Genomic DNA, 72,089 nt, shown 5'->3' with positions numbered 1-72,089 from the left:
CGTTGAAATGTTGGCCTTGCCTGGCATTCTAGGGTGGGCTTCTATTATATGATGGATTAGGGTGATGCAACTTGCGTTGGCCCAAATTAGCATTTTACATTGTTTCGGCCTCAGACTTTGTGTGTATTCGTTTTTGGTTAAGTGAATAAGGAGAAAAGTTGGTCAATGGAAATTTTATATACCTTCAAATTTCAAAAACAAGTGGGACCCATTGACCAATTTACCTATATTCAAATTTCAAGAACAAGTGGGATTCATGGTAAATTTCATTTTCCCAGTATCACTTAACTGAGAAAATGATACCCTTCTCATAATCGGATAAGTTTGGTTTTCCGAATGAAAGGTAAATGAAAAAGGTTAAAACGTCAAAATTGCCCCCACAACATATAAGCGTTCGAATTTAAACAGCAGATTCTTTGAAAACACATTTACCTATGTAAATGCACTTACATGGGTCAAATAAGTCAAGTTCATTCAAATTTTTATTAAAACCCAATCGAGTCCTCTCAAATTACACTCCTATATGTTTTTTTTAATAGATAAAATAACATTATACCGGGCAAAAGGAATTTACAAACTAAAGCGCTCCCTACCAATTACAATCTCTATCAAAAACACTTATTTGAAGCAATTTTGAGCAGCCATATTACAGTTCCTAACACAACCGAATTAAAGTAATTTTGGGCACATAAAATTTGATCTATCGAGAAATTGTGCTTCCGGGCCAACTGGTTGTACCTGATTTGGTCGAACTTAATTGTATCCTGTAGAGCATGAATTAGTAGGTGTTTATTAATGGAAGAGATGGAATTAAGACAAAAATAAGTATTTCATCAAAATACCCTTAATTAATGATAAAATACCAGTTTTGTCTTTTAATATAATTTTGAAATTAATAAGTTAACCTAGCTACGAACACAAAATACAGTTTTACGGCCTCAAAGTGTATGTTTAATGCCCGAAAATTCTGTCTTCCATCAGCAGGAAGAAGATGCATCTCCGCTAATGGTATAGATATCAATCCCTGAGAAATAAACCAAGGAAATCTGGATATGCTACCAACAAAGCTCCAAACATGATCTATAACCACACATCTCCATCATGTTTCATACTTAGTGTCATCGGTCACACTTTTAAGACAGTAATCATGTTTGAGAAAAGCATACGCATCATGGTGCCAAGCTATTCAAGCTGGGTTTACTAAATACTTGAACTCAACTCAAAGATAATCAGGTACAAGATTTGTAATATTTGGCTTGAGCAGCTCATGAGCCTAGTCGAACTTATATTAAATTATTATTTTTTTTAATATATTTTATTTATAAAATAAATAAATATATAATCAGGTTTCACAATATATTTTTATTTATAATATTTTTTATATTACGTTATTTATAATCTAATCAAGTTGAGTCAAGCTCAAATAGCTTGTGAGTATCGATTTGAGTCAAGTTCGAACAGGAAACATAAAACTCAACCAAGGTCCAAGTTTTAGTTGAGGGCAAGTAGCCCAATTCGCAACTTGATTCAACTCATGCTAGTTTAAATTAATGTGCTTTAAAATGGGGACAAAGTTCCCTAGCTATCAGAAGGGTAACATATTAAGTTTGTTATTTCAAGAAAAAATACATAATATAGGAAGCATCAAGCATGCTAATTTATATAGGAAACATAAGAAGAAAAGAAGTAAACATGCCAGTCCATGCTTGATAGTTTTTAACTAAAATTGAAACTTAGAAGAAGATAAGAAATAAACAAAAAAAAAAAAATCTATACAAACATGTATGTGAGAAATAGGATTAAATGAAGTTTAAAAAAACAATGACTTAGATATATAATGGATTTGCTTTTCCTAAAAAAACACTAGATACAATTTTACCACATTGAGTGTGGTAAAAAAAGTTTGTCCCTTCAAAAAATATAAAGGGGTATGATGAAGCGCGATCCGGCCGGTCTTAGCTGTCAATGACCTTGCTTCTGAACTGATAGCAAGGAACCTGAAACGGAGGAGATGAGGAAGCTCCGGGGGGAACCCGGTGTAACGGCTCCGAAGCTTAAGTTAAAATCCTTCAAAAGAAGATACAACCAGATAGCGCAAAGTTTGCATACCTTGTTTGTTGAGGGCAGGGGGCTCTTATAATCACTTCGCTTACTCGCTCCGAAGCCCTTGTCAGGTCGGGTATGATTACGCTTGCGTTTGTCAATTTGGCCATCATCCTTTCTGCTGGGACAGAACCGTCACTGCCTAACCGTCTCTCTAACTGGAAATGGCGGTGGCAGGTGGCCGTTTAGAGTGCGGCTGCCAAGCGTCAGATCCCAAGTCAGTCAGGTGCGGCGCCCTCGAGCACGAACTTCCTCAGTGTCAGGCATGGTACGACTTGTTTGGATTTGGCGCCCAGAAGGTGATGCGAAGTGGTGAGCGAAGCGAAGTCTTGAGTTCGGAGGTATCTATAGGGTAGGTCAGTTCGGCAATGTGTATCCCGAACTGTTACGAGGCAGGCTAGTTCGGCGAGGTAGATCCCGAGCTGTTACAAGGTTGGCCAGTTCGGCGAGGTATATCCCGAACTGTTACAAGGCTGGCCAGTTCGGCGAGGTATATCCCGAACTGAAGGTAGGCCAGTTCGGATTACTTTCTGGTTTTGGGCCAAGGGTGAGTTCGGGCCCCCAGTAGGGAGTTCGGTCCGCTAGTGTCTCCCCTTGGTGTTCACGCCTTAGGTTGGCCTTTTTGTCGATATGTTGTTTCTGCCACGTGTCGCATAACTGTGAGGTCGGGCCAAATCTTCCTTCATCAATTGCCCCCCACTCCTCGCACCAAGGGTCTTGCCCTGGTGCGAGGAGTTTCGCGAGGTGGTAGGTGGATTTGTCCCGTCCTTCGAATCTTGACTGCGCGAGTTGCTTTTGCCAGGGTTCTTCGGTTTCTGAGAAGGCGGGAAACGTGCCTACTAATAAATGTTGATGGTTGTGATAGCGTGCGTTTTAAATTTCAAAAATTTGCGCCGCTGGGACGTGACAGCGGGTCATTCAAACTTGAAAAAAGCGTGCCACTACTGTACGTGCGCGGGCGGCTGTCAGGGAGACGTGTCGGCGCGACGTCGGTTTCAAGAAGGCATGCACTGACATTTCGCTCTTTTCGGAAGGACGTGCGCCAATCACGTCTCGACCTCATGGGACGTGCGGTCAGCGCAAATGTGGGCCGTCGGATCGTCTTTGATCTGCACGGTTGGTTCTTGGTTACTGTAGCTATAAATTGTGGGGGACCCCAGTCGATTTGCCACTTTTGCGGTTTGCCTACTGAGCTCGCGTCCAACTTTTCAGCTCACATCCAAGTTTTTTCAGCTCACGTCTAGGCTGGTTACATAGCCTCCAAGGTATTTTGGCTTGTTCCCGTCTCCGGAGACTTCAAAACTTTCTTCCGGTGAGTACCTTCCAGAACCCACCTCTTTTCCTCAATGTCTAGCTTTGATAGCTCAAACGACTCTTCAAGTAGGACTGAAGTAGGTTCTACAAACCAAGCCGTATCCCCCGACTGCCTTAGTGATCCTGAGGTGGAACTCGAGGACTATGAACCAGTAGGCCGAGCCGCTTCGGGCAGTTTGGCGTCTACCTCTCGCCGAGGTCGGGTGCTAGACAGGTTTGGTCCCTCGACCATGATGCCTGAGGGGCTTCAATCTATACTTATGTCTTACAATCTTCCTTGGGAACACGGTCCTGATGAGATCGTGATTTTTTGAGAGTAGCTCGCTGCGGGGTTGCAACTTCCTTTCCACCCCCTTCTCGTCGAAGTCATAAACTACTTCGGTGTCACCATTGGCCAACTTCATCCGAACTCTATTCGGAACCTGGTGGGGACAGTTTCCCTTTTTTGCGAGCAGAATTTCCCCTTAGACTTAGAGATATTCTCCTCCATCTTGATGCTCAAGAGACAGGCGGGTTCTCTTCCTGGGGGAAGACGGGCGTATTACCTTTCTCCTGGCCCGAGCTTTAAGCTTCTGCACGATCTTCCTAATAAGGTCCCTGCGTGGAAGCGGGACTACTTCGGTGTGCGAAGTGCACAAGGATGGCCCTTTCAGACTGGGTCGGGTGAGGCCGCTCCTGATTCAGGTGTTACTCTCGATAAAGAGACGGTGAAGGGCCTCCGGCAATGGGCAAGGCAAGGTTTAAAGTGCCATCACTACTTAACGGAGGCCAAGCTTATTGTGGCCGGCCTGAGTTCAGGCAGGTTTCTAATGCGGTTTCTTGCTTGCTTTGTTCCTTCATTTTTTCTGATGTCGAACTCATTTCTACAGGTGTGATGGATGCGGAGAGAACTCGTGGGGGGCGTCTGTTCCAAGGTATGAAGAGGAGGAAGCGGGTCACCAAGCGAACTCGTACCGAGCTACCCCTAGATGAGGAGCCTCAAGTTCTAGACCACACGCTGGAGGATCTGTCCAGGGAGCCCGAGGTGACTCCACCGATGCATGAGGCTGTCGGGGCGCCTTATGCTGAGACCACTCATACGGGCGCTCCTGCATACTCAAGTGCTCCTGCTCACTCTAGGTCCGCTCATACGCGGGCTGGGCCCTCGGGTTCGGGAGCTCAAGGGGAGTTCAGGAGCGTGTTGACGCCGAACTACGCTCTTCAGAAGAGTAGGGAGGCTACTTTCCCTGAGGAGATCGCGGCGCCGTAACACATGCTATGGTGGTAAGTCAGATTTCGTCTGCCTTTTTCATTTTCTGTCGCTTTTGCTGTTATTGCTCACTTGTTTCTTTTGGTAGGTGAATTCTTCGATTCATGCCTTAGCAGCCCAAGTGGAGAGGAGCTCGCGACAGGCGCGAGCTGTTGAGGCTGCCGCCCATGCTGCTGAAGAGACTTTCCGTGCTGCAGAGGCGAATACCCGAGCTACTGAGGCGGCCGCTTATGCTGCCGAAGAGGCTGCTCACGTCGCAATGGCCAGGCAGGCAAGGTCTCAGCGTGATGCCGAGGCTATGGGGGTAGTTGTCAAGCACATGGAAGACTTGAAGTTGGATTTGTAGCATCAAGTCGAATGTCTTCAAGAGGACATTAGGGAGAAAACACAGATTTTTCCCAAGGCATTGAAGACACCAAGAAGAAGGCCGTTGAAGACTACATTGCCTCTCTGTGTTTTGACGATCTTATGGTGGATTCTTATAGAAGGGGGTTCAAACTGAGCAGGCGGATGATCCGGAACACGTACCCCGACCTCGATGTTAGTGCCATATCCACTTCGCGTATAACTCAGGAGATGGCCAATGCTGCTGATGGCGAGCCGGACTCTAAAGGAGAGGCAGGGCCTTCGGGTGTTGTTGAAGTGCCTTCTGATGGCGAAGAAGTAGCTCCGAGCATTTAAAGATATTCTCTCTTTTTTTTTTTTTTGTAAGTCCCTTCTGATGGCCAATGTACTCCTGTTTCTTGCAATGGAATAGATAATCTTTTTGCCCAAGTGTTTCTTTTCCCCGAACTGATTCTTTGTCGAACTGAATATGCCACTTTCTTTTCTGGGTTATTATACTTCCGCGACCTATTTTGCCGCGAAGGCTTTTTGCAGCAAACTGATTTTTTGTCGAGCTGATAATATGCCCGACTTCTTTGCTTGTTTACGCCGAGGTTCCTCTTGGCTCTGCACCGTGGCCCATAGGACTTGATTTCGTCCACTTCGCTTGGCGGTTTATAGGTAGTATCACCTTAAGTTCACAATGTTCCACGCTCGAGGTACTTGTTTGCCTTCCAAGGTTTCGAGTTCTTATGCCCCTCCGAGCGCTTTCTTTACTTTATAGGGCCCTTCTCAGTTTGGTCCAAGTTTGCCCATGCTGGGTTCGGGCACCATAATCTTACGACTCGGAAGTTTCGTTGCTTTACTCTAGCATTATAGTAGTGAGCTACCTGCTGCTAGTATGCCGCTGTCCGGATGTGCACGAGGTCCCTTACCTCGTCCAATAGGTCAAGGTTGGTACGTAACTCATCTCCATTTTTCCGATCATCGTATGTTTCTAGTCGCAATGTTGGTACTTCGATTTCCGCTGGGATCACTGCTTCAGTGCCGTAGGTGAGGTTGAAGGGGTTTTCTCCCGTGGCGGTTTTTTCTGTAGTTCGGTGGGCCCACAAGACACTTGGTAGCTCTTCGGCCCACAATCCCTTAGCTCGATCCAAACGTGCTTTCAGTCCGCGTAGGATGGCTCTGTTCATTACTTCCGTCTGACCATTTGCTTGCGGGTGCGCAACTGATGTGAAGTTTTGTCGAATCCCCATGTTCTGGCACCACTCTTGGAACTTGATATCCTCGAACTGCTTGCGATTGTCGGAAATTAGTACCCGAGGTGACCCGAAGCGACATACTATGTTCTTCCAAAAGAAGTTCTGTATGTTTTGGGCTGTAATAGTTGCCAGAGGTTCGGCTTCTATCCACTTCGTAAAGTAATCTACTGCAATGATTAGGAATTTTCTTCCACCTGTTGCTGGTGGGAATGGCCCCAGGAGGTCGATGCCCCATTGTGCAAAGGACCACGGGCTGACAAGGTATTTGAGGTCGGAGGCAAGTTAATGGTGGATATTGGCGTGCTTCTGACACTTGTCGCATTTTCTGACGAGCTCGACAACTTCTGCCTTCATCATTGGCCAGTAGTATCCTTGTCGAAGTGCTTTTTGGGCAAGTGCTCTGCCCCCCAAGTGTCCGCTGCACAGGCCTTCATGAGTGTCGCGGAGTACGAACTCGGCTTCGGCAGGTCACAGGCAACGCAAGTAGGGGAGCGTGTAGGACCGTCGGTATAACCGTTCGTCTATTGTGACGTATTTGGCTGCCTGGCGCTGCACCCTCTTGGCCGCATTGCGTTCTGCAGGGAGGGTTCCGTCTATCAAGAAGCTCGCGAGCGGGTCGATCCATCTCGGCTCTGCTTCCAGGACGGGAGCGACCTCCTCTGTCCCCCCGAGAATACTAGGCCGAGGTAAGTCCTCTATGTACACGGTTCTCATGTTGTTGTGACTTGTGCTGGCTAACCGGGACAGAGCGTCGGCCTCAGTGTTCTCTGACCTCGGGATTTGCCTGATGAAGTGTGACTGGAAGTTGAGCAGGGCCTCTTTTACTTTTGCCAAATATGCGATCATGGAGAGCTCGCATGCTTCATACTCGCTCGTAACTTGGTTGACCACGAGTTGGGAATCGCCGCAGATGACCAATTGCTTTGCCTTTACCTTTCGCGCTAGGTCCAGCCCAGCTATCAGTGCTTCGTACTCTGCCTCGTTGTTGGATGCCGCGAACTGAAAGCGTAGTGCGTATTCTAATTTTGTGCCGCCCGGGCCGCATAAGACTATTCCAGCCCCGCTGCCTTGCTGGTTCGAGGAACCATCCACGTGAAGGATCCAGGGCTCCTCATCCCAGTTCGCGTTTTGCCTGACCAGGAGAGATGCCACACTGGCTGCTACTTCACGGGGTTCAGACTCTATTGGCTCGGGAGCTCCGGGTTCGCCCGAACTTGGGACCTCGGGCTCGACCTGTAGGGCTTCGTGGCTGAAAGTGCACTCGGCGATAAAATCTGCCAAAGCTTGGGCCTTAATAGCAGTTCTTGGCTTGTACTGGAGGTCATACTCGCTGAGTTCGATGGCCCATTTCGTCAGTCGACCGGAAATCTCGGGTTTGAGTAAAACTTGTCTCAGAGGTGTCAGTCAGGACGATGACGGAGTGAGCCTAGAAGTATGGGCGGAGTTTCTGAGCTGCTGTCACCAGTGCGTATGCTACCTTTTCTATCTGCGAGTACTTTGTCTCTGCTCCCTACAAAATTTTACTAACATAATAGATGGGTCGCTGGACCCGGTCTGTTTCTTTTATTAGTACCAAACTGACCACCTCGTCGCTTGCCGAGAGGTACAGTTCTAAGACCTCGCCCACCTCGGGCCGAGCTAAGGTCGGCACACTAGCGAGGTAACCTTTTAGCTCGTCAAACACGAGCTGGCAGTCTTGGGTCCACTCGAACCCTTTGCCTTTGATTGCTTTGAAGAAAGGTAGGCAGCGTCCTGCTGATTTGGACATGAAGCGGCTTAGAGCGGCTATGCGGCTGTTTAGCCTCTAAACTTCTTTTACTTTCCGATGTGGTCTCATATCTAGAATGGCTTTTATCTTGTCCGGGTTGGCCTCAATACCGCGCCGATTGACAATGTAGCCTAGGAATTTGCCCGAGGTGACGCCGAAGACACATTTGTTGGGGTTCAATTTCATGCTAAACTGACGCAAGATTTGGAAGACAGAATCTAAGTCTTGTATTAATTCTTGTGAAAACTGTGTCTTGACGACCATGTCATCTACATAGCACTCTATCTTCGTGCCAATCAGGGGCCAAAACAGCCTATTTACAAGTCTTTGGAAGGTCGCCCCGGCATTTTTTAATTCGAAGGGCATGACCTTGTAGCAATATAGGCCGAACTCGGTTACGAAGCTGGTTTTTTCCTCATCGGATGGGTCCATCCGATTTGGTTGTAGCCCGAGTAGGCGTCCAGGAAACTTAGCAACTCATGTCCCGAGGTCGCGTCCACTAGGCGGTCAATTCTGGGGAGGGGGAAGCAATCTTTCGGGCAATCTCGATTCAGGTCGGTGTAGTCGACGCACATGCGCCACTTGCCGTTCGCCTTTTTTACCAGCACCGGGTTGGCCACCCAGCTCAGGTAATGGACTTCCCTTATGAAGTTTGCTGCGAGGAGCTTCTCGACCTCCTCATCGACCACCCTCCAACGTTCTGGGGCTAAGTTGCGTTTCTTCTGTCTAACGGGTCTGACTACAGGGTCAATACTACGTTTGTGAGTTATCAGGCCGGGGCTAATGTCGGGCATGTCAGCCGTTGACCAGGCGAAAATATCTAAATTTTGAAGTAAAAAACTCACCAGATCGGTTCGTAGGGGTTCCTCGACGGAAGCTCCGATCTGAAGTGTGCGAGCTGGGTCCGTAGCCGAAGTCAGGATTGCGACCGTTTCCTCTGTGGCCGAAGCTCGTTCCTCACCTTGCTCCGCAGGCCGCTCTAGTTCGAGGTCATCGGCCGCCTTGGTTTTTCCCTTCAGGGCGGCAACATAACACTTGTGGGACTCGAGCTGGTCGTCCCGCGCTACCCCCACACCGAAGTTCGTAGGGAGCTTCATGGCCAAATAGTAGGTGGAGACCACCGCCCGTAGGATATGCGTGATCGGCCGCCCTATTATGGCATTGTATGGGGAGGGGGTCGCGACCACCAGGAAATCATGGTTGAGTCTGACCGCACAAGGCCATGTGCCGACTTCCACAGGTATTGTTATTTTTCTGAGGGGCCTGACTTCCTCTTCGCTGAAACCCACCAGGGGAGTGTTTACGGGCGCCACTGCTTGTGGCGCATTCAAGCTGGGGATCCCATCCACCGAAAGGGGGATGGTGAACTGTCCAACACACACCACGGGGACTTGAAGTTATTCCCCGGTGGTGTTTGTCTCTGTGCCACGTCCGGCATTGCTGGAGGAGGCGATGAGTGTTGGATTTTTTGAAGAAAAGGGGGTATGGAAGTTTGGAGGGAGGCTTTTTGAAGCTTTCCCACAGACGGCGCCAATTGATGAAGCGTGATCCGGCCGGTCTTAGCTGTCAACGACCTTGCTTCTAAACTGAATAGCAGGGAACCTAAAACGGAGGAGATGAGGAAGCTCCGGGGGGAACCCGGTGTAACGGCTCCGAAGCTTAAGTTAGAATCCTTCAAAAGCAAGATAAAACCAGATAGCGCAAAGTTTGCATACCTTGTTTGTTGGGGGCAGGGGGCTCTTATAATCACTTCGCGCACTCGCTCCGAGGCCCTTGTCAGGTCGGGTATGATTACCCTTGCGTTTGTCAATTCGGTCGTCGTCCTTTCTGCTGGGACAGAACCGTCACTGCCTAACCGTCTCCCTAACTGGAGATGGCGGTGTCAGTGGCGGTGGTAGGTGGCCGTTTAGAGTGCGGCCGCCAAGGGTCAAATCCCAAGTCAGTCAGGTGCGGTGCCCTCGGGCACGGACTTCCTCAGTGTCAGGCATGGTACGACTTGTTTGGATTTGGCACCCAGAAGGTGATGCAGAGTGGTGAGCGAGGCAAAGTCTTGAGTTCAGAGGTATCTATAGGGCAGGTCAGTTCGGCGAGGTGTATCCCGAACTGTTACAAGGCGGGCCAGTTCGGCGAGGTATATCCCGAACTGTTACAAGGCTGGCCAGTTCGGCGAGGTATATCCCGAATTGAAGGTAGGCCAGTTCGGGTTACTTTCTAGTTTTGGGCCAAGGGTGAGTTCGGGCCCCCAGTAGGGAGTTTGGTCCGCTGGTATCTCCCCTTGGTGTTCACGCCTTAGGCTGGCCTTTTTGCCGAGCTGTTGTTTCTGCCACGTGTCGCATAACTGTGAGGTCGGGCCAAATCTTCTTTCATCAGGGTATATTCTTGTCCACATAATATGTAGGATGTCATAGAAGGGCAAAATGGACTTTTAAAGAATTTTTCCAATGTCATATGAACACTTTGACTCAGTTTGGGAAGAGTGCACATACAAATATGTATAGTGAAAATATAAGGTTCAGAAGATGTTGCAAAGTAGGCCCCAAATGGAAGGCTAATAAGTTGTGTTTGATGAAAACCCTGGAAAGCCAAAATGTGCTATTATTGAGCTAAGAATTCAACTTTCTAGTGAAGCTAGTTTTGATAGCTTCTCCAAAACCACTCAATCAATGCAGAAGCCCTCCCAAATGGGCTCAAAATGTTAAGACTGCTCTCTAACTCCCTAACACCCCCCTCCACTTAACTCTCAAAATTAAAAAAATGTTTACTTTTTTTTTTTTTCTCTAGAAGAAGTCATAAAATAGACCCAAACGCTGCCACCCTATTTCTCTTCAAACCCTACCTCGCCAACTCCCTTTTCCATTTTCTTGGTTTTTCCAATAAGTTGTACCAGGGGAAAGCAATCAAGCAAGCTCTTTCACAAAACCTATAACTCAAAGATGTTGCAATTCTCTCACCCTTCATATCATTTATGCATTTTTAACTTTCTGCAACAATATTCTATTAAGTAATCAACTTAATATAACCTTATTCATTACCATAAACCAAAAAAAAATGCTATATAACTTAGGTCCCTCAAAAGAAAAGTCCTTGGCCCTACCATTGTATACAAGTTTTGCACTATACATTTTGGTATTTGTACTCTTAGCACATGTTAATAAAATTAATGGCAAGTTAATGAGAGAATGGATTGGCTGACTTGATAACTGTTTTATTAGGCTGTTGGAACAATCATTTTGCTCCATACCAGCCATAAAGTGCATATGGCTAAATCGAATCAAATCAGACTATATTCGAATTAGAAACTGATTATGCATACTAATATTCAAATTCAATTTGATATCCGATGGATATTAAAAATCCCTGTTCGAATTCGATTTCGATTATCAAATCGAATATTCTATTCAATTCGAATCCGACGGTGGGCCAAGTATGAAATCTCTCACTTGCATTTATAGCTAGTGTTTGAAGCAAAATGATTAGTCCCGTAGCCCGTAAAACAGCTATTCAACTAATCTTACCTCAGTAATAGAAGTGTGGAGTAAGCAACTCAACTCCAAACTATAAGGAGTGTAATTTGATAGCTCAAGGGGTGGGGGTCTTAGTTTCTTGGTTTATTTAACATATTATATGCTTCTACAAAGATTTAAGATATGCATTTACCTACCAAACAAGAAGAAAAAATATATATATGCATGTCTCTTAACTGAATATGAATTTGTCCATGAAAATAGTTAAGGTTCAGTAAGCCATATTAATTGTCAAGACTAGTATATACTTTTTAAATCCGAGACAGAATTGATGACCAAAAATTTTAGTTTTTTACTCTTTGAATATCAACATAATTGAGAAGTGAAGACACAATTGTCAAGGTTTAATTAGTCTACAATGCATAATAAAATTTTTATTTTTAAGATATATAAGCACATAGTCAAGACTGTATATGTTGTTTATCAATTAAAAAAAGGAAGAAGTCAGACTATATATTTGTTTAATTTGAAAAAAGAGAAAACATGAGTTTTTTCTTTATTTTATTTGGTTTGAAATAGAAGGGAATACTCTAGCAGAAGTGTGGTAGAAAGGCACATCAATCTGAGGCTCAAAGACAATCTTTTTCAACCCAAACAAGGGATATCTGTTTTGGCAATTTCGACAAGTGTATTCATCATTTATCCACATGAAAAAACCTTGTCAAGGAACCCATATTGACTGTCCAACCTTGGTTTTGAAATTTGAATGTCATTCAATTTCGTTTTCAGATAACACATGAATGACAATGAAAATTAACACAAGGTTAGGCCGTTTATTTTGTGCACATCATTTTAATATCTTTAAGATGATATGATAACATATAAAATACAACTGATTACTAACAAAATTCAATGAAATATTTTGTCTAAATTTTTGCAAAGTTCCATCACAGGGATGGTTCAAAACCATAAAATTTTCCAAAATTTAAACCTTTTAATTAATGTAAATTAAAAAAAAAAAAAGCTTGGGGGAGGGGGTTCATCAATATGAGTGGTTTTGGTTTTCAAAATAAAAACAACTGCTATGCTAGAAAAACAACTTTTTATTTCTGTCTCTGGTAGATGTAGGGGTGCAAATTGGGCAGGTTGGGTCGAGTTTATGGTCAATCTGGGCCTGACCTTAAAATTTAAGCTTAAGGCCCGAACCCAGGCCAAACTTGATGTTAAACCCGATATTCCTAACCCAAACCCAGCCCGTACTGTAATTTGATGCACTTGGATTTGACGTAGGTCCAGGCCAGGCTTGGGTTGATCAATAAACCCACTCTAAAATCATACATACTTATATATATATATTTGAACAATTAGCCATATTAATTACTTCAACTATATATATAGCCCACAGTTGAAGTAAGTCATGTCTAATTATATCATCTACTTAAAAAGTTAAAGTAAAAATCATGTAAAGGCATGCTACCAAACTGGTAATCAAACCAATCAATGGAATCGAAAGGTTATGTAACTGAAGTCAATCATTTCATTTGAATTCACATAATTGTTAAAGTGTTTTAGGTACGGTGTTCTATCATAGAAATTAATCAAAGATAACAAAACAGACAAATCCAAAACCGTCTAGTTTTTGAGATATTCTTCTGAGGGAGGTTTGACCTATTTTTTTAACCTTTTTATTGGGGAAAAATGGGAAGATCTCTCTAGAAGACCAGAATACAAATTAAAAACAAACGTGTTTGTCTAAAAGCTTCAAGGATGGGCCGGGCCCACCAAACTGAAAAAACAGCCAAGCATTGACAACAGATTCACAGTCATTGTTTTTGAAAAAAGATAAGCGGTTTCAGGGTCTAAGGTGTTAATAGCCATTTTTTAATCACTCATCAAAGAATGCATTAATCACAGAGTGTGCGATCTCTATAATAGTCTCCAGTCCCCAGTACAAACCCAAGAGTTTTATCATACTTTATTTGAACAACTTGGCAATAAGTTATTTCTGTTTTGAGATGAAACTGATGATTATGTTAATCCATTGAGAATCAATTAAGGCCCCGTTTGGTTCATGGGAATAGGGGTCTGGAATTATAATTGGAATGGGCTATTCCGATTTTAACTGTTTGGTTGAGCGGAATTAGAATCCCATTCTAATTCCTGCTGGAATGGTAATGGCATTCCTCCATTGGATGGAATGGTCATTCCCTGCTCTTCTCTTGGGAATGAAATCAAATTCCTGCTGATTCTAATTCCCATTCCTATTCTTGTCTGAACCAAACAGACTATGGGAATAGACCATTCCAATTCTGATTCCAAAGGATTTCGATTCCGATTCCGACTGAGAAGCTAATGGACCCTAAATATAGTACCACAGAAATGCTGTTCGGTTTAGGCTTTGTGATCATAATCTCCATACCAAACCCATCAGATCAATAATCAACTGTAGACCCTAAAGGAAACCAATTCAATGAATGCAAGATGAGATGGCCATAAACATCCAGTCACTTAAGTCTGGTTCCATCAAATGGACTGTAGTCGTTGGTTCCTCCTGTTAGCCAAAGACAAACAGTCAAAACATGTCTTGGCCAAGATGAAGGTTAAGACTTAAGAGGATAAAATTTGTTCTATACTATCTTCATTATGAGATTGCTTCCACAAAAGCCATTCAAGAATCAAGATATATTGTAATAAAAGATACAAATAACTCAGTCAAATTTATTTCAGCAAATGAGTACAATTAAGAGGCACAATATTACATGGCCAAATATGGACAAGAAGAAATGAAAGGCTGTACAAGAGCAAATGGTGACCTACACAAGACAATTACAGTTGAGATTATTAAAATTTTGATGACTAAATAAGGAAAGAGAACAGAAAAATGAAACATAACAAGAAGATAACTTATGAGAACATTTCATGTACAAAACTAGCATATGAGAGAAAACAGTAAGACTCAAGCTTTGCTTGCTTTTCCACTTTTGGTCAGATTCTTTTGGTAAGGTCGAGATAAGAAGCAAAATGAAAACCAGGTCCCTTTCTTCTTCTTCAGTGGTTGAGGTTTCACATCTTTTTCTGTAACAAGATCAACCATATACTGAACCACCGCCTGAGGAATGGAGATGAAAATGTTAGTAACTTCCACATTAACAACTAATTTTACTTTCTTTAGTTCTTTCTTGTAAGTTCAGATTGAGCTAATGCCCTCAACAATGGAAAACAAAGTACTCTCCAACTAAGCTATTAACTCAATCCAGAAAGCTAAATGTTTTTAATAAACATTACCTGAGCACCCAGTTTAGTTACTTTTCTTGGTGGCACTTCTAATGGAGTCTCATCAGCATAGAAAACTCTCAACTTCGACAGGAACCTGAAAGATTCTGGTAAAATCCGTATTTGGTTGTTACTTATGTCCAACTCCTCAAGCATCTCAAGATTGCCAATTGACCTTGGCAGGGCTGTCAAGTCTGCAAAATTCCTTCCAACATTCAATTTCACAAGATTGGTTGCAAAGCACAAGTTCTCTGGTATTGACTCAAGTTCATTGAAGCTGACATCAAGTTCCTTCAGCTCAGAAAGATTGCCCATTGTTGTAGGCAACCCTTTGATTCTATTATAGTGCAATGTAAGTATCTCTAAATTCTCAAGCTTTCCAATTGCCTCAGGAAGTGCTTTTAGCCGATTGAAGTCTAATCTCAGCTCCACAAGCGAAGAACATGACCCAATCGTATAAGGAAGTTCCTCGAGCTCATTTGTTTCCACATTCAATCTTTTTAAGCCGGTTAGATTTCCAACTGCATCTGGTAGTATGGTAAACTGGTTTGAACTCAAATCAAGATTGATCAAATTCGTCAGGTTCCCAAAAGAAGCAGGCAGAGATTTTAACCTGTTTCCATGCAAGTCCAGATCAGTCAGATTGATTAGATCTCCAAATGAATCAGGAAGACTTATCAGTTGGTTTGCATGGACATCAAGCTTCATCAAGGCTTTGAGGCTGCCAATGGTGGATGGAAGAGCCATGATTCGATTCTCAGATAAATTTAACTCAGTCACATCATTTAATTTCCCAATTGATGCTGGAAGCCACTCAATCTGATCCATCAACTTCCCTTGTAGGTCAAGAACACCAGTTCCACTTTTAGAGGAGGTCTCGATTAGGCCAGCAACCTTCATTAAGCTTAATTTCTCTGTACCTCCTTCACCTGCAGATGTATCCAAAACGTTTAGATCATAGAAGGAATTTGAACAATCCAAAACCACATGGGAATTAGCTAATTCAATCAGTCAGAACTAATTCATCAAGGAGATATTGAGCAGCATATATATTATATAGATTAACAGTGAAAATATCTGCAAATTTAACTAACTTCTCCACACATTGAAGTAAAAAAAAGGAGAAAAAATGGATTTGATGTTTAATAGAGACTAAACAGGTATGCAGCTAAAATTGGGATTTTTTTCCTCTTGGATTTATTTAACAGACTAAACAGCGAGATGTAAATCAATCCCCATATGAGAAGAAAAGGAAAAGGGTTTTCTTCTTTGGTAGAATCAAATGTATTTTTCTTTCGGTTTCTTAAAGATCATATGTATCAATTAAATAACATAGCTTTCAATGCATAAGTGGGGTGAAAAAAGGAAGAAGATAAACCAGAGTCTTTAAGAATGGAAAAGAGAACATGATATAACAAGGAGAAAAATCCTATCTGACCTGAAGAGAGCCCGGCCTTTGAGGAATAGCTACGGAATAAACCCTTTGCGACATCTGATTTTGTTTTTGACTCTGCCCCTTCATCCTTCTTTATCTTGATGACACTCTCATCACTAATGGCAACAACATTTTTTCCTTCAATTTTCGAAACTAAGAAAGTCAAATCAGCCTTCTTTTGGTTCTGGGTATCTCCAGAAACCAACTCAGAAGCTCTCTGGATAAGCTGATCAAAGGTTTGAAACTTCTTCTCAAGATCAGTAAGGTAAATAGCTTCTCTCTTTTGTTCATGGCTCTGCAACAAGACCATGGTCTTCTTTGATTCCTGCAACACAGCGAACAGCTCCTCTGGGGCATCTGGGGGCTTATCCTCTTCAGATATTTCATCAAGCCTCATCTGCTCTTCACTATTTACAGTTCTGAGAACAGACATCGCTGCTTCAACCTCATCCAATGTGGGTCTGGGTGGTAGTGACTGGAAGATTCTCATAATCTCATCGACGGTCTCTACGACGGCAGGCGATGGATTCTGTTTGGGTATCACAGCCATGTTTTTTATTCTGTCCAGAGAAAACAGACGTGAACGAGAAGAATTGGGCTTTGAGGTGATGCCGGTGCCAATGAAGGTGGCGGAGGCCAGGATAGAGGATTAGAGGTGGTGGTGGGTGGTAGAGCTGCGAAGGTTGCGTTTAATTTATGAAGAGTTGAAGATACAGAGACAGAGAGAATGTTGTTTTTATTGACAAAACCCGAACCACTTCTCCAAGAAAAAGGAATTATAAAGAAATCATGGACATCAGGACATGGAAGCTTCTTCGCTGTAGAAATATCAAATATCTTTAAATATCTGTCTGCAGACCTCAATGATGCTCGCCCCTGCCGGCCTGGGCCGACCTGATCGGACAGAATGTCTTCAGTTCGGAAGTTCAAAAAAAAAAACAACAAAAATGGAACGAGGATTGGTCAGTGTGATTTTTACTTTCCACGTGTCAATGTTAATATTCGATGATTCCACTAGGTACTTGGGATCTGTAAGGTAGAAAGATCAGGCCCCCACCCCAAATATCCTTATCCTACACTCCCCATTTTCGGCAGAATTCCCCATTGCTGTTAGTTCTTGCCACGTGTTGCGTAAGGTGGTGATGGGTTCAAATTTTTTTAAACAAAAAAAAAAGAAAATTATTTTCGCTTACCATCACATACATAGAACATAGAGATACTATGAGTTATATTTGAGACGCATCATATAACTGTCATGTCATGCTTATCAAAGTCTTTGGGAGAGTTAAAAGCGACAGAGATAGAGTTATTAAGAGCTAAAGGGGGTGTATCTTTTCAAAGGAACGGGGCACCTTATTATGAGCTCTACAAAACGCGTCTTACATCTTTGGCCCATCTGAATCGGAGGTGGTTTTACATCCATATGGACTTTATGTAAGTGAATAGTGTTTATCTAGTTGTGCCCGAAATGTATGGGGTAGTAATTAGTTCTATTGATGTAGTGCCGTGATCCCAAGGAAATTGGAGGTCACAACTTGCTCACGGAGGAGATTGCCTTCCACGTCGCATTGGTCGTCGACCAGACCTTTGCTAGGTCAATGGAGGCAGGTCGCCTCTTACGCCGAGTTGACACATTCCAAGGTGTCCACAGGGTGTCCTACCAAGGTGAGGTCGAGAAAGCCGAGATGGGTGTGAGGTGTCCGAATTGAAGTGCTCTTGAAGTTGATGTCCATCTGGTGCCATGTGTCGTGATATTCACATAGGGCCAAATCACCCCTCATCAATTGCCCCCCACTCCTAAGTTATGTCGATTCAGTGAAAGGAGCAGCTCATTGTCAATCATTGGCCCGAGATGACTCCTCTAATGGGTGTGGAGGCGAAAGGTGTAACTACTAATAAGGGGATTTCTATTCTTGTCTTTTGAGAGTTTTTGTATTTCAAGCCTATGTGCTCTAAATGTTTCCTCTTTATTTACTTTTCTCCAATAGCGATGTACTTTTTTCAATCAATGAAGTCTCCTTTTTTGCATACATTGTGCCCCCCTTGCACCTTTTATTTTCTGTTTTAGAAAATAGGCTAAGGTGTTGTTTGATAAATCAGAAATCTAAAAGTTAAAAAGATATTATTTGGGTTTGAAATATGAAAAGAAACATAGGTGCTTTTCTACTTTTTAGAGGCTTTGAATTAATAAGTTTGTTTGTATTGGATCAACCCTTTAGCATTTGAAATTCATTGATTTTACTATTTTACCCCTAGAACGTATAATTTAGAAATTTTGAGTTCAATTCGCATTATATCATAAATAATAATTTTCAACTTCAAAATAATATTGAAACAATAAAAATTAAAAAGTACTAATTAATAAATAACATGATTAAAATTAAAAAATATTAAAATAATTAATAACTTATAGTTAATAATTTACATAAATTAAAATTAAAATAATTTTTATAAATTAAAGAAATAATTAAAAGATACTAATTTATTAAACTAATTATCCAACTAGAGTTTCTTTTCTTTATTTTTATCCTTAAAAACTTTGATACTAATTCCTTACTGAACTATTTACTGAAAAATGTTTTGCTTTTGTTATAAAACAAAAGTACATTTTAATCACCAGCCTAGTTATCCAATACGAATGAGATTTGCTATAACAATCCCAACTATTCCTTGTAGTAGAGTATGATAAAGAGAAACGACAATGGTGAATCCTAAGTATTCCAATACGGTAGTGGAGATTTGCTAGAACAGTCCCAACTATTCCAATACATATTTGGGTTTGCTATAACAGTTCCAAGTGTAATTCTAAACCCTAACCAGAACAGAGTTCCACGGAGAAGATAAAATACAAGGAAACACGACACACTACAAGCAATAAACAACGGCAATGGAGAAGAAAAACAAGAATGCTGAATGAAACAAAGCAAGAAACAATGATAATAAAGGATGAAGTAGACATACCTACGAGATATTGGATAAAATCGAAGAAGCTATCAATAGCAAATGGAAATTGCAAGAGATTGGATACTAAGAAACTGGAGAAAAAAAAATCAGTAGAAAATGGAAACCCTACGCTTGTGGAAGAAAACATGAAGAAATCAAATCCATATGCAAATTGAAACCAAACCTGTAAGAGAATTTGACGGTGGTGGAGCTTCATTCTCATCCCACTGAAGATGTCGAATGACCTATATTTTCCATTTTATATGAAGGACAAAACAAATCATTCTAAAAATTTTGTGAGGACATTTATGTCTTTCACACAGGTCTGAAAATGTGTTTGATCGCGTTAAGGACCTGGTCTACCTCTTATCAATTAAGATCTAAATTTGGGTTACAAATCTATTAATTAGAGGGCAACCCAAACAAAGGTGGCATTTAAAAAGCAACATGTTTAGACTTTAGAGGTGCCTTAGAGCTGAAGGCGGTTTGGCATCCCTGATGATGCACAATCTAGACGCTCCCTCATGTGTTGTGACTCAGACTTCAATTGGCAACAATCTGGCTGGGTTGAGCTGTGTGGACGAGCTGCGAGCTGGGTATCTGAGTTGAAGTGAGTTGTAAAAAGAGAAGAAGGTGAGAGTGCCCGGGTAGCTTTTACTTAGGAAGGGCACTCTGATGCTTAAGTCAGTGAGTGTGTAGGAGTAATCTCTGAGAATGGTAGGGAGCTTGAGAGTATAGTGTGCATACCTTTCAGAGTGATTCTGGGGTCTTTTTATAGCTATATGAGGTTCAGGTGCCATCAGGCGACATCTCTGAGTTTTCTGCAGAGTTGTTTCTATAGTTTGGGGCATGCTGGACTATTAGTTGCTAGATTTGTGCGATGGTTACAGGTCGCCTACGGGTCTTGTGGCGGTCAACTCGGTGAGCTAGTTTCACGGTTATAGTTACGGCGCTTACGCGAGTGTTGTTCGTAGGACTGTTTCGGGAGAGCTGGTGGGCCGAGCTCGCTCAAGCTTAGTCGCATACCTAATGCTGACTGCCACGTGTCACTTTGGCGAGCTGCTCTACTATGTTGGATGCTGTGGGCCAAGCTTGCTCTAGCTCGTTCGCGTACTTGATGCTGACTGCCACGTGTCACTTTGGTGAGCTACTTTGCTATGTTGGACGTTGTGGGCCGAGCTCGCTCTAGCTTGGCCATGTACCTGATGCTGACTGCCACATGTCACTTTGGCAAGCTGCTTCGCTATGCTGGATGCTGCGTTATCACCAACGTCCATGTGTCGATAATTGTGTGGGGTGATCAAAATTTCCCTCATCAATTGCTCCCACTCTCGAGTCACTGCTTAGTAGACGAAGAGAGTAGAAGCTCTTTAGGGCACTTTGGGTCAGCTTTCTTCGACCGTTGATTCATCTTAATCTTCTCTCGTAGCCGGTTCGGCTTGTTCGGTTTGGCCTGGTTGAGATGCTCCGAACTAATTTTACTGAGCTAGTTCATTGAATTGGTGTTGAGGTGTCATCCGGAAGCTACATGTCGTTGTACGATTCAGAGGACTAAATTACCCCTCATCAATTGCCCCCCACTCTCGAGCCAGCATTAGCTCGGCGAAGAGAGTAACTCTCAGAAAGTGTAATTGGTATAGCTGCTTCATAGGTCGCTTGCATTATTAGTTCGGCGTAGGCATTGTAGATATGGTAGTGTATGATCTTCTATGAGCTACTCACCTACTATCACGTAGCAAGCTGCTTGCCGTTCTATGAGCTTAGCTGCATTTCCAACTTGACTCTATGAAATATCTTCTGCAAAGCTGTTCACCTACTATCACATAGCAAGTTGTTTGTCGTGATATCTTCTATAAAGCTTCTCACCTATAGTATCTTCTGTACAGTTGCTCGCCTACTATCATGTAGCGACATGTTTGTCATTCTATGAGCTGAGCTACGTTCCGTTCTTTTTGTCGAGTCAATCGTGCTCGTAAGTCTAGAAAGGGCATCAACCTCTGTGTTTTATCTCAGAATTTGCTGGAGGTACCAGGAGTCGAAACTGGGGAGGAGTTCTCTAACTTTGGCGAGGTATATTGCCATGGAGGGTTCCCGGGCCTCGTAATCCCCGTTTACCTAATTTGCGATGAGTTGCGTATTACTGCATATGACTATGTGTCTAGCTCCCACTTCTTTTGCTAATGCCAATTCTGCTAGTAGGGCCTTGTATTTAGCCTTATTATTTGATGCTCGGAACTGAAACCGGAGCACATACTCCAGCTTTGTCTCGCAAGGTCTGTATAGCATTAACCCAGCTTCGCTTCCGCCCTGGTTGGATGAGCTGTCTATGTGTAGTATCCAGGGCTCCTTGTCCTAGCTCGCTATCTCGTGAGAAGAAGGTGCCGCGTTGGATGAGGCTTCTGGTTCCAGCTCCATCTGTTTGGGCGATGACGAGCTGAAGGTACACTCGGGAAGGAAATCTGCCAGGACTTACACTTTTATAGCTACATGCAGTTTGAACCGAATATCATATTCACTGAGCTCGATTTCCCATTTGGTGAGTCTTCTCGAGACCTTGGGCTTTAGGAGGACTTGTTTCAGAGGTCGATTGGTTAATACCACAATGGCGTGGGCTTGGAAATAGGGTCTTAGTATCCGGGTGGCTAGCACCAATGCGAAGGTGAGCTTCTCTATGTTGGGGTATTTTTCCACTGTGTCCAGGACCTTGCTAATGTAGTAGACAGGTTACTGTGTCTTATCTACTTCTCTTACTAGGACTGAGCTAACCACCTCGTCACTTGTGAAGATGTGGAGTTTAAGCTCGTCCTCAGTCTCAAGTTTGGTTAACAGTGGAGGCGAACTAAGTTCTCTCTACAACTCGCCAAAGGCGACCTATTGTACAAATGTGTAGTGGCTTGTCATTGAGTCGAGCCCAAAGGTGGCGAGCTGTTGCGCTTACTTCGAGGTGACCTGCTTTTTCTTCGTGGTGAGTTGTTGCACTTGCTCTGAGGTGACCTACTTTTTCATCGTGGAAAGTTGTTGCGCCTACTCTGAGGTGACCTACTTCATTTTGTGATGAGCTATTGCATCTGCTCCAAGGTGACCTGCTTCTTCTTTGTGACGAGCTATTGTGCCTACTCCAAGGTGACCTGCTTTTTCTTTGTGACAAGCTGTTGTGCCTGCTCCAAGGCGACTTGCTTCTTCTTCGTGGTGAGTTGTTGTGCCTACTCTAAGTCTAAGGTGACCTACTTCTCTTTGGCGACTTACTCCTTTGCTTGGTTCTACTTGTACTCACTTCTTCTTCAAGTTGCTTTCTTTTTCTTGTTGTATCAGACTCTATCCCCGCTGCTTCCTTTGCCTTGATGAAGTGGTGTGCTAGGCCAAGGAATTTTTCCATGGTGGCTGGAGGGTGTAGCTCGAGTTCCCATTTCAGTTTGCGATGTTTCACACCCTTCTTTGTGGCTATGAGATGTACAGCGGGATCCATGTCCAAAATCTGTACTCTCCATGTTGAACCTCCTAATATATTCTTTGAGTGTCTCATTCGACTTCTGGACAATGTTGAACAAGTAGGTTGCTGATTTGGAGTCTCTTACTAGTAGCGAATTAATTGACGAAAAGTTTGGCGAACTGGTCCCAGTTCTTGATGTATCCTGGTGTTAGTCTGGAATACCAAAGCCAAGCCTCCTCCTTCAACGTGGTGGAGAATGCAATGCACATGTTGGCGTTGTTAGCTCCATGGAGGAGCATGAGATCTTGGAAGTTGTTTGCATGCTCCATTGAGTTTGTCTTTCCCTTGTAGGACTCCAAAGTTGGAGCTCGGAAGTTCTTTGGACGTGGTGCTTTAAGAATTTCAAGTGCTAGTGGGGCTTCATGTGTCAGGCTAGGCTGTTCTGAGAGGGAGACTGTCCTACTGGTTACTGCACTATTTTCCTCGTGTTGGGCTCTGCTGCTCACGCAGGCAAGCCGTATCTTTCTTCCTGTACGGTGTGTGCACTTCTTGCTCTTCCTCCTAGTGCATTCAATGGAACTGGTAACATTGGTCTCAGTAGGAACCTCAGCTTGGCTCTCTGCTGGGCCTGTTCATTTCAGACGACTAGGTCTGAGACTTGAATCTGACTATGTATCCATGGGCGAGGTGGGTTTTCACTGTTCATGACATTGTTCTAAGGCAGCAACCATCGATTGCTCCTCGGGACCTCCTGGTTGTTGGCTAGCACTTGCTGGCTATTTAAACGATTGTTGTTGGCTATTATGTGGTACCTGCTAGCCATCTCGAGACACAAGGTGATCGGGCACTATAGGATTCCGCTACTGTTGATATTGTTGCCGTTGCTACCACTATTGGAATTGCTACTACTGCCACTATTGGAATTGCTGTTGTTGTTGCTATTGTTGGTGTTGTTGATATTGTTATTGCTATTGATGTTGTTGTTGATGTTGATGTTGCCGTTGATACTACTATTGCTAAGATGAATCTTTTTTTCCATGACTGCATCCGTTCGGACATGTTGTGCACACATGCACCAAGTTGTTGAACTACTGCACATCCACTACTGCGGGAGGTGTCATGGAATCTACAGTTGGAGGCGGGGGTGGGATGTTCACATTTTCTTGCGCATCTGTTGGTGGTAGAGGAACATCAATTTGACCTATTGTGATTGTTGGCACCTGGTCGTTGGCATTATTGATAGAGGGGATCACCATTGAAAGGCTTCTTTGAATGAAATGAGAGAAAAAGATGAATAAAAAGAAACACAAGCTTTTTGCTGCGTTTCCCGTAGTCGGTGCCACTTGATGATGCACAATCTGGATGCTCCCTCGTGTGTTGTGACTCAGACTCCGACTGACAGCAATCTAGTTGGGCTGAGTCGTATGGATGAGCTGCGTGGATGAACTGTGAGCTTGGTATCTGAGTTGAAGCGAGCTGTAAAATGAGAAGAAGGTGAGAGTGCCCAGGTAGCTTTTACCTGGGGAGGGCACTCCGATGCTTAAGTCAGTGAGTGTGTAGGAGTAATCTCTGAGAATGTTAGGGAACTTGAGAGTATCAATGTGCATACCATTCAGAGTGATTCTGGGGTCTTTTTTATAACTATCTGAGGTTCAAGAGCCATCAGGTGACGTCTCTGAGTTTTCTTCGGAGCTGTTTTCGTAGTTTGGGGCGTACTGTTCAAGGTTACGATTACGGCACTTACGCGGGTGTCGTTCATGGGACTGTTTTGGGCGAGTTGGTGGACTGAGCTCGCTCTAACTTGGCTGCATACTTGATGCTGACTGCCACGTATCATTTTGAAGAGCTGCTCTGCTATGCTAGATGTTGTGGGCCGAGCTCGCACTAGCTTGGTTGTGTACCTGATGCGGACTACCACATGTCACTTTGGCGAGCTACTCTTCTATGCTAGACATTGTAGGCCGAGCTCGCTCTAGATCAGCCGTGTACCTGATGCTAACTGCCACATGTCACTTTGGTGAGCTGCTTCGCTATGCTGGACGCTACGTTATCACCAGCATCCACGTGTCAATAATTGTGTGGGGCAACCAAAATGCCCCTCATAAATCCCCATTTTAATTTCTTAGCCAAAGTGCTTATAATGTAAATAGGCTTGACCAGGTCGCCATAGTGGGTGGTCTATGTTTTCTGTACTTAGTGTAATTCTAAACTTTAACAGACGTAGGTTGAAACTTTGGAGTCTTCATAGATAGTACTTATTCAAATTGTCAATGTTCCACACACAGAGTACCTGCCTCCCTCCAAATTCTCGAGCTTGTATGTTCCTTCACTGATCACCCTTAGCACTATATAGGAGCCTTCCCAGCTCAAACCTAGTTTTCCCAAGCTGGGCTTAGATGCCATAACCTTCCGTGGTACTAGGTCATCAACTTGGAATTGATGTCTCTTAATTCAGGCGTTATAGTACCAGGCTACCTGCTATTGGTACGTTACGGTCTGTATATAGGCCAAGTCACAAACCTCCTATACCAGGTCTAGGTTAGTCTGCATCCCATCCTCGTTTGTCCCCTCTTCGTATGCCTTGAATCGCAAGGTCGGTACTTCGATCTCCGTTAGGATGATGACCTTGGTCCCGTACGTTAGGTTGAAGGGGGTCTCGCCTATTGCCGTCTTGATCGTCATCTGATAGGCCCACAGAACACTAGGCAAGTCATGTACCCATAAACCTTTAGCTTGAGAGAGCCGAGCTTTAAGTCCACACAGTATCGCTTTGTTTGTCACTTTGGCCTAATTGTTCGCTTGAGGGTGAGCCATCGAGGTGAAGTTCTATTGGCTTCTCATTTTGGCACACCAGTTTTGTAACTTGATGACTTCGAATTGCTTCTCATTGTCTGAAATCAACAGCCTAGGGAGTCCGAATTGACACGCGATGTTCCTCTAGGAGAAATTTTGGATGTTGCAAGTAGGCTTGTCAACGATACCCAAAAACCTGCAACCCGATCCAATAATCTTGGATTTAGATGAGGTAAATGTCATATCGGATTGGAATCGGATGGCTGAAGTAGAATCTGATTAAAAATCGGGTTGAACTCGGATTCACCCCATCCGATTTGATGAAAATCTGAGTATGATATATTTATAATATAAATATATTTTATATATTTTATATTATACTTTTATACATTAATGGAATAAATAAAATTTCTTAGGGGTAAATGAGGAAATATGTTACTCAAACACCTAGTCGGCCAACCCTAAAATCCTAAACCCTCACTTGATACTTCAATAGTCGACATTTTCTTCTCACTTCTCCTCTCTTGTCGTTGCCTAACTCCCTTGTCATTTGCCAAGTTGTTGCCATTCTCTCCTCTCTCAATTCTCACTCTTTGCAACAACCAAGTTGTCATCGCCGTTCTTTTCTTGCCGTCATCTTCTTTTCTCGCCTAGGTTTTCTTTTTGACCATAGAGCTCTCATGTACCATTTTCTTCTTGACCATAGGTTTTCATTGTTCTGAATAAATTATAGATTAATTCAAAAATTTTGAAATAAAAATTTAAATTTTACATATTACAGAATTGTTTCAAAACTTTTGAGTAAAAATTACTAATTATAGATTTTGTTTTAATGATATTACATTCAGAAATTGTGACCATTCAATTGCTGAAATAGGTAGCTTTAGTTGGAGTCGAATTAAAATCCAAAATCGAAAAATCCAATCAGATTCAAACTAGGATTCCCTACACATAATTTGATCGGATTTTGGATCAGAGTCGGATGCAGCCAACAACATGTCGAATTGAACTCGGATTTAGATGAACCCAATTCGATGACAGGCCTAGTTGCAAGCTGTGATGGATACCAGTGGCTCGACTTTTACCCATTTAGTAAAATAATCCACCGCAACCACTAAGAACCTTCTTTGCCCGGTCACAGGTGGGAAGGGACCGAGTATATCTATCCCCCATTGTGTGAATGGCCACTAGCTAGTTAGGTACCTTAGGTTGGCGGAGGGCTGATGTGGTATGTTAGCGTGTCGCTGACACCTATCACACTTCTGAACTAACTCCACTGTGTTTGCCTTCATTATGGGCCAGTAGTACCCTTATCACAGGGCCTTTTGAGCTAGCGCTCTGCCCCCTAAGCATTCTCCACAAAGACCTTTGTGGGTCTCGCATGTCACTTGGTCATCCTTTGTTAAACGTAAGCAACACAAGTAGGGGAGCATAAACGACCTGTGGTACAACTGTTTGATAACCTTGCATTTTGATGCCTTAAGGGCATCAATTTAGGGGTATTTTCGGCCTTAGAGTAGTTGAAGGGCACCATTTTCCTAGTTAAAATCAATTATGTGACCTCTGAGGGTCTCTATGCAAATTATATAGAAAACTGTAAAGTTTTCATGGCTGAAATGCAGTTTTTGAGAAGCTGGTGTGAACTCCAACTGAGAGAGGGGATGTTTTTGTAAAGAATTGAGAACATGAGGGCGCCTCCTATCTGCTAAACCCAGTTGGCGCCTATCCTACTATATTACCATGCTTCCCTCTCATTAGCAAACACTAGGGAGCCTTTTTAACCTAATCTTTTCCTCCTTAGCTAACCCTAGCCACCCTAGATGTGAAATCTCCATCATCTACTCCTAATCTCCACCATCCATTTTACGGCTCTCCTTTGTAGCTTCTAAACCCTAGGCTGCCACCTATTCTGTTAATCATCACCATTCAGCTCCTCACCATTAAATCTCAGTCACTCCATCCTATATCCCAACCATTCAATCTAGGGAACTACATATTCTTTTGATCTTAACCCTTCAACCCTAGATGTTCTAATCTACAACCTCTATTTCTAGGCACCCAAATCTTAGCCCTACATAATATTAGGTGCCATCTCCTTCCATTTTCAGCCATAGGATCACCCCAAATCATCTTAGTCATCCATTAGAAACCCAAGGGCATCCCAAACTTTGCTAAATCCCAGCTGCAACCCCCCATCTTTTTCCCAATTTCCAGTTGTGTCCACCCTTCTCTATAAAAAGGGTCTTAGGGGCCCTATAGAAGGGGTTGGTCAATTCACCCAAGTAAGAAGGAAGGCTGATCTTGAGAAGTTCAAGGGTAGAGGAAAAGGAGGATGCCCAGGCGAGAGGAGGGGTTCCTGCTTGTAGTTCGCCTAAGCCACTACTGCCACCTCTAGACTTGAATCCCAACCATTTTTTCTTCAGTTTTAGAATTACTTTTTGTTCTTTAATTTCTAGTTCATTTTTCATTCCTGCAAATTTTACTTCTTTTAGATTTAATTTGTACTTTATTTCTTTTCTGCAAATCTGAAATTCAGCCAGGTAAGACGGAAGGCCTAGCTCAAGAAGTTCGAGTGTCGAAGGAGAGATCCAGAGACTACTACATCTGATCGGATTCTTAGACATTTTTATTTCGTTCTTTTTATTTATTTGTTTCTGTTATTTATTTATTTTTATGCACTTGTTATTCTCAGTATTGTTCGAATTTGGTTTTAATGAATTCCATTTTTTTAATTGATTAGTTTTATATTTCTTCAACTCCCCTTGTGTTCTCTCTCTCGGATCTGAGTATGTAATTATTTTTCCCTTGCTTCCCTGTGGATACGACCTGTTTTCATCACTTTACTACGTTAGTAGTTGTTTGAGAATCAGAATAAAATTATAAATGTTTAAACTGGTGTTCCAAAGTGGTTAACGACATGCTTCTGGACACACCACTGCTCGTCGATGATTACATAGCGAGTGGACAATTGCTCTATCCTCCATGCTGCATTGCGATCTACTGGTAGGGTCTTATGGTGCTGATAGTCAATGAGTGGATCTATACAGTTCGGTTTTGCGATCATGATGGGAGTGACATCTTCTACCACTCTTTCTATAATTGGTCGTGGTAGGTCTTCAATGTATACTGTTCTCCTCATGATGCCTATTGCAACATCCAACTCTGAAAGCGCATCGACATTAGTGTTTTCAGACCCTGGAATTTGTTGTATGTACCAAGAGCAGAAGTTAGGCAAGATCTCTTTAACCTTGGCCAAGTAGGCCAACATGGCGGGCTCCTGGGCCTCATACTATTCATTCACCTGGTTCATCACTAGTTCTGAATTGCTGCAAATAATGTGATGCTTCATGTCAGCCTCCTTTGCTAGTGACAGCTCGGCGATAAGCGCCTCATACTTGGTTATGTTGTTCGGTGCTCGGAATGCAACTTGGAGGGCGTACTCCATTTGACCTCACTTGGTTTGTAGAGGATTAGTCTAGCCCCACTTCCTCTTTGATTGGACGTGCCATTCACGTGGAGGATCTAGGGCTCTTCATCCTAGGTCAGGATGAGTGCCACATTGGTCGAACCATCCGAAGTGTAGATAGGCTCATCCTCAGGGGTTGATGTGCTAAATGTACACTCAACGATGAAGTCGGCTAGGACCTGGGCCTTCATCGTTGTGCTCACTGATTGTCCATTTCGTTAGTCTCCTTGACACCTCGGTATTTTGTAGGACTTGCCTTAGAGGTCTATTGGTGAACACGACGATAGTTTGGGCCTAAAAGTAAGGGCACTGTTTGCGAGCTGTTGACATTAGTGAGAAGGCCAATTTCTTATGTTAGGGTATCTAGTCTCAGCAGCGTGCAAGACCTGCTCACATAATAGACAAGTTGCTGCACTTTGTCCACCTCTCAAATTAAGACTGAGCTCACTACCTCGTTAATCGCAGAGAGGTAGAGTGTTAGCTCATTTTCGGGTTTCACCTAATTAGTAGTGGCAAGGAACTTAAGTACCTCTTGATCTCATTTGAAGAAAGAAAGGCACCACCCAACTGACTTAGACATAAACCGATTCAGGGTGGCTATCCGACTTGTTAGCCTCTATACTTTTTTTGTCAAAGTAGGAGGTCGCATATCTAGGATAGCCTATATTTTGTCTGGGTTGGCTTCGATGCCTCGTTGGTTCACTATGTAACCAAGGAACTTGCCCAATGTGACACCGAAGATGCACTTGTTCAGGTTGAGCTTCATGTTATATTTCCTTAGGATGTTAAAAATGCTATTCAGGTTGGCAACTAAAGAGTTTGATAATTGGGTTTTTACTACCATATCATCAATATAAACTTTAATTTTATTACCAATAAGATAAAAATTATTTTATTTACAAGCCATGGGTAGGTCGCCCAGCATTTTTCAAAGCAAAGGGCATAACTTTATAACAGTACAAGCCCATTTTAATTACAAAATCCATCTTCTCCTAGTTGGCTGGATCCATTTGAATCTAGTTGTAGTTGGAATAGGTGTCTATGAAACTTAACAACTTGAAACCTGAGGTCGTGTCTACTAAGTGATCTATCCTAGGGAGCGAGAAGTTATCATTTGGGTAGGATCTATTAAGTCTATGTAGTCGAAACACATGCACCACTCGATGTTGGCATTCTTTACGAGAATTAGGTTTGTGATCTAACTCGGATATTGGACCTTTCCCATGAAGTCTGCTGTGAGGAGCTTTCCAACATCCTCATCTGCCAACCTCCACCACTCGTGGGCGAGATTCATTTTCTTCTATCGGACTAATCTAACTAAAGGGCCAATATTCAACCTATGAGTTATGACAAAGGGGTTTATGCTAGGCATATCTGCAGCCGACCAAGCAAAAATATGTAAATTTTTAATTAAAAATCTTACTAGTTCAGAGTGTAGAGGTTCCTTGAGGTGTATGTCAATTTGCATTGTCTTAGAAGGGTCAGTATCTGAGACTGGCACCATGACAGTGTCTTCCATTGGGCAAGCTCTTTCCTCACTATTCTCTGGGGGTGGCTCTAGGTCGATGTTGACATCTTGCTTTTCTTTGACCTTAGTGCTGCCACATAGCACTTCCGCAATTCCATCTGGTCACCATGCACTATGCCTACGTCATGGTCTGTCGGGAACTTCATTGTCAAGTGGTAGGTCGACACTACGACTTTGAGGGCATGTAGAATAGGTTGGCCTAGAATGGCATTGTATGGCGAGACAATTGCTACCACTAAGAAATCGTGGCTAAAGCAGACTTTGTTGGGTGTCGAGCCCACTATTACCCGCATATTAATACGGCCTAGAGGTCACACAACTTCTCCACTAAATCTGACCAGGGGAATGTCGGTCGGAAGTAGGTCCTTCCTCTCTAGTTCCATATGCTTGAACACATCCAAGAATATAATGTACACCGAGCTATTGGAGTCGACTAGAATATGCTTAACCTCAAAATCGTTTATTACTAATTTGACTATGAGGTGTCATCGTGCAGATGTTGGATCCCACGAGCATCATCCTTGGTGAAATAGATGACTTCTTCAACACAAGGGCACTTTGGTGGGTTCTCTTTTTTGTGCACAAGTTCCTGAATTGAATTCTTGACTATTGAAGTGGTATAGCCTGCAACTATGGACCCGCTCGTGATCATGTTGATGATGCCACGAAGGGGCCGCTCTGTAGGTGGTGGGTCACACATAGGCTCATCTCTCCTTGATAATGGCTCGTCTCTTGGTTGGTTAGCAGGTCGGTCACGATCTTCTTATTTAATGATTTTTTAAGAGTCAGATCAAATCCTCAAACTCGACCTTCAGGTTACGACAATTCTCGGTGTTGTGACCTATGTCCTAGTGGAAATGGCAGTTTTTGTTGGGATTTCAATTGGTTAGGTCTCCCCTCATCCGAGGTGGCCATCTCACGTACTCAGCGGACTTGATTTGCAGCAAAATCTCCCCCCTTTTCACGTTCAGGACTATGTAGTTCCAGTTTTGCATGGAAGGAGTTTGAGAACGTTGGCCTAACAACCTATTGCTCTTGTAGGTTGACCTACTTCTTCTACGGGGCAATTTGCTATGCCTTAGTAACCTGCTCTTCTTCCTACGTTTGCTGCTCCCCTGTTCATCTTCCAACATCTTCCTCTTTTTGATTAGCTCTAATTGGGACCTGAGCGCTTCCTTAGCCTATGTGAACTTGGTGGCTTGGTCAAGGAACTCCTCCATAGTGCTTGGAGGGTTCAACTTCATTTTCTAGTGCAAAATAGGGTGTTGGATGCCGTTAACTGCCACAGTGAGCTAGACGGTGGGGTCAAGGTTGAGGATTTGTAGTCGCTTCAGGTTGAACCGCTTGATGTAGTCCCAAAGCTTTTTGTCGAGGTGCTGGACTACGTTGAGGAGGCTAGTGGTGGACTTCGAACACCGATTTCTTGTCATGAAGTGGGTGGTAAAGAGATCAACAAACTGCCCCAATTCTTGATGGAGCTCGTGACTAGTCTCGAGTACCACATCCAAGTTGTCCCCCAGAAAGTGGTTAAGAATGCCATGCACAAGCTCGCATCGGAGGCTCTGTGAAGTTGCATCAAGGCCTACAAAATGGCAAGGTGGTCAACCGGGTCGGTTATGCCATCATAGGAATGAAGGCTAGGGGCTTTAAAATCCTTGGGTTGTGGGGTGGCAAGGATTTCAGTTGCTAGTGGTGAGGTGCAGGATACGTGTTGTGCTACTGAGGTGGCGATGTGGCTCACCTCTTCTTTCTTTCCATCTTCTACCTTCGCCTCCTCCTAGAGCGGGTTTTCCCTAAGGTGTGGCGTGAACGTCTGCAACACCTTCTCCTGGACCCCTCGGTGGAACTAGTAGTTTCAATCCCCATTGATGTCGTGGTTCAACTTGCCTCCTCATCTGGGACCTAGTTTTGATTGCTGTGAAGGAGAGGTGGATTTGACATTTGGTTTAGGTTTAGGTCGCTAGGATGCTGATTCTGGTTCATGTTCAATGCTGGCATAGGGACTTGGTCGATGACCTGTTGCTGCTGTTGCTATTGATGCATTTTCTATTGGTGCATCCCAACCATTGTTGCGAATTGACCCTCCCACGTTCGCATCTGTAGGTCTATCCTGTGGACATATTGCACCAGCTCATGAAACTGGTGGCCATCAATCCCAACAAGAACTATGGAAGGCACAACTACTGGGAGAGGGGTGTTTATGGCGGGTAGTGGAAGGTTCAAACCTTGTGTGCCAGGGATGCCTGGTAGGTCAATGGGATCGTGAACTGCCTGATTATGACAATTGGAACCTCCGAGTTCAGTACGGGCTGGTCCTGGCCCCTCTGCCAGTACCATCAACGTGCATGTTGTTATTGTTGGTGTGATTGACGGGGTTGTTGTTTGTGGATGCCATTGTGTTGGGACTTAGCAGACAGGTGAGAACTTGGCTTTTGTGTAGTGATTCCCGCAGATGATGCCAATTGATGATATGCAATCTAGTGCTCATTGTTTTCGGATAGCTCAGATGTCGGGTTGATGAGGTCGCCTGGTCAAGTTGCAAAAAGAGAAAGATCAAGGTGTTTGGAAGGCTTTCCCGGTGTGGGCACTCCGATGCTTAAGTTAGTGAAGAGTTGTGAGAGCTAGAAAGCGAGAAAGCTAGAGTGCTTGAGAGCTAAATCGCGTGTACCTTTTCAAAGGAAGGGGACACCTTTATATAGGCTAATAGTCGTGAGCTCCACGAAGCACGTTTGAGATCTTCGGCTTGTCTGGTTCGGAGGTGGCTTCATGCTCGGAGATGGGCTTTGCGTAAGCGGGTAGTGTTTATCCGACTGCGCCCAAAATGTGTGGTGTGGTAGTTAGCTCCGTCGACGTGGTGTCATGATCCCGGGGAAGTCGGAAGTGACAACTTGTTCAAGGAGGAGGTTGCCTTCCACGTTGTATAGGTCGCCTCTTATGCTGAGTTGACACATTCCAAGGCGTTCACTGGGCGTTCTGCTGAGGTGAGGTTGGGAAAACTGAGACTGATGCGAGGTGTCTAAAGTGATCTGAAGTTGATGTCCATATGGTGCCACGTGTCAAGATGTTGATGTAGGGCCAAATCACCCCTCCTCAGATTATTTTGTTGATTCTAAACCGATAGATTGAAAGACCATTTCGTTGATTCTAAAATAACGTATTGTTGCGTATAGAGCCCTGATTGTGTTCGTGAGTTAGATGAAACATTAACACACAATCTATTGATACACCTCCATATGGAGCAAGGGATATATTTACACTTTGAATCATTCTTTTTAGTTTTAGTTTTTTTTTTTTCCAATTTTTTGCATAAGTTTGTTTTTATGTCTTTTTAGGAACATTAATACAATCACAAACTGAACAAAATTACCAAAGTTTTGATGATGCGTGATCCTATGATTAGGTCCATACTATACAAATGACATGTCTCGAGATATGAATTTTGCCATGTCAAATAATGTGGGACTCAATTCTTGATAGGGGGTATAAATGGATTGAATTTGAATTAAATCGGATAATATCTGAATTTGATTTGATATTCCATGGACACTGAAAATTAATGCTTGAATTCGAATTTAATTAAGTAATATTCGAATTTGAATCTGTTCACAAAAGTGAATATCCCATGAATATTAAATTTGATTTGAATTCAACCAACTAATTATTTTAGGTAGATAATAAATATTTTATTTATATAATTTAATTATTGTATATATAAATTATATAAAGTATTTAAATATTTTATATATTATATATAAAAATTGAATAATAAGCCAAATTCAAATATTTATTAAATCGAATCAGGTCATATCCAAATTCAATTCAATTATTTAAACGGTATAAATAAAATATCCAAGTTCAACCAATTATAATATTCAATAATATAAAATCTCAAGTTCAAAATCCGATTTTCAAATACAGACACCACTAAATAGTGATGCAATATCTGCCTATAAACTGTGTAATAGCGACCATTTTTGGCTTCGTTTGTTGTTCGGGAAGTAGAGGCGACCAATCGGGTAAGTTTTACCCACACGCCATACGCGTCGAAAACCATTCATAATAATGCCAGTTTTTTTGGATAAATCTGTCATTTAACACCTTTACCGGGGAATAAAAAATACTGATAAGCGATCAATATTTTCCCATGAAATGATCAAATGAGGAGGTGAATAACCTGTGGTGCAATCCAACCTGGCCATTTTCCCATGAAAGATAAAGCCCCAAATGACCCTACGCCAACTTTTGAGGAGAATCCATCCAGTTTGTTAATTGTTAGCCACGTGTCTTACAACAATTTCTGTCTGCCGAGATCTTACAAAATAAGTGAGCTAAAGCTTTAAGTGACGTGTAACGTCCAATTAGTGTCCAATTTGAACAGGCTTTATTGGCAATTCTGCCGTTAGGATATGAATTTAGCCGCTACGTCAAGATGACGCCATGGCTATTGTTGGATTTTGCTATGAATTGAAGTGGGACACGTGGCTAGTATTATTAATTAATTTGACCAGGGTTTAATTTTCTCTGCTACCTTGCAGAATTAATTGGTCTTGTGTTCAATTCAAAATAATGTCACTGGATAAGGGGATACATACACTTCATATTGGTCACAGGGGGCAGTTGTGATCTCTCCATTTTCCATTGCACGGAGAGATGATCTGATAATCATGTATCGTCAACGTGAGTAATTAGTTTTCTTGTCCATGTCAGTTGCCTCGTAGGCTGCCCAATAAGCAAATAAGCTTCTTGTGCCCTGCCATCTCATCTGCCATTTGTGAATTAAGTTGAGTCAGAGAAACCGTAGACGCTCTGACCTGCTCTGACGCACTGATCCATTTGGTGGGTCTCACCTCTCACCTCGATTCTTTTGGCGTAGGGATTGTCATATCAAGGTTTTAAAAATCGGATCAGATATGTAATCGTTGCGGGGATCGGTTCCTGTGTTCCGTCCAATATGAACAGACGGTTTATTCTGACTTAAAAAAATAAAAAAAATTAAAAATAAATTAATTAATTAAAATAAAAAACAGTAAAAAAATATATTATTCGGTAGATGGTTTAATAGTTTGGCCACCTGTATCAGCTGATTACTGATCAAATCAACGATTTTTTAACTAAAAAGTGACTTTAGGATGAAATGAAACCAATTATCTAATTAATTCTTAGATCAACTGGTTCGACCATCCGATCCGATTTGATTTTCAAAACCATGTTTCATGTTACGATCGAGCCTCAGAAGAAAATAATATTTAACTTGAATGATGGGGAAGACCGAAGACCGAAACAATATAAAATGGGAATTAGCATTTAGAGATGTACGTGGTGGATCGTGGATGCTTATCTCCAGCCATTGGCCCAGAAAGTAGAACAGGCTGAACAGCATTGACCCAGAAAACGAGTAATCAATCTCTTGAAGACTTTTTTTTTTTTTTTTTTTCAGTTGATGGGTTGGGAGACTTGCATACAAATATAATAATGGTTGTATGTGGTGTGTGCTTGTGTGTTGAGACACAGAGACAGATCACAACATTAAATGCACTCCTCTTAAGATGAATCAGTAGGTCTGGATCATGGCCAATTTGATTATTTATTTTGGAGAAAATTAGAAGAGGGATGATGCGTTCCAGTCCATAGCCCATAGATTTTTGCTGCATTATATACAGCAAGCAAATCTCACCAGACATGAATGCACATTTGTTGGACCATAAAGTATATTTGTTTTACTATATATGTTTAAGACATACTTTATCATATCTTAGTTGAAGGACAAAAATTGTGCATTATTTAATACTTAGGCAACCATATTTCTTAAGCTGAATTTCCTCATGAAAATTTCTCAGAAATCTAGTTCAGTTATTGAGAAAATGTTGCAATGTTTTTTAAGGAGGGGTTTGACTGTGATGCCAGAAAATATATGATATCGGAAAAACGTATCAGCAATCAACCGGCATCATCAAAGTGGCAATCAATTTGATGGGTTTTGATTGATCAAAGTTTTTTTAATATCATGCAATGTTTTTGAATCATGATTGACCTAGACGGTCAGACCATTTGGCTTGGAAATCTGTTTCTGGTCCAAAAAACAATTGACTTGGTAAAAAAATCGCTAATCTGAGCAGTCGAATCATCAACCCGTTAACCTCAAACAATGGTTCATGATTAATAAGGAAGTAGAAATGATCTCAGATCTGAGACTACTGGGATCCCGAGAGAGAGAGAGAGATCAAATCTGAGATCTCATAACTGAGGTTTCAGTTCTCAGATCTGATATCAGAGACAGATACGAAGGTTGCCCCAAGCCACTGCGTTTCTGTTGCCGCCATCTCCTCCTTCTTCTTCCTTCCTTCCCTCCATCCCTTTCTTTTCTTTTTCCTCTCATTCCTTTCTTTCTTTCTTTCTTTCTAACTTTCGTCTTTCTCTTAGTCGACAACCACTTTCTTTTCCCTCATAAAGGAGTACAAGGAATGAAACCCTAACCCTAATATTCAAATCTCATCAAACTGCCTGAACCACTCAACCCGGACTGTTGAACTGCTGACTTGGAAAATGGTGGCTGATGAGGGCAGATTTGGCCCTCAAGTGAAATTGTGACACGTGGCACCTCGTGACAACTAGGAAAACACCCAGCCAACAAACTTACAAAGTTGGTGACCCACTCGGGCACTAGTTTGGCCGGCCTGGTGCAACCTGCGCGCGGCCTGACGCGTGCCTGCGCGACCTGCGCGGCGTGCGCACGACCTGCGCGAACTACGCGTGGCCTAGCGCGCGGCCTGCGTGACCTGGCCGACCTGGACCAGCCTAGCTCATGATCCGGCCAAGGCGCCCACCGACAAACCTGGCCTAGACATTGACCCGCTGACTGACACAGGCGCCAGCTTGACGACCTGATCTAGACACTGACCCGCCGACTGACACAGGCGCCAGCTTGACGACCTGATCTAGACACTGACCCGCTGACTGACACAGGCGCCGACCTGACGACCTGGCCTAGACATTGACCCGCTGACTGACGCAGGCACCCCTTTGACAACCCGGCCCAGGCGCCGACCTGGCCGCCTGACACAAGCGCTAGCCTGACGACCTCGAGGAGTTCACCACCGTACCCCGAATCTGACAGGATGCGACGAGTCTTACCGTTTGGAGGCTTTTCACCCACCTAACCCGCGAGGACTCCGGTATATAAAGACCTCACCCCCCAAAGGGGAGGGGGAGGAAAAAAGAAAGGGAAGTAGCCCTGCTCTCTAGCTCTCTCATATTATCTTCAAAGCTCTCTACAATAAGAGTGCTAATTTAAGCATCGGAGAGCCCCCACCGGGAAAATACCCATGGGACCTCTGATTCAGTTCTCGCAGGTCCTTCAGCTCCCGCCACCTACAAGGAGGAGGAAGAGATGGAGTTCTCGGAGGTCCCTTAGCTTCCGCCACCTACAAGGAGGAAAAGATGGAGTTCTCGGAGGTCCCTCAGCTCCCGCCACCTACAAGGAGGAGGAAAAGATGGAGTTCTCAGAGGTCCCTTAGCTCCCGCCACCTACAAAGAGGAGGAAAAGATGGAGTTCTCGCAGGTCTCTCAGCTCCCGCCACCTACAAAGAGGAGGAAAAGATGAAGTTCTCGCAGGTCCCTCATCTCCCGCAGCCTACAAAGGAAAGAAGACCACCTCATGCTGAGGGCAGTCGGATTGCGCCGCACCAGGGAGCTCCAACATTCTCTAAGGCATCGGCCGCCTAGAAAGGAGTTCGCCAGGCAGTTCGCCACCAGGGAATTTGCCACCAGGCAGTTCACCACCAAGGCAATTCGCCCCCAGGCAGTTCGCCACCAGGGAGTTCGCCACCAGGCAGTTCGCCCCCAGGCAGTTCGCCCCCAGGCAGTTCACCACCAGGGAGTTTGCCACAAGGCAGTTCGTCCCCAGGCAGTTCGCCACCAAGGTAGTTCGCCCCCAGGCAGTTCGCCACCAAGGCAGTTCGCCCCCAGGAAATTCGCCACCAGGGAGTTCGCCACCAGGCAGTTCGCCCCCAGGCAATTCGCCACCAGGGAGTTTGCCACCATGCAGTTCGCCCCCAGGCAGTTCGCCCCCAGGCAGTTTGCCACCAGGGAGTTCGCCACCAGGGAGTTCCCCCCAGGCAGTTCGCCACCAAGGCAGTTCGCCACCAAGCAGTTCGTCACCAAGCAGTTATCCCCCAGGGAGTTCGCCACCAAGTAGCTCGTCACTAAGGCACGCCACCACCGGGTCGAATAACGAGGTACTTTGCCAAAAAAATTTACATCACAAAACATTGGTATGTGGCCGAAAACGGTTGCATCAGTGGCCACATCGGTTCCATTTCTAAGCCGTTTTTTAAAACCTTGGTATCATGTCTTTTAGACATCATAGATTTTTCCATCATAGAATAGAGTTTGTTGGTGTGAACCTTTTCTACTTTTTTTTTCTTTGGGGTTTTGTAGAATTAGAGGTTATGGGGGTGTTTGACATAGAGGTGTAAAGTTGGCTGGCCCGTGGGCCAAGCCTTGGCCCAAGCCGGGCCAAAGCTATTTTTGCCTATTTATTTAAAAACTTGAAAAAAACTTAAAATTTTAATTTTATATGAATTTTGATGTATGCAATTACTTATATATACAATAATTAAATAAATTAATATAATAAAATTGAAAAAAATTGTTTATTTTAATAATATTATATATATATATGGGCCGTGCTAGGTCATTCCAGCACGCGGGCAGCATGACCCGCTTGGTCGTGCCGTGCCGGCCCGGCCCGACCCAGCCCACGGACCTAAAACCCTTGGCCCAACACGGCATGAAACATCGTGCCGGGCCTGGCATGACCCGCGTGCCATCGTGCTGGGCCGTATCGGGCTGTGGGCGACATGACCCGATTTACACCTCTAGTTTGACAATATGATTGGTTTTGTTTTTGAAAACAAAAACAAAAACAACTGCCAAGTCAACAAAATTATAGAACTGATATATCATAAAATAGAATTTTTCCAATGTGACGGTTGTTTTTGTTTTCGAAAACAAAACCAACCAACCATATTGTTAGTATTCGACTATAATATGAAAACGATATGATATCTGAAAAACTTTTGATCAGTCAACTGGAATCATAAATATAGTAGCCAATCAGGTGTTATTTATCAAAATTCATGAATGAATTTTGATGGATCAAAACTCTTCCCGTACCATATCTTTTCCACGCCATACGTTTTCCCCAAGCACATTTCCAGGAGGTCCACCATAAATTTATAATTCTCTCACAATAACGTGGTAATACAACTAAGAAAAATAAGAAGTCCCCACAAAGCAAAAGATATAAAATTAATTGTTTAAAGCCTTTCTCTTTGCTTTACCCTCTATCCCAACAAAGCCACCAGCATGTTTAAAGGAGGTGTTTAACAACAGGGAAAACCTATGATACTTGGATGGACCTACGTTTGTGTCATGCACGATACTTGGGCACCTCAGGTTCCTTTGACCATTCTACATTAGGGGTGAGCATTATTCGGTTAAATTCGAAAAACGAATTTGAAAATTTTGGTTTTTGATTAATTCGATTCGATTAATTCGTTGTTCGTTCAACCCAGAAACCGGACCCTGACCAATTCGTTGTTCGAATCGATTTTAAAAACCTTGATTGCAAGTGATACACATGATTCAAAAGCTCGATGATCTCTAAATAGACAGCGAATATAATAATGGGAAGTTGATCGAAGATGGTACGTCCTAAAAGTAAACCATTTTTAGAGGACAAAACATTTTCGGATTATATCTTATCTATTATATCTTCGCATGAAACATGCTAAAATTTCGGATTATATCTTGTCTACTCCTCCCAAAGACCTCAGACGACCAGATCACATTTGCTACAACACACTATGGTAGCACTGTAATGAAACAACGAAATTAAGGCCTTTGATGCATTGTTATGGTCCCACCTTGAATTAGATGAACTGACATTTTGTTGGAACCCCTATAATACATCAAGGGCCTGTTTGTTTTTTCAGATTTTGAGAGGGGGGAAGTTAATCAATGGGATTCTGTTTTTTATTGGCTAAGATATTCATGTTTTTTTTTTTTTAATTTATGTGGGGTTTATAGAAAATTTATTGTTAGGTATTAAATGATACATATCTCCTAGACGGATTAATAACTTTCTCACTTGGGCAAAAAAGTGCCAATACTTGGATAGGACAAAATTGGCTGATCAGCTGGTTTAAATAGAAATTTGATGAATTGATCTTGGTTTTATGAAACTGTTTGGGTTACAACAGGAATAGAGGTTTTAACATGATAATGACAAGACTAGAACTCAAAACATCTTGTTTATTTATATTGTCTTGTTACTATTAATCCATTTCTCAATTTGCATTTATTTGTGCCTCTTTGGTGTATTTATTTTAAAAGCCTGGAAACTAGCCATCTACCAACCACATGAAAATATAATAATATTTGTAAAATATATTATATGTAGCTTTTATATGAATTACAAAAGGTATATGCATATGCCACATCGTCATAGTTAAACCTTTAGTTTAATTGTGGTTGAACCCTTGACCCATGAATACTCTCCCATTTCTGGTTCTATATCTAGTCCTGTGTAGGGGTGTAAACAGTATTCGGAAATCCGACTTTGAATTCAATATTCGACATTAATCGAATTGAATTCAGATTCAAATATCTAATCTGGTCGAATTTGGATATGACCTTATTGGATTCAAAAAATATCTGAATTCGACTGATTATTTAATTCTTATATATATTATATAAAATATTTTATATAATTTATATATATAATAATTAAGTTATATAAATAACTTATATCCGTCGGATATAAAATAATTTATATATTAATTAATTATCTAAAATAATTAATTAATCGAATTTGAATCGAAACGGATATTCGAATTTGGATATTAATTTTAAATATCCGTCGGATATTGAATCGAATTCGAATTCAGATATTACGTAATCCAATTTGAATTCGATCTGTTTACACTCCTAATCCTATGTTCTTAACTATGATATCTTTTCTACCAACTTCAATGGTTTGTACAGGTTTCCTTTCCTTTCCCTACCTTTTTCTTTCAAACCTTACATGGCCTTAGAATCTAAAAATTAGCCACTATATCTTTTTTACCGAATTCAATCTAATTTTGCCTAAGGAGCTCTCTTAGGTGGATTCTAGAGAAAATATGTAGGAACTTTGTTATATTAAATGAAATATTCATAGTAATTCAATATTATATGAAGTATGTTGGGTGGGTTAGGTGAGGTAGAGGTCAACTCTAATCCAACCCTAGTTTTTGAAACCCCAGTCCTAATTTTTCCAAAAGTACAAATGGTTCAAATCAATTCAATATTAGCATTATTATGTGTTAAAGAACATGGTTATCATGTTTTTAGAAAGAAAGTTATATTTAAACTTACAGCTTTTGACATTTAATATACATACATATATAAATTGACAAATATGTATGAATAGTGAATACACATACACATGTAATTACTTACATGCATAAATACATATTTATATAATATTTACACGTACAAATACATACATATATAAATTGGTAAATATGTATATACATAAATACTTGCAGTAGAAAATAACACAAATATATACATTTATAGATGTATAGTTGGATACACGTACATAACATGTATGAATAGTAAATACATACACATAATTACTTACATGCATAAATACATATTTATATAATATGTATACATATAAATATAATGTTAAGTCGGATTCATACTTTTCAACCCTAGCCCTAACCCAAACCCAAACCCAAACTTCAATCCAGCCCCAACATTTTTGGTTTGGGTTCGGGCTGACCTGGCCCAAGTTGCAGCCCTACTTACGGTGGCTTGTCCATCATAATCAATCGTAAAAATTATCTTACCCACTAAGTTTGTTTGATTTATCAGATAAACAAAAAGTTGAGAGAAAGTTTTTAAAAAATTTCAAAAAAAAAAAAATCCTTTTAGAACTCTTTCTTGATTTTCTATTTCCTTACTTTTTGATAAACTAAAAGCAATATTATTGTCCATCTTATTGAAAACCCAATAGGTAGCCTGTCTAGTAGATTCAAAGCTACATGATAATCCACAATTTGATTGAACAATGCAAAAAATCTGTAAAACCTTAAAAAATAAAGAGTCTAACTACCGTACATTTTGAATATTTGTTGCAGGTTAGATTAAAATTTCAACCAAGTTAAATATGCTCCATAGTCTATTTACTTTTTAGGCAAAATTTGTGATGCATATACTGCACTATGTAGCAAAAGATGTAATTGGTTGAATGCAATGGTAAATATATTTTGTTAAATATTAAAGTATACTTTGTAAAATATAAATTCATAAAAAGTGTAAAAACTTTAATGTGATTTATTGAGATTTAGATTTAATGTACAACCAATAACAGTGAGTGCATGAGAACTGAACTCCATACATTAAATGTCACTGCACTTTGTCACATTCTCTTTCAAATTTGAGTTATGTCACACCAATTTCCGTAAAATGCACCACCTATTTTGCCAAAAATAAATGAAGTTTGGGAGAAACTGTTCTGAATTACTTGGTTTGGGAAGTAAATGAGTGGATACACAAGTGTCCATACACATGGGACTATGGGAGCCACATCACCAGTGTTCTGTACATATGAGACGCATAGTACACTAGCGTGTTAACTTGTGATTGGTTACATTGCTTAGCAAGATCCCATGCGATATTTTGCACCTGGCCGGTTTAATTTTGCATCCATTTGTTTGTAACTGATGCAAATGTTGTATCACCTTATTCTTATCTCACTTCTGTCGAGGGATTATGTCATTTTATTTCTCATCTCACACCCAAACAAATAATCCTTTACCTACCTCCATTTTCTTTCATATAAATTGGGACAACATCATTTTACTTCCTCTTTTACCTCACAAACAAATAAGACAGTCAATTTTGAAGTGAAATTAAACCAGATCATGCTCAACTTATTTGCACTCCCATATATTTACATCAATGCAAACCAAATTTACACTACAAGAAAAACTGAGCCTTAAAAGTTCAAATAAAGCTTATTCTTTACCCTCCTTTTGTCCCTTTTTTTTTTTTTCTCTTGGGTGGAAAAATAAAAATAAATCCGAGCTCCATTTTACATCATATTTTCGTTTCGAATTCAATTTTTCGGCATTATATATCCAAGTACCTAACTTGATCTTCCATCTTTTATGATTCTTTTAGTTAATTTAATACCGTCTCCTTTGCTCCATTCAGGTTTGATTCATCTTGGCATGGAATATTAAGTTTGGCTCTGTCAGATTTCTAGCACGACTCGTTTCATTATAACAAGGCCAATTCCAATTAAATTGTATCGTTTAACTTACATGACCATCAATGCAATCAGCGTATGCGTGCTATTCACACTTTGGAGCATTGAGTCAGTCCTCAAATAACGGTAGAATAAAGAGGGTCAGGGGATTCATTCCTGCTCTTTAATCACTTGCCAACTACTAACATGTAGAAGTAGTGCAGCAATTAAAGCTCTTACAGTCAGGAATTGCGGCTACCATCTTACTCATCATAACTACCCTTTTATTGCCACGTGTCTAATTCCACCATCGAAGTCGGCCTCACCCAAAATTAGATCACTTTCAACTATCTCATCTACGAATTAAAGTTCTGTTTGGCAAATCTTTTTTATAAATATCTTCAAGTAGTATAAATGATATATATTGAGTTTTTAGAGTTTTGTCTTTAAAGAAAAGACCTTCGGTGGTAAGCAGCTTAGTCCATCGGGTTTTTAAAAACGCTGTTTAGAGGTTATCTGTTACGCAGAAAGACATGGAAGATTTATTTGAAGCTTCCTGAAATTCAACATTTTCGGCCTTTTCAAGTCTTTTTGCATTTGTGTATTTTCATCTTCCCAGCTTTTGTTTACTAAACGGAAAAAGACTACCGTGTAGAAATACTTGGCAAACACTGTCTTAAATATGTTACTGGGATCATTTGTTTTTGATTTAGCATTTTAGTGTAGGACTATGATTTTTAAAACAGACCCGTAAGACCGAACCAGTCAGGGGTCTGGTTACCAGGTCGAAGGGTCGGCCTATTCTGACAAAAAATTTGAACAGTAAATTGCCCTGGTCGGTGGTTTGCTGACAAAATCAATGGTTTCTCAAGAAAATCCAGTTTTTGGGAAAACCAAAACCGATCACCTGATCGGTTCCCAGTTTTTCCAATACGGTTTTGAAAACCATGTGTGGGATACATTAATCCATTTCTTCTTTAATTAGACAAGTGACAGCTTCAGAGGACACCTCATTGTAGACTAGAGTGGGCTCTATTCATTAAACGCGACACGGCCCAATTCGTGTACTTATTCAGTCCAACTATTACGAAACAGAATCAGGGCGGTGGCAATTCTTTATCTATCATCTGGTTTCAATGCTTCTGCCCCGTTTTAAATTTGTTTGTTTCAATAGATCTCTTCTATGGGCTTGAAGACATGAGTTAACAAAAAGCCTTAATGGGCCTACAGAAGCCCAGAAAAAAAGTCTGACAGCTATTAGAAGTTAAAAACTATATATTTTTAATAAGCTAATAATGGATCCAAGATCTAAATTGAAGTGTATTAATTGGATTCATTTGGATCAAACACTTTCTCTTTTTTAAATTCTACTCAACTGTTTGTCATATTTCTTTTGTTTGATCATCCAAAAGTAATCCCACAAGGCTTGATCAGTTATTGGTCATGTGTTGCAGCACTAGGCTCTCTCCTCCTGGGATCGAGTTGGTGGGTCTCATCCCCCATGTTCTGCTCGTTGAGCAACTTTAATTTTCAGTGGTAGATCTATATTAAACTAGTAATGCTTTGCGTTTACGTTCATATCTTTTATTTCTTTTTTAATCTTCAGAGTAAGAGGTCAAACGAATCTTGATCTGATGTCTGTCATCACTGTTTCTTAAAACCCAGTATAACAGATCAAATTACTATCACGCCCAGATCCAGATATGAGAGGAAAAAGAGACCAAGAACAGCCATGAAACAGTACAATTAAAATCTGTTGAATTAAAATCGTGTATGTATAATTACTAAACATAATATGTATTACGATCAAAATTAGCTTGAATCATTCAATAATCTCAAATAGTCTTTCAATTCACAAGGGAAACAAGGGTATTGCCTCCACGAATTTCCGTGCAGCTTGATCATCTTCAATGCCTTATCCTTTGTCGAGGAGCGGCCATCCATGTGCAGCAATGCCAGAAGCTTCTTCACCGACCCAGAAACTAACATCTCCTTTAGAACATTTTTCGTCGGATGAGAACTGCAGATCAACCAGAAGATCTTCACCGAATACTTGGTCGCCGTGTCGGAGACTCGCAATATCTTCTTGGTGACCGCGGCAATCCCCAAGCTGTGCTCCGCCAAGGCCAGTCGTCCCTCGGCACACTCACATAGCAATTTGATCAGCACCAGGATCTTCTCACATTTGGGTCGGTTTGCGTCGGGGAGAAGCTCAATCAGGACGCAGACTGCCCCCGCTTCGATCGCCTTTAATCTATTCTTCTTCGATGCATTCAAGATCTCAATCAGAACATCCAATGCGGATGAGCTCGCTTTGGTGTTGATCTCATCCGATAAGAGCTCCAGCAGAGACTTAGACAGATCAATACCCTGATCTTCAACAACCCAAGTCCAGTTATACTCGACTTTGGCCATCGTCCTGAAAATGGAAACGGTGTGGAATCTGGCCTCGGCGCTGCCCCCTTGAAGCATGATCGCCATGGAATTGATGCATTCCGGCTTCGATAACAACTCAATTGATGCTTCATCGGAGAATGAGAGTTGGTGAAGAACAGCTAAAGCTTCCTCGCAAGCTCGAAATGCTGTGAAATCAAAAGTGTCGACCAGCAGGATCTGGACGATTATGCGAGTGAGCACCTCGACGCCTCCTGATTGCACGAAATCGTCCTTCACCTCATCGTTAAAACCGATAACAGCACGGAGTTTCTTCAGAGAAGTCACCATGAAAGGCGTGGACTCGATTGTTGTCAACAGAGAGATCAACTCATGGTGTTTGATGGAGACGGCCGGGGGAGAAGATGGTTGAGAGTGGTGAGATTGTTGACGGTGCCAAGCGAGAATGAGGCTTTTGAGGGTGAGGTTTGGAGTGAGATCGAAGTTGTGAATGGTTTGCATAGTAGCGGGGCAGGTCTTTTTGTTGTACTTGAAGAACCACTTCTCGATGCTCTTCCTTTCGTATGTGACACCGGTTGAGATGATAACGGGGTCCTTCATGATCTCCATTGAAATGGGGCACCTGAAATGTAGAGGAGTTTCCATGGATTCATCAGCTTGCTTTTCGTTCGCCATGGTGCTTGAGACAGACAGTGAGAGCGAGGGGAGATCACCAAATTTATATATTTATATCATTATATATGAGAGAGAGAGAGAGAAACGATTTAAGTTTTTTATTTGGTAATTTTGATTTATTCATTTCCTTGCTATTGTATGTAACAACCAAACTGACCGTTTGGAATTTGACTTAAAAAAATGGGCAATATTATAGCGTTAACCATGATTTTAGAAAATAAACCGTTTTGACCACCGATTTTTGGATTGATGATTCGACTATTCGGTTAAAATAGATTGCTCATTCTGACAAAAATTTAAAAATAATTAAAAATAAAAAACTGTCAAAAAAATATTGAACGGATCAATTATGATTCGACTGCCCGAATCAGCGGATCGTCAACTGCTTGAAAATTGTAAAAGAAAAATCAAGTTTCCAACAGTTTTACTTCAGTAAGAGTGTGAGGCTTCGTTTGTTATTTAGGGCGGATGGCTGGTTAGAAGTATGCTTTAGATAGATTTAAGTTAGAAGTAAGCATTAAGATAATTTAACGATAGTTGAATTATCAATTATCCTACTGTGGAGAGAATCTCTTCAGATAGAAGAAATCAAGAGATATAGTTGATTAAGATAATAATATCAATCCACTAATCAATCAATTAATTAATACGATTGAAGAATTAAAACAATCATCTTTTACATCCATGCATAGAACAAACTAACGACATATCAGAAAATTAAAATGTCTCCTCTATTTGCCACACTGAAACTGAATGGTAAGACGGCTAGAATAATTGTGATCTTCCAAGAATGATGAACCCAGAAATCTCTACATATATTGAGTGTTCGGGTTATGGTTGAACTGGCATCATAACATGTGTTGCTTTTGTGGTCGCCCAATCACCTTGGTTATGTTAGCATCGTGTCACCTCCGCAGCCAATTTTATCACCTTCACCAAATCAGTACCACATCATCTCCACAGCCTATCTTATCTCTTCGACCACATCGGCATTATATCATGGGGGACAATTCTGCTGAGAATTAAGTCTTATCCCAAAAATTTCATTGGTTAATATCATTCTGACAACCCCGGAAACTTCATCCAACCAGGACATGGATCCTTGACTATAAAAAGGGATCCAATTTTTTTCATACCGTTACTCTACTCAGACCAATACTGTTTTCTAAACTGCTCAGCCCGATCACCCACCTTGTTTGAATAACTTGAGCGTTGGAGTATCTACCAGGGGATAACTCCTCAAGCCTCTAATCGCTTTCTTGCTTGTAGATCTTAGAGCACGTATTATGGTCACGCCATCCAGCAGCACACTGTGGCGTAGTCATAGGCAACAGCACGCACAGCAGGCCGCACAGCAGCAGGCATCGGCCAGCACCGCACGGCAGCGGCACCATGGCGCGCAGCACGCACTGCACGACAGCACGCGTCGCGCATATGCCCGACAGTGGCACCATGAGGCGCGCGCACGCACTGTGTGGCAACAACACTGTGCGCACGCACCGCGCGACAGCGGCACCATGAGCCGCACGCACGCACCTAGTAGCAGCAGCAAAGCGGGGCCCACATGACAGCTCATAGGGGTGGGCCTACCCTTATCTGGACAAATCAAGCCAACTCGCCGCCAGCTTACCTTATCCTTATCTTATCCCTTATCCCTTATCTTTATCTAATCTTATCTTTATGTTATCTTAAGTAAGAGTGAGTTACCATTAGGAGTAGGTAATTAGGAGTTTGAGTTTAATTAGGAAATTCCTTCTGTAATTTCCTATTTAAGGAGCAACGAATTGAAATAAAACATTCAGTTTTCGTAGTCAAGAAAGAGAGTGAGGAGAGTTCGAGTGATATCTTTGACAAATCACCCATTAGGAGAGTTCGGGTGGTCTCTTGGACAAATCACCCACGAGATAGTCAAAATAGGCCCTTTATGCAAGGCCAAGGGCAAGGAGAGATCTGAGGTTCCTGCGGTGGAGCAACCCGTGACGCGATCCTACGCTCGGGCCCATAACAATTGGTATCAAAGCCAAATGTCACGGGCGATATGGAACAGCTGTCTTCCAAGGTCCACGAACTGGAACACCAACTTGCAAAAACCAGCATGGAGGTTCGTGAAGTCAGGGAAGACATCCGGGATATGCGATGCCTGCTGGAAGCATTCCTCTCCAACAAGGAAATGAGTTCGGAGGGAACCGCCAACACGAACAGACGTCGTCCGGACTAGGTAGAGGCATGCAGTGAACAATAGATCGCTGCCCCTATAACCGTAGTTATTACCAAGGATCAGCGCAAGGAGGATGAAACCGTAAAGTCTCCTCCTTTGGCCAGGGATGATGTCGCGAACATTATAATAGAACCTGCAGAATGCGCTTCTTTGACGAAGACATGTGGGCTTAGCGATGTTGCTGGGGCTTTACCGAAGGCCTTGGCTTGGCGTGGACATAAAGTTATGGTTGTGGCACCACCGTATGGTAATTATACAGAAATCCAAGAAACAGGAGTGCGCAAGAGATGTAAGGTGGAGGGGCAGGATATAGAGGCCGCTCTTAAGGTCCTCTACTGTAAGCATACCTGGTGCATTCTTATGATCCACAACATAGCACACTGGGGTCGTGGTCCAGTACGTGATTTCTGTTATGTGGATCTCCCACGAAACTACTTCAAACTATATGACCCAGGAGGTAGGGAACACTTCAATGTCCTTGCGGCTGGCCTGAGTGCAGCAGAGCGTGTAGTCACTGTAAGCCATGGTTACGCCTGGGAGCTGGAAACTAAAGAAGGTGGCTAGGGTCTGCATCAAATAGTCCAGGGTTATGCACTGAGAGACAGGGCAGTCTCTGTTGTTCATACTGTTGGTGGACTGAGAAATAGTGTGCAATTGTTTGATCCATTCGCAGAGTCCCAAGCCATGTATTTGGAACACGAGCTTGAGGACAAGCTCGTAGTCTGGGAGGGGTGTAATGTTATGGTCACACCATCCAGCAGGGCACTGCGGTGCAGTCATAGGCAGTAGCACGGACAGCAGGCCGCACATCAGCAATCACTGCACGGTAGCGACACCATGGCGTGCAGTACGCATCGCACACACGCCCGGCACCGCACTGCGCGGCAGCAGCACTGTGCACACACATTGCGCAGCAGCGGCACCATGAGCCACGCGCACGCACCCAGCAGCAGCAGCAGAGCGGGGCCCACACAACAGCTCATAGGGGTGGGCCCACCCTTATCTGGACACATCAAGCCAACTCGCCGCCAGCTTACCTTATCCTTATCTTATCCCTTATCCCTTATCTTTATCTTTATCTAATCTTATCTTTATCTTATCTTAAGTAAGAGTGAGTTACCATTAGGAGTAGGTAATTAGGAGTTTGAGTTTAATTAGGAACTTCCTTTTGTAATCTCCTATTTAAGGAGCTACAAATTGAAATAAAATATTCAGTTTTCCAACCAAGAAAAGAGTGAGGAGAGTTCGGGTGGTTTCTTGGACAAATCACCCCAAGGGAGATTTCGGGTGGTCTCTTGGACAAATCACCCATTCAGTTTCCGCAATAGGGTCTGTACGCAAAGGAAGACGCAAGGGAAAGCAGGGCTTTCGAACTGTGGACTGACTCGTGACGGGATCCTACGCGCGGGACCATAACAGCATGACTTCATCTTTCTACCTCGACTCCACTCAATTTGTAGGATTATCCAACTATGACCTCGATTCAAGAACTACCTCAAATCAAGCAACGTCATTGAATTTGCAAAATTAAGAATAAGTGTGTCGATGCACTTCAATCATCAAAACTCTTTCGTCTCACGCCTAGTAAGATAGTCAATAGGGAATAAGATACGGAATTCTGTAGATGAGTTGCACTGTCTTTGTTTTTCTTTTGGCCTGTTGAGCATGCATTTAGTATCCTTACCACATTTAATTAATGAGAAGGATACTTTACAAATGATGCATGACGTGCACGGTGCACTGCACCAACTATAGTTATGGCCGTGCCTGTGCAGCGCTGTTATTTTGGACTCGAGAAAAACATCCCATCCAGCTCGCACATGTATCTGCAGCAAAGGTACTGGTTATGGTTAGTTGGATATACATCTGCATACATAAATTCCAACACTAATAGCTTCAAATCGATCAAGAATTGTTCTTAATTTAAAACTTTGACAATCATAAACATCAGTATGTATGGTCTAAGGCATGCATCCATATCCTTCCAGCAAGTCTGAATCACAAATTGTTAGGACCAGTTAATTGCAATTCTGGTTTTGGTTGAGGTGTGTTCCTTATTAGATGGCTTGCTCTAAGCCTTCAAATGTCAAATCTATGGATTGCCACTGGAATTTTGAAGGGTCACTCATCATTTAGTTATGTATAGATGACGATTTTTGGCTAGCTCGGCAGGTTGCTGATTGTGAGGTGAAACTGGAGCATCCCCAGTATGCATCTTGATCAAAGACAAGTTGCATGTATAATACAATTGTTATATCTAAGGCGTGTTGGGTCTCATAACCCCAATGAAGGTGATAGTGCTTGTATTTTCTGAGGTAGACAGCACCAGCTAGGGAAAGGTCATGATCGAGGAGTGATCTATAGATATCGCTTTGATTGGACTTAAACGTATTTTTTTATATACAATTTAGTCAAATGGGGATTTCTCGAATCGATTGGCATGTTTGTGATAACTAGAAGGATTCCTACTGACCCTCCCCCCTCCCAATTAAAAAAAAACGGGAACTCTATCGTTTATTATTTCCCCTCCCATGAATGACAACATCATACATCACTTTAAAAGATAAGGTTAAATAGGTGTTGTGACCGAGACTGAGGGGGTGTCCATGCTTTTGTTTTTTATTTGTTTTCAAATTGCCACATAAGCAAAAAAAAACACAAAAAGACGTTCTTAAATTGCATTTTTTGTCTTTTAGTTTTTTAAATTTTAAAGAAATAAACAAGTTGGTTTTGTTTAAAGAAACAAAAAACAATTCATGTTTTCTAACAATGTAAATGTATAGTTTTCTCCAAACTCCTACAAAATCGAATGATTTACATCGCATCCAAATGCAGCCTAAAACAAGATAGACCAATCTCTTACAGATAAAATCCTAACCCCAATCCACCCGAGCTCCAATCTTTCTCTCTAGATCTCATTCACTTGTTTGGTCGTTGATACATTTAAGATACATGTTTTGAGAAAACCCTACAAGCATGGCATGTCCAAATCGATAATAGAACATGGGTTTGGTTTGTCAGCCCAATTACAACCTCTGTATTCACCATACATCTCAATGAAAAATTTTCAACTTATCTATAAAATGTCTGGTCTGGTCATGGAGCTAGCCACAACTCCACAATCTTGTTTTCGGTTCCTAAAACAACAACGAAAGAGTTACAGAACGCATTTTTGCTTATTCCTAATATGACAATTTTGAAAATAAGGTTGCATTTGGAAACGATGCAAATGGAGTGTAAATCTCGGTTCAGGGTAAATTTGTACTCCAATGTTTGGCAATATTACATTTATGCATTGACAAATAACAGACCAATGCGCATTTACATTGATAACAAGATGTAAAAGTACATCAATAAAAAAGAAGCAAATTTGTATTCAAGTGAGCTTTCAATAAAAAAAAAAAAAAGAAAAAAAACATATGCTTTATTGAAATTTATGTTTGCAACCATTACAGCTAAAAGTCTGTTTGATAAAAAAGTAAATTTATCAGTGCAAAATTAATCCAAATTTGCAATATATATGAACTGTTTTCCACTCTACATATTTGCATTTACACTTATTTACCTCTTTTCCATACACAGCCTAAGTGAAAACAAAAAGCATTTAATTTACATTGTCAAACACCCCCGAAAATGATAGCTTTTAAAACCAAAACAAATTTTGCGGTAAGGATGTTATATAAGTTATATTTAACAAAAACAATATTATACAAGTTATGGAATATGACCTGGTTCATGCATCAGTTTTCATCATTTTACGAGTTTGCTTCTGAGAGGCCCAAACGCAGGATCTATATTCTTTGACAGGGCAAATATTCAGAATTTCTGAGGGAGCTGTTTATGCTCCTTCCTTTCGAAGGTGGGACTTGGGTTTATTCTTTACGATTTCTCCTTTTGCTTCGTTGATGAATTGGGCTCATAGATTCCGTCATGGTGTCTGATGCAGTTTTTGTGGACCTGGATGTCCCTCTACAGTGACAACAAAAAGGACACCATGGTAATAGAATTTTTGTTTATAGAAATGGTAAAGAAAAAAGGTTTGTCACCTTTCTTAGTGCTTGTTTGGGGTGTTCTGCATTTTAGCTAATATGCTTGTCACCTTTCTTTCTTAAAAAATTTGTTCTCCTAGGAGGAGAAAAAATTTGGCTGTTGGAGACCTGACAGTTGAGAAGCTTCTTCCACATGACACATACTAGCATAGATGCAGGGCAAAAGAATAATTGCATTCAATAATCTTTTGACCAAAAAGACAAAAAGGGGTTTGAATGGGTTGATGTGTCATGAGGAAAAACCTCTTCAACAGCCAAACTATTCTCTCTGCTAATTGGTGGTAGATGAGTGAGAAGAACTGTAGTTGCTCAATTTGAAAAGAATACAAATATAAATATGTACAGTGCAAAACCCCTATATATTATACTTCTAAGTTTTAAGCCTTGTATTTGCACTTGTATATATTTATATTTAGATTCTTTCCAAACTGAGCCTAAACTGTTAAAAGCTTATTAGCCTTGAATGAAGAAAAACAGCTCATTAAGAAAGAAAGAAAAATCAACACAAATTTGGTTTTTTGTAAGCAAGAAATGAATCCTTGTTAAAACCCATTTTAGTTTATTAAGAGGGGTGTTTCGGGATTGATGGATGTTGGATCTTTCGTTGAAATGGGCTAATTGGCCTAGATGTACCTCCACCAGTTTTATACTTTTAGATATTTCTTGTTTAATTTGTGAAGAAATCAAGGCTCTCCCTCGTACATTTAGGTTTAAATATTGTTTAAAAAATTAATTAATGAGGTACGGCTACAGTTTACAAAGGCACTCGGATATACATATACAAAATTTCGGTTATTTGTTTTATTTCTAGAGCTTCTCAACCGATCGGCCATTAATTCCTCCTAGAGCCCTTCAACAGCCATTTATTGCCTAATGCATCTCTCTCCACTCCCTCTCCCAAACCCCTACTATGCATATATATAAAAAAAGGGTATGATCCATTTATTGTCTCTATAAAATCATAGGGGCTTTTAATGCATTGATGGACCCACAGATAGACCAAAGGTTTGGGTTGCAATTGTTAATGGGTCGGATCTGGTTCGGACAGGGTGTGTCAGTCCAAAACCGATTATCAATAAGCAGCTTCGCACTTTCATATGATAGACTCGGTAATGTACAAGGACAATCGGATCTAATATGATTAGATTCAATTATACTTGAAATCTATAATACCTATGATGATGTTGATGATTTTTACAGTTTTTGTTACTTGATTTTATTTATTATTTGTTTTGTTAGGAAGTGAGGACCACAATTTATTATTTGGGAGCTTTTAGATTAGTCTTTTTATGTTTTTTATTGATTGATTTTTTTTTTTTTTTTTTTTTTGTATCAACCACCTTATAAATGCATACCAGTTATTGTACATAGGTGTTCATTAACTATAGAACTATAGATACTAATGGGAGAGGGCCGCTAGATTAGTTTGGCCTTCTCTTCCCTTCTTCACTGTTCTCTTTAGGGATACGAGTCGGGCGGGTTGGGCCGGGTTTATGATCAACCCAAGACCAATCTTAAAATTTTAGTTTAACGCTCGAGTTGGATTGAGCCTGAGGTCAAGTCTGACTTTTCTAACTCGAGCTTAGCTCGCACTGTAATTTGATACACTCAGGTTGGGTTCAGGCTCAGGATGATTAATGAATCCACTCTAAAGTTATACATGTATATATTTATTTATGCAAATATATATGTAAAAATATATATAGTTGGGTCGGGCTCATGCCAGGTTTGGGCTACCTAAGGACATGGCCCTGTCCCAGTCCAAAAAATAAAAAAGCCTGATTTCTTAGGTCCAAGCTCTGCATAAAATTTCGTATTGGGCCAGTTCCGGCTTGGGCTGGGCCCGCCCAAGTTGCACCCCTAATTCTCTTTTTATCTTTTCTCACAAAACCACTTCTTTTCTTCCTTTTTTGTTTCAGCAGATTTCTACCAATAACAATAACTTAAAATTTTATTTTTGTTAATATAGCCTTAATAAAAGTAACAGTAAAATAGTGAATTGTTAATAGATTGATAAAACAATTATTTTTAAGCAAGGACTTGTTTTATTTAATTGATAAATATTTCGTAAAAATTTGTCTTAAAAATCAGGATAGTTCTGTTTTAAATATATTGTTTACAACTCAGTATCATTAGATGTTACACCAAATAGTGAAAAAATGCCGTGGATCCAAAAAAACGTCATTTTGACTTTATTTTTTTCCTGGTAAACAAACAGCTCTTACATAACTCGAGAGAAATGTTTATCAGTTAAACACATACCATGGAACGGAGTTGGCACTGTTGCTCCAAAAGAAACCATCGATACCAAACAACATCCAAAATTATCTTATATACTATTCATGAAATTTATCCTTCCGGATATAAACTATTACAAAAAATTACAAGACGTAGAGGCCTTTATATATTAATAATTATATAATCAGTTTGAAAGAATGGGTCGACGATTAGGTTTGAATCTTCCTTCCCTCGATTTGAAAGAAGAAAAATTAAACGACAGAATAGATGACCAGTTTTTGTGGTTTAGACTGTATTTGGAATCAATGTAAAATGTCATCGGTGTAAAATTACACCAATGATGTTTTAGACTGAACCGTAAAAGTGATCATTGCTTTTATCGGTGAAGAGTGTAAAATTTACATCAATAAAATAGATATAGTATTTATATCGATAATCGATCTAAAACTTTACATTTGATAGGTTTTATATTGATTACAAACTCTACTCCATCCAAACGTATGCAAAACTGAACTGGAATGGAATTTTACGTCGATTGTAATTATACATTTCTTCCAAACTCAGACAAAATCAAACCGATACAACCTTTTACACCGTTCTTGATTTACACTGATTCCAAACGCAACCTTAGAAGTTAAGTTGATTTTCAAAAATGCAGAAATTAAAGCTGCTTTTGGTGGGGCTTCTTGCTTCTAGACAGGCATTTTTAGAAACGTTTTTTTGACAAGTGCTTAAAAACCATTTGTTAAGGTGCTTTTTGCCATACTTTTTCTAATGAGAAAAGCGCTTATTTGATAATATTGCTTGGTTCAAAACGGGTTTTTTTTTATATAAAAATAATATTACCCCCAATCGTGTATAATAAAAACATGTATAAACACCAAGTTCTTTGTTGCTAATAAAGTAATAAATTGCCAATCCATAGATATTCTCATACTGGTTCCATGTGGTCTAATTAAACCCAAATCTCATTTATTCAATGTAATTAATTATGTCATTTTTTATAAATTATGATATTAACCTATATAAATCTTATTGATTTAAGGAAAATAAACAAGAAAAAACGAATGGGAATTGTATCTGGTTGTAGCTTGCTGCTGCTGTAAGTTTAGAGAAGTGAGAATAGGAAGCAAAGAGTGGGGAAGAAGATAGGGTGAGGGTTTTACCGTTTTAGATTCGATGGGGGTATTATTATTTTTTTGATATTATAAAATTCTTAAATGGACAAAAAAGATAAAAATATAAATATATAAGCACTTCTTCAAAACGCAAAAACTGAGAAGCCACTCACTTATAGCTTTTTCTAATGGGCCTTTTCATTGAAAAAAACCTGTTAATGACTCCTACCAATCGAGAATTGGTGGTGCTTTTGGCTTCTAAAATGGATTCAGATGAGGTAGCCACAAAGTTGTAAGCACGTTCAATGAGCACTTGAAAATTTTTTTGACACCTCTCTTAAAATACTGTCATCCCACTCTTGAAAAAGATTAATATCCACTTTTGACAGATGTCAAAATATTTATCAAGTACTTATTTAACATGCTTACTTTGATGTGCCTACTAAATCTGGTCCCTTTTAAAATACAATAAGTGTTAGAAGCGGTTATTTTAAGTGGCACCAAATGCGGCCTAAAATGAGCTCGACCCCATTGTGGAAACCGTGATAAGGACAACATTAATTAAATCATGAATTAAGGAAAAAGTTTAATTATTAATTAATAAAGTTATTATTGGTTGTGAATGAGGCATTGATGAGAAAGAAACATGGTCTTTAATATTTACCAGTGGAGACCCGTGCGATGATAGTGGAAAATGACCGTATTAGTTTAAATCTTTTGAACCGACAAACCAAATAAAAAAAAAGCGATCCAAACTGATACAACTTGAGTGGGTCGATTTTCATAAAAGGTCAGTCGATTTCAACTGACAAACTCTCCAACCTGACCAGGTCAGTTTGGTTGGCCAAATAGCATACAACCGAATCGAACCAACACATGAACACTCATAATTTTTGCTAAATTAATAGTTTTATCTCTGATAAATAACAATAGTTTAATCTCCAATAATTATTGAAAAATTATAGTAAAAATACATAATTATTGAAAATATATTGATAATGAAAAATACAATAAATACAAAAATACAATAAGTACTAAAAGTATATTAACTTAGTCAATAAATAGTATAATCTCAAATAATAGTTTAATCACTAATAAATATTAATCAATAAGTTATAAAAAAAAATATAATAAATTAAATTTAATAATAGTTTAATCTCCAATAATTATTGAAAGTTTTCTGTTAAATAACCAAACAAAATAAATTTATACATAAACATTGAAAATACATTTATCACAAAAAATAATAAATAATTACTGAAATACAATAAATATTAAATTTAGTATATATAATTATATAATAAATACAGATTAACAGATTAAAATTATTATTAATAAATATTAATTTTTTCGAATGCCATTTTCTCGAATTATTATTTGATATAAGTGAAATTTGATATTTACGATATTATGTTATAATTACTTTTCTACTTTTCAGATTTTTTTTTTAATTTTATTACATAATTTCTTTATTTTAACTATTTAAAATCTAGTTATGTTAAATATTTTGTTCTTTAAAATGTTTAGTTAATTAAATACTTAAATAATATGCAAAATATTTAAATTTTAAATATTATTTTTATTGAATTTAATTATCCATAAAATCATAATTTATACTATTATTACATAATTTCATTATTAATTTTGTAATATATTAAATTATTCTTAATGTCAATATTATGTTATAATTATTTTTCTACTTTGAAGAAACTTTTTAAATTTATTACATAATTTTGTTATTTTAACTATTTAAAATATAATTATGATAAATATTTAATTATTTAAATATTTAAATAATCTGAAAAATTATTCAAAGCTATTACATATTATTAAATATTTGAAAATCATTTAAATTGGTAATCTTAAAAAACATAACTTAAATTGTTAGCACATAGTTTTGTGATATATTTTGTAAAAATATAAAATTATCTTTTATATTTTTAATAAATATATTAAAATTTTTATATAATTTTGTTAGAATATTTAAATAATTCTTAAATTTTTTAATATTAATTATTTAGATAGATATAGATAAAAAGTAGGGGAGATGATAAATTGGAATTAGGGATAACTTAGGAGAGAAATTCTCTACTAAATTAGAGATAATTCTGGATATAAATAAAATTAGAGATAATTTAGAAGATAAATATGAATTAGAGAAAATTTTGGAGAAAGTGGGGGGGTAGTTTAGGAGAAATTTTAGGAGAGAAGACATGGAATTAAATATATATATATATATATATATATGTTTTTTTGAAGTTATTTTTCAAGAATTATTAATTGATGTAAGTGAAATTGGTTATTTAAAATATTATTTTGTTATTTAAATAATATCCTTATTTAAATTCTATAATTTTAATTATTCATTGAATTTAACAATCTATAAAATTATAATTTATTCTATTATTACATAGTTTCGTTATTAGTTTTCCAAAAATGTCAAATTATTATTAATTTGAATATTATGTTATGATTTCTTTTTTATTTTAAGATTTTTCTATTTTATTCCATGATTTCGTTATTTTAACTATTTAAAATATTTAATTATTTAAATATTTAAATAATATATAAAATATTTAAAATACTTATTATTTGAATTTAAGATATTTAGTTATTGAAATACTTAAATAATGAAATATTTTTCATGTACTTATTATATATTTTTTGTAATTTATTATTTAAAATATTTAGTTATTGAAATATTGAAATAATATTTTAATTTTTAATGTTAAATTTCTATTATTTGAATAACATTTAATTTGAATAATCTGGATAATCGTAATTTATATTGTTAGTAAAAACTTTTGTGGTGAATTTTGTAAAAATTTAAAACCTTTAATAATATGAGTATTATTAAATCTATTATAATTATTTTTTGTGTTTTTAATAAATATTTTAAAGTTTATACAATTATTACATAATTTAATTATTATTTTTTGAAAATATTAAATTATTATTATTTTGAATATTATGTTATGATTTTTTATCTTATGAATTTTTTATTTTATTTTATTGATAATTTCATTATTTTAACTATTCAAAAAATAGTTATGTTAAATATTTCGTTATTTAAATATTTAAATAATATATAAAATATTTAGAAATACTCATTATTTGAATTTGAGATATTTAGTTATTGAAATGTTGAAATAATATTTTATTTTTAATGCCAAATTTCTATTATTTGAATAACGTTTAATTTGAGTAATCTGGATAATCATATTTTATATTGTTAGTACATAGTTTTTTGATAAATTATGTAATAATATAAAACTATTTTTAAGCCCTTTTTTCCCAAATTCCAAAACCAATCATTATAAAAACGTTTTTATTTTGAGAAACAAGACTTCCAAATGCAATTTTCTTACCCATTTTATTTATTTGCTGATGATGTGGTGTGCATATTTTAGATTTTGGGAACCTCCCAAGGAATACTTCAAATCAGATTATATTAAATTTTTGAACAAGCGACGCTCAGAGCATTCAATGACGGATGGTTATTACTTATTTGTCTATCAAAAGCATATTTTAAAGCACACACATTGCGTCCAAATCTGAAGCAGATGGGCACATAGCCTCCCAAAAAGCCTCCCAAGTAATTCTCTGATTAAATGAAGCATTTTTAAAGGACTCTTCACGCTTGTTTAATACAATACTGGTTATTTGTTCATCAAAAGCATATTTTAAAGGACTCTTCATGCTTGCGTCCAGAAGGACCAAAACTCAAAGCACTTGATGGATAAGTAACCATTTTATTAAATTAATGCTTTTTTTTTTCCTTCTCTACTGGTTCAGCCGTTCAGTGCAATTGCTATTTATACAGGTGGAATGAAATGAAAGGAAGAACTTCATCAAAAGTTTAAAGCCCTTATGGATGTGGGTTTCCTTGGATTGGTTAGAACTCATCGGATCTTATGTTGTTTTTACCAAATTTATCTGTAATTCCATGAATGCTTAATGGAGAATATAAAATATCTTATATACATTTGGTCTTTAACACAGTTCTCTCCTTACTCTCCAGAGATGTCATTCAACGTTTCAGCAACACTAAGCTCCCAGTGAGGCCTTTATTATGTCGATGGATTTTAATTAGAAAAAATAATTAGATTTCTCACATGGAGGTTCAGTAATTTATATGTCGGCATTTGTTTATTTATCTAAAGCAACAATAGATTCATTTGAAATGGCACATCGATATTCAATAGATCGAGATGTAGACCATGAAAACAGGGTTTTTATGAATTAGGAGTCTCTGTTGTAATTGAATTAGGAGTCTTCGATACATCTTCTTTATCCTTGTAAAAGTAGGATCTCGATTGTATATATTTCGGCATTCTCAGTGAATAAAATCAAGAAAGTAGAAACCAGAAAAGCTCTGGTTTTACATGGTATCAGAGTCGGGCACTCTGGAGATCAGCGGCGGCAGCAACGGTTGTTTGGCACCGGCAAAGGACCAGTGATCAGTGCTGACACTCCTTCTCATTTCATCGAGGTCGCCTGCACCCGTGGTTTCTGAAGTATCACTGTTCATCGCCTCCTTCGGTGAATAGCGGCGGCACTTCGGACCAGTGATCAACGGCGACACTTTTTCTCATTTCATCGAGGTCGCCTGCACCCGTGGTTTCTGAAGTATCACTGTTCATCGTCTCCTTCGGTGAACAGCGGTGGCACTTCGGCCAGTGATCAACAGCGACACTCCTTCTGGTTTTTCCCTATCACCAGCGATATTCCGGTGGCCTAAATTCAACTTCTCATACTTCACGCCAAGATGGGCCTTTGAGAGTTTCCGATGGCCTGATTTCAATTTCACCATCGTGGATGATGTGCTGTGGACCTTCATCACGGTCTTCGAGTCCTTGGCCTTGGCTGCGATGCTGTGTTTCTTCTTCGTCTTCTGTGGTTGTACTCTCTAATTGTCGTATCTCTCCATTTGCAGCTTTGCTGGAATGCTGAAATTTCAAGTGGCACAAAGGACTAGTGATTAGCGGCGGCAGCGATGATTGCTCGGCGCCGATTCAGTCTGGCGCTGTGCTTTTTGCAGACCAGATCAGTACGGCACCGTGATTTTTCACAGAGCTCTTTTGGTGAATCAACGTTCTGCGGCAGTTTCTCTTCTACGGGGTGATAATTTTTCTTCTGTGGCACCAACACTATAGTCAAGATGGCTGAAAATAGAGGCAAGGAGCAAGGCGGCAGTCAATGTCCAAGGAACGTGATCTCACCCTACCTTCTATCAATCAATGACAATTCATGGAGCATTATCACACAGATCCAACTTAGAGGTGACAACTATGATGAATGGGCTTGAGCAATAAGAACGGCGCTGCGAGCCAAGAAGAAATTCGTCTTCATCGATGGATCGGTGAAACAACCTTCGGAGGATTCAGTGGAATTAAAAGATTGGTGGGTGGTGAATTCCATACTTGTGTCATGGATTCTGAATACGATTGAACCAAATTTACGTTCAACCGCAACGTACACTAAGATTGCAAAGACACTCTGGGATGACATAAAGGAGCGATTTTCTGTTGGAAATGGACCACGTGTTTAACAACTCAAATCCAAGCTGGCAAATTGCAAACAAAGAGGTATGACGATTCTGAATTACTATGGCAAACTCAAGATGATATGGGAGGAATTGGGAAATTATGAGCAATATCCCACTTGTCAATGTGGCAAGTGCAACTGCGACATAAGCAGGGCGTGGGATAAGAAGCGAGATGAAGAGAAACTTCATCAATTTTTGATGGGGCTAGATGATACAGTCTATGGAGGTGTGCGTTCGCATATACTAAGTACGGAACCCTTGCCAAGTTTGAATCGAGCCTATGCCATAGTGATTCAAGAAGAGCAAGTTCAGACTATGACGCACGGCAAGGAAGAGAAAGCTAAAGCTGTGGCCTTTGCAGCCCACGCAAGAAAGAGGCAAAGCGAAGGCAGAGACAAGAACACAGTATGTACTCACTGTAACAAGACAGGCCACGATGTAGAGTCTTGTTTCCAACTGATTGGCTACCCCGAATGGTGGGGTGATCGGCCGAAAAATAATACCCGTGGAATAGGCCGAGGGCGTGGTGGATAGAAATAATGAACAGGGGCAGGAGGAAAAGGTCGTGACAGCCAAGCTAAGGCCAATATAGCCAAAGCCTCTGCGCAAGGCAATACGTCTCAAGGAGAATCAATCGATGCAGCCAAGACCAGGTTAAATGGACTGAGCAGTGAGCAGTGGAACATGTTACTCAACCTTTTGAACACACAGAAAGAAGGGAGTCAATGACTAAGTGGTAAGAAAAAATTGTCAGAATGGATAATAGACACAGGGGCCTCTCAGCATATGACATGAAGCCTCGAGTAGATGAGAGACATAAAGAATATCATTCCGTGCTCTGTTGGGCTGCCAGACAAGAAAGCAACAATAGCAGAAAAAGAAGGCACAATTGCACTGGACGATCACCTGAAACCGGCTAGTGTTTTATATGTGCCTAGTTTGAATTGCAATTTACTTTCTGTATCACAATTAATTGAGGAATCGAATTGTATCATCCAATTCACTAACAAATTCTGTGTGATACAGGACCACACTACGAGGATGCTGATTAGAGCGGGTGAGCAGCAAGAGGGACTCTATTATTTCCGGGGCATTGCATCAACAAGAGCAATGAAGACTATAGAGAGCAGGACATCGGATATTTGGCATCAAAGGTTGGGGCATCGTTCTTATAGAATTATTAAATTGCTACCTTTTCATACTAAGCATAATTGCAGTATTAAGGGTTGTGATATATACTTCCGAGCTAAACAATGTCGAGAAAAGTTTGTTCCTAGTAATAATAAAGCATTCGATATTTTTGAGTTAATTCATTGTGATTTGTGGGGTCCTTATAGAACTATAGCTTCTTGTGGTGCACATTATTTCTTGATCATAGTAGACGATTTTTTAGAGGCGTTTGGATTTATCTTCTAGTTAATAAGATGGAAGTAGGACGAGTCCTTCGAAATTTTTTTTCTATGGTTCAAAGGCAATTTAACAAACCTGTCAAGGTGATTCGTATTGACAATGTGACTGAGTTTGTCTGCTTGGCTAGTTATTTTGCTGAAAGTGGCATTATTCATTAAACCATTTGTGTCGGGACCTCTCAACAAAATGGGAGGTTTGAACGCAAGCACCGCAACATACTCAATGTTGCCCGAGCCTTGCATTTTTGAGCTAACTTGCCTATTGATTTTTGGGGAGGGGAATGTGTCTTGACCGCATGTTATTTGATCAATCGGACACCGTCCATTCTGTTAAAGGGAAATGCTCCCTATGAAATGTTATTTGGGCGACCTCCTTATGATAATGTCCGAGTCTTTGGTTGCTTAGCATATGCGCATAATCATGGTCATGGAGGGGATAAATTTGTTAGTCGAAGCAGACGGTGTGTTTTTGTCTGGTATCCTTTTGGGAAGAAAGGATGGAGCTTGTATGATTTAGAGCCCGGCATTTTCTTTGCTTCCAGAGATGTTACTTTCTTTGAGCATGAATTCCCGTATGCACACAAAGAGGATGCACAGCCGAACAAAGCACAAGATTGTGGAATAAGTGGGACAGATGAGGTGTTGGTACCATCCACTTATTCACCTAGACTGGCAAATGGCGAGATGGAGACTAAATAGCGAGGTGAACTCGCAGAAGAAGGAACCCACTTAGACCCGAATGCCAATACTAGTAAACCCATGCATTCTTCTGACGTCACCGTAGAAAATGTAAGCAAAGACAGTCCTGACTTCAGGGGGTGGCAATGTTGAGCAACAACAGCACTCTGATTCTCATTTGGGGCGTGGGCATTGACAAAAATAGCAGTCCACAAGGTTAAGAGACTATGTGCTTCACACTACACAATGCTTGAGTCCCTCTCCGCATCCCTTTGCAAGCTCACTCGGCCAATCACATTCTGCAAGTAGTCCTTACCCCATAGATAACTATGTGAACTGTAACAATTTTTCTTATCGACATTGTGCTTTCTTGGCAGCTGTTACTGTAGGAGTTGAACCCACTTCTTTTGCTGATGCCGTAAATGATGAAAAATGGAGGGATGCTATGCAAAAAGAAATATAGGCACTTGAAAATAATCAGACATGGACTGTGGAGCCTTTGCCATCCGGAAAACGAGCCATAGGATGCAAATGGGTTTATCAAATCAAGTACAACGGTGATGGGACAGTGGAAAGATATAAAGCTCATCTCGTGATTTTTGGGAACAAGCAGGTTGAGGGAATTGATTATAATGAAACTTTTGCCCCAGTTGCAAAAATGGTTACTATCCATACCTTCATTGTAGACGCAACAACCAGAAATTGGGAGCTTCATCAAATGGACGTACATAACGCATTCTTGCATGGTGATCTTCATGGGGAAATCTACATGTGAATGCCTCCGGGTTTTCAGTCAGATAAACCGGATATGGTGTGTTGGTTGCGAAAATCTCTGTATGGCTTGAAACAAGCGCCGAGATGTTGGTTTGCTAAATTAACCATAGCCTTGAAGATATATGGGTTTTAGCAATCATGTACAGATTACTCCCTCTTCACTTTTCGTCAAGACAGGATGCATGTACTTGTTCTCGTATATGTGAATGATATTATCGTGTCAGGTAATGATCATATGGCAATTCAAGTCTTCAAGAAATATTTGAGTGACTGCTTCCATATGAAAGACTTGGGATCATTGAAATATTTTTTGGGTATTGAAATTACCCGAAACTCAACAAGATCTTTTCTATTTCAATGAAAATATGCTTTGGATATTATCTCTGAAGTTGGATTACTTGGTGCAAAACCTGTTCCTTTTCCTCTGGAGCAGAATCACAATCTCGCCTAGGCATATGAACCCCTCTTATCTAATCCTTAGCGATACAGACGTTTGGTGGGGAGGTTTATTTATCTCTCAGCAACGCGTCCAGAGTTGTCTTATTGTGTGCATGTTCTATCCCAATTCATGCAGCAGCCGCAAGAAAGACATTGGGAGGCTGCGTTGCAAGTGGTGCGCTACTTGAAAGGAAATCCTGGTCAAGGAATTCTCTTGCATTCAGATTGTGACTTGCAATTATATGCATGATGTGATTCAGACTGGGCGAGCTGTCCTTTGTCCCGACGTTCTCTGTCTGGGTGGTTTGTTATGCTTGGGAAATCACCGATTGCTTGGAAAACTAAGAAACAACACACTGTGGCTCATTCTTCAGTGAAAGTAATTATGATACTGACTTGGTGTCGGATCGGGTTGTCTTTGATGTACCAATCAGTGAGATCCTTAGTGGGGGTCAAAACCTAGGTATGTTGGGACAATCCAAGAATTCATCTGAGTGGGTGATCATAGTGACAGGATCAGCCCCTTTGTCGGACAAAGGTAATGATCGGGGATGCGCTCTCACTGTTGGAAACCAAGACTGCCGGCAACCGATTTCAACCGTTGAGATTTGTTTTGCAAAGTATATTTTATATGAGATATAAAAGTATATATATATTATGGTTTCTAAAATGTTTGCAAAAGGTTTTAATTCCCGGGATCCATATAAGTGGAGAGTGCAACATTGTTCCTTGTAGCCGAGGGAGAGGTCCTCTCTTGTCGGGCAGTGTATGATCATTAAGGGCTGAGAGATTAAGTGTAAGACCATTGAGGATAATGCCTGATGGGCTAATCTTGCATCTGCCCACAGTCCCTGGGTGTTACAAGGTGGCTTGGCCCAGGGACCACTTAGGGTAAGTGTTGGGCCCATAGAGCCCATTCGATGGGTTTCAGGGGGTGCACTGTCTTTAACAGTGTATTCGACCAAGCCTTGTAACAAAGGCTGGGCCGAACCCATGTGGCTGATGTGTAGATCAATGCTTGGGTCCCACGCCATACAAGGAAGCCCAACTGGGCAGCAGTTAGGAAGGTTAAGTGAGCATATAAGTTTGATGGGCCTAAAGCCCATTTCGAACTGGGCTATTTATTTAGTTAATTAAATGGGCAAATTCTGAGATGGATTAGCAGATAGGATAGGGTTTTAATCCTATCCACTCAGAGAGTCCAGATCTGAATGTGATTCAGATCTAGAAACCTCCTAATGGGATTAGGATAAAGCTAATCTAATCTACAAATAAGATAAGGGTTTATCCTTATCACTAGAAGAGAAGGCTGATCCAAATATGATTTGGATAAGCACCTCCTAATGAGATTGGGAGCTGACCTTTTAATTTAGCAAAAAGAAGGAGGGGGCGGCAGCCTAGAGAGAGAGAGAGACCAAGAAACACATCAGATCCTCTTTAGTGCTGAAATCAAGAAGAGAGAATTTTGCACCATGCGAATACTCTCTTGCCGCCTCCCTGTTCTTGTCGCCCTGTTTGCCAGTTCGATCTCCAGTTGTGGGAGAAGTCAAGATTGGATCTTGACATCAGTTCTTTGAGAAAGGATTGAAGAGGAAGCTGTGCTCACATACCATTCTACTGATTCTTGCGAAGGACAGAGTTCTTGGGGAAGAACACTACTGATTCTGCTCCATCCTGCACTACGCCATATTCAATGGGAGCAGTCTTTGGATCCTTCCTTGGGCGTGAACACCTTCGTTGGGAGATATTACTTCTCCGTATCAGGTATTATTCTCTCCCATTCCTTTTGGTTCAGATCTGGTTCAGTTTAAGGTTCAAGATTTATCATTGAAAATATGATTTTCTAAATAGGGAATGTGATTCCTAGTTGAAGGGAGAGGAAAAATTTTTGAAATTCGTCCCTTATTCTGCATTCTTTGGGCATCCATGGGATGGATCTCTCATCCTTTCAGTGGTATCAGAGCCCAGGTTCAAATCTTGAACCATTATGTTTCAGATCTGAACTTGCGAAATTAGGGAGAAGGCGTTCTACCCAAATTGTGCAGATTTGGTTTTTGGGAAATTTGTTCTCAAAACAGATGGGCAAATAATCTGAAATTAATTTTAAATAAATCTGATTATTATTTAAAATTGTTCTTTATAATTTTCTTGATTTATGGACTGTTCGTACAAGAGGAGATCGAATTCTTGGTTTGCGCAAGGAACTTGCGATTTTGTAGTTCTTGATTTATTTTGGGTCTATAAATATTTTTTTTTTATTTTCTAGACTCAATGTATAGGTATTTGATCTGATGTAATTATTAATAGAAATAGGATTTCTATTTATTTTATTTTGGATCGAAGTTGGCGGCGCAGAAAAGGAGATTTCACAAATGAGAGAAATGCTATCTGTGATTTGCAGTTTGTGAAACTGCATTCTGTGATCTAACCTCTGTTTTGCAGGAAGGATTGTGCGAATAGTCCTATTTGACTGATTCTTGTTTTTCCTTTTATCAGTATTTAATTTCAGATTATTTTCTTGAATTAAGGATTTAATTAAAAATCAAAACCTAGACCTATTCGAACTAAGATTGGTTCAAAACTGTTTGGACCAATTCTAGGGTTTAATCAAGGCTGAAAGTCAGCCCTAATTTCCCACTAATGGGCCTAAGGATTGATATTTAATTAAATGGTTGATTCGGCCCAGCCTGTAAAGGCCCAGTTTTAAATAGTTAAAACTGCAAAAGCCCATTTTAAAGGATAAAGCTATATGGGCCGAACTGGGTAACCCTAATTCAGCCCATATACCTAGATAATATTAATGGTTAATATTATGGATTTTTAATGGGCTTCCAACGGGCCTTACAGATAATTAATTGATTGGATCAATCTACCCCTGCATGTGATGTATGGATGTGTGATGTGCTGCGTACATGGGCCATAAGTACTTGGCCCATACTCATTCGACAGTGGCTCTTGCGCACACCATGGTTGAATGCACATCATTGCCATGGTGTACCTTTTAGTCATTGGATGACTTCCCATAGTGGTGGGCCCCATGCCTCATCAAGAGGTTACGTGCGGAACCCTAACCGATTCAAGACCCACCAAAATCTGGCTTTATGAAAGTCAGTGGGAGCCACTTTGGTTTGACCTAAATCAAACTAGGGCGTAATTTTGTTCCCGCCAGCTAATATGAGTGCATGTGACAGGGAGATTCATATGATGAACTCTCTAAAGGCCTTCCATCATTAGCATAAGGATGGGTCCTTCAGTAATGAGGAAACGCACCAGAAAATGGGCTATCCATTTGCTGTTGGGCTTGTCTGAGTGTTTCATAAGATGATAGGGGCGTCATAGACCGATGTGGGAGGGGCTTCACCAGAAAATGGGAACTCTCTCACGGTACCTTGGCGTTCACGAATATGATGGGTAAGCACTCACTGAACAGAAAGGTTTACCTGAAAATGGCTCTGAACCTTGTCTGACAAAGGCCAAAGGGAAAACTCATATGATGAGTGGATGTGATCCTTCATAGAAAGGTGGTGGGGTTATGCAGCTGAAACAGTTGGGTCCATGCACCCTATGTGATTTCCCACATTTCCAGAGACAACCCGTAGTCTCCGTCACTGAGAAAGGAGGGAAATCTCAGAGACGAATAAATGGAAATGGATCGTAGATTAAAATCCATATCTATGAAATGAACATGAATCAAATTAGGTTGTGGACTGATGTTTGCTCTTTTATCAGAAAATGGCAAACAGATCTTTTGCAAAACTGCTTGATGACAACAAGTTGAAGGGCCCAAACTATGCTGACTGGTATAGGAACCTTATGCTGGTCCTAGCTTCTGAAAAGCTGGACAAAGTGGCAAAGAATCCTGCCCGGGAGTGTCCGGGTGATAGGGCTTCTGAGGCCGGAAGGAGAGACTATCAAGAATGGGAGGAGAAAAACTCCCTTGCCTGGTGTTACATCATTGCCTCCTTAGACAACCCGATGCAGAGGCAGTTCGATCAGATCGAACTTGCCAGACATATTGGACAGTCTCAGGACAATGTATGAAGAGCAGAATCGTTCTACTCGACAAAAGGTCTTGAAACAGTTCATGACCGCACAAATGTCCAAGGGTCAACAAGTTTACGACCATTGTCTTCGGATGATGGGATACATCAACGAACTGGAGACTCTTGGATCCGGGCTGGACCTTGCAACCCAGATAGATGCTATCCTTAACTCTTTGCCTCATTCCTTTAATCTGTTCATCATGAACTATAACATGCTCAAGCTGAATGTCAGCTTACAAAAGCTCAGCAATATGCTGCAAAGAGCTGAAAAACTGATTAGAAAGGATGAGCCTGTAGCCATGCTTGTTGAAGCTGGCAAGACAGGCAAGAGAAAGAGGAAGGCAAAGAAGCCTCAGAAGAAAGCCACTAAGAGCAAGAAGCAGAAGAAAGACAAAGCATCAGATGCCTGTCACTTCTGCAAGAAGACCGACCACTGGAAAAGGAACTGTCCTGCCTACCTGGAATCCAAGAAAGGTAACTTCAAAACTTGTGCTATAGAAACCAATTTGTTGGTAGCTTCTGCATCCTGGTGTATTGACTCCGGGGCTTCAACTCATGCTTGTAACTCACTGCAGGGGTTCAAGGTAAGTAGAAGGCTGAGTGAAGGAGAAGTCACACTCTTCTTGGGGACTACTGCAACTGTTGCAGCCGCGGCCATAGGAACCATGGAGTTAATTTTTAGAGAAGGAACAATTGTACTGAAAGACTGTCTTTATGTGCAAAATTTAAGGAGAAATTTGATTTCTGTCTCAAAACTGTGTGCAGATGGTTATTCTGTCTTCTTTAGTAATACGATTACTATTAAAAGAAACAACAGATTCATCGCATACGGGGAACTGGAGAACGGTCTCTATGTTCTACATCCTTCTCTAGAAACTAACATAACCGAAACTACACCGACTGAAATCCTTAAGAAGAGAGCTCGTGATACAGTTAATCCCACGTGTTTGTGGCATTATCGACTTGGCCACATCGGTGTTGACCGAATCACAAGGTTGGTAAAGGATGGTCTTTTGGATTTTCTAACTGTAAAAGATCTTCCCACTTGTGAGCCTTGCCTACAAGGCAAGATGAAGAAACGACCATTTAACGGTAAGCCTGAAAGATGTACAGGCACACTTGACCTAATACATACTGATGTATGTGGTCCCCTGAGTGTTAGGACACGAAATCAACACATGTATTTCATCACCTTCACAGATGATTTTTCACGATATGGTTACGTGTAGCTAATGAGACACAAGTCTGAATTCTTTGAAAAGTTCAAAGAGTTTAGACAAGAGGTCGATAAACAGTTAGGGAGAGAAATTAAGGCCCTTCGATCAGATCGAGGTGGCGAGTATCTCTTTGACGAATTCATGGACTACTTAAAGGACAACGGGATAGTATCACAATTAGCTCCTCTTGCTACACCACAACTTAATGGTGTTTCGGAGAGGAGGAATAGGACCTTATTGGATATGGTCCGGTCGCTTCTCATACACTCAGAGTTACTCACATCCTTTTGGGGTTACGCATTAGAGACTGCGATTTATGTGCTGAATCGGGTTCCAACCAAATCGGTTCTGAATACTCCATATGAACTTTGGACCGGAAAGAAACCAAGTGTCAGACACTTGAAGATTTGGGGTTGTCCAGCACATGTTAAAAGAACGAGTGCAGACAAGTTGGAATCCAAGACCAGCCGTTGCCTATTTGTAGGCTACCCAAGAGGCTCTGTAGGTTACCTATTCTATGACCCAAGTGAGCAGAAAGTGTTCTGCAGTCGTAACGCACAATTCTTGGAAACCGACTATATCCTGGACACCCATCGTCAGGAAGTTGTTCTTGATGAGGAGAGCTCATGAGCAGTGGGAGATGTCCCACAAGTTCCAGGTAGTGACCAACCTAGAAGATCCACTCGGGTATCCAGGCCACTGGTCCGTTATGGTTATGACCAAGATAGTTACCTGGTGGAAATTTTGACTAGTGAGGAGGATCCTGTGACTTACACGGAAGCTATGTTGGACATAGATTCTCAGAAGTGGGTGGAGGCCATGAGAGCAGAGATGGACTCAATGGAGACCAATGGAGTCTGGACTCTAGTAGATCCGCCCTCTGGGGTAAAAGCAATCGGTTGCAAATGGATTTACAAGAGGAAGAAGGGCCCGATGGTAAGGTTGAGACATTCAAGGCTCATTTGGTGGCGAAAGGGTACACTCAGAAAGAGGGCATCGATTATGAGGAAACCTTTTCGCCTGTGGCCATGCTTAAATCCATTAGGATCCTGCTAGCTGTAGCAGCATACCATGATTATGAGATTTGGCAAATGGATGTCAAAACTGTATTCCTGAATGGAGATCTTACTGAAGATATCTATATGCAGCAGCCGTAAGGCTTCATTGCTGTAGGTCAGGAAAACATGGTATGTAAACTTAATAGATCCATGTATGGACTTAAGCAAGCTTCTAGAAGTTGGAACATCCGTTTTGACTCTGCCGTCAAATCGTTTGACTTCGAGCAGAATCCGGATGAACCCTGTGTCTATAGGAAGTACAGTGGAGATAAGGTTACCTTCTTGGTTCTGTATGTAGATGACATTCTACTCATTGGGAATGATGTAGGTATGTTAACTACAGTGAAAGTATGGCTATCACAGCAATTCTCCATGAAAGATCTTGGAGAAGCCTCCTATATACTGGGTATTCGACTCTATAGAGATAGATCGAAGCGGATAATAGGATTATCCCAATCTGCCTACATTGACAAAATAGTCAAAAGATACAGCATGGAAAACTCCAAGAAAGGAAATGTTCCTTTCAAGTACGGAGTCACTCTCTCCAAGAAGATGTCTCCCAAGACTTCTGAGGAGATTG

At 40.6% G+C, this 72,089-nt stretch overlaps 2 protein-coding genes across 2 annotated transcripts; both read right to left on the bottom strand.

Moving 5' to 3' along the window:
• Nucleotides 1-14,167: 14,167 nt before the first annotated feature.
• LOC148848498 (plant intracellular Ras-group-related LRR protein 5-like) lies at nt 14,168-17,112 on the bottom strand. The gene is made up of 3 exons (XM_088948563.1): nt 16,196-17,112; nt 14,770-15,686; nt 14,168-14,593 (listed from the first exon to the last, which is right to left on the bottom strand). Exons 1-3 carry the CDS (start codon nt 16,740-16,742, stop codon nt 14,441-14,443), a joined length of 1,617 nt encoding a protein of 538 aa, XP_088804689.1. The 5' UTR covers nt 16,743-17,112; the 3' UTR covers nt 14,168-14,440.
• A 28,260-nt stretch (nt 17,113-45,372) lies between these two features.
• LOC148848497 (E3 ubiquitin-protein ligase PUB23-like) lies at nt 45,373-46,768 on the bottom strand. The gene has a single exon (XM_088951197.1). It carries the CDS (start codon nt 46,719-46,721, stop codon nt 45,465-45,467), a length of 1,257 nt encoding a protein of 418 aa, XP_088807323.1. The 5' UTR covers nt 46,722-46,768; the 3' UTR covers nt 45,373-45,464.
• Between the last annotated feature and the right edge of the window lie 25,321 nt (nt 46,769-72,089).

Source organism: Nelumbo lutea, chromosome 6 (genome assembly GCF_056320005.1).
Source record: "Nelumbo lutea isolate HS-2025 chromosome 6, American lotus-T2T, whole genome shotgun sequence".
In the NCBI taxonomy this organism is placed as follows: Eukaryota; Viridiplantae; Streptophyta; class Magnoliopsida; order Proteales; family Nelumbonaceae; genus Nelumbo; species Nelumbo lutea.
This window is presented reverse-complemented; position numbering and strand designations above follow the sequence as displayed.

Coding starts and splice junctions, on each gene's coding strand:
- LOC148848498 (XM_088948563.1), bottom strand. CDS start 16,742: ATGGCTGTGATACCCAAACAGAATCCATCGCCTGCCGTCGTAGAGACC. Junction 15,687..16,195: donor AAAGGCCGGGCTCTCTTCAG/GTCAGATAGGAT, acceptor ATACATCTGCAG/GTGAAGGAGGTACAGAGAAA. Junction 14,594..14,769: donor TAACTAAACTGGGTGCTCAG/GTAATGTTTATT, acceptor TCCATTCCTCAG/GCGGTGGTTCAGTATATGGT.
- LOC148848497 (XM_088951197.1), bottom strand. CDS start 46,721: ATGGCGAACGAAAAGCAAGCTGATGAATCCATGGAAACTCCTCTACAT.